The sequence below is a fragment of the Salvia splendens genome, chromosome 5 (assembly GCF_004379255.2).
Source record: "Salvia splendens isolate huo1 chromosome 5, SspV2, whole genome shotgun sequence".
Classification (NCBI taxonomy): domain Eukaryota; kingdom Viridiplantae; phylum Streptophyta; class Magnoliopsida; order Lamiales; family Lamiaceae; genus Salvia; species Salvia splendens.
In genome coordinates, this window is record NC_056036.1 from 8,614,621 (window position 1) to 8,680,255 (window position 65,635).

At 37.6% G+C, this 65,635-nt stretch overlaps 7 protein-coding genes and 1 pseudogene across 9 annotated transcripts in view; 4 read left to right on the top strand and 4 right to left on the bottom strand.

The window, feature by feature from the left end:
* The window catches only part of LOC121805159 (putative ALA-interacting subunit 2), a 5,213-nt gene extending 3,033 nt beyond the window's left edge, over window positions 1-2,180 (bottom strand). The window contains exons 1-6 of one of the 2 annotated variants that reach the window (XM_042204946.1): window positions 2,116-2,180; window positions 1,835-2,039; window positions 1,490-1,551; window positions 1,309-1,383; window positions 1,108-1,224; window positions 278-348 (exon numbers count right to left, since the gene is read on the bottom strand). In XM_042204946.1, the coding sequence (XP_042060880.1) occupies window positions 278-348; window positions 1,108-1,224; window positions 1,309-1,383; window positions 1,490-1,551; window positions 1,835-1,907 (398 nt within the window). In that variant the 5' untranslated portion in view covers window positions 1,908-2,039; window positions 2,116-2,180. The remainder of the gene's footprint in view (window positions 1-277; window positions 349-1,107; window positions 1,225-1,308; window positions 1,384-1,489; window positions 1,552-1,834; window positions 2,040-2,115) is intronic. The other variant, XM_042204947.1, reaches the window with a different exon arrangement.
* Window positions 2,181-7,412: 5,232 nt separating this feature from the next.
* LOC121802872 (transcription factor TCP24-like) lies at window positions 7,413-11,694 on the top strand. Its single transcript, XM_042202563.1, has 2 exons — window positions 7,413-8,545; window positions 10,586-11,694. Coding segments are annotated over exons 1-2 (891 nt in total). The 5' UTR covers window positions 7,413-7,655; the 3' UTR covers window positions 10,587-11,694.
* Window positions 11,695-19,443: 7,749 nt separating this feature from the next.
* LOC121805595 (F-box/kelch-repeat protein At1g30090-like) lies at window positions 19,444-21,879 on the top strand. Its single transcript, XM_042205512.1, has 2 exons — window positions 19,444-19,605; window positions 19,971-21,879. Exon 2 carries the CDS (start codon window positions 20,472-20,474, stop codon window positions 21,687-21,689), a length of 1,218 nt encoding a protein of 405 aa, XP_042061446.1. The 5' UTR covers window positions 19,444-19,605; window positions 19,971-20,471; the 3' UTR covers window positions 21,690-21,879.
* Window positions 21,880-23,313: 1,434 nt separating this feature from the next.
* LOC121805633 (cullin-4-like) lies at window positions 23,314-30,112 on the bottom strand. Its single transcript, XM_042205572.1, has 17 exons — window positions 29,654-30,112; window positions 27,978-28,093; window positions 27,563-27,909; window positions 27,217-27,397; window positions 26,938-27,060; window positions 26,560-26,847; window positions 25,945-26,070; window positions 25,741-25,842; window positions 25,593-25,646; window positions 25,333-25,439; window positions 25,189-25,249; window positions 24,969-25,100; window positions 24,723-24,860; window positions 24,571-24,651; window positions 24,406-24,486; window positions 24,231-24,311; window positions 23,314-23,662 (listed from the first exon to the last, which is right to left on the bottom strand). Exons 1-17 carry the CDS (start codon window positions 29,982-29,984, stop codon window positions 23,549-23,551), a joined length of 2,463 nt encoding a protein of 820 aa, XP_042061506.1. The 5' UTR covers window positions 29,985-30,112; the 3' UTR covers window positions 23,314-23,548.
* Window positions 30,113-31,357: 1,245 nt separating this feature from the next.
* LOC121802668 lies at window positions 31,358-32,672 on the top strand (annotated as a pseudogene).
* A 145-nt stretch (window positions 32,673-32,817) lies between these two features.
* LOC121802667 (katanin p60 ATPase-containing subunit A-like 2) lies at window positions 32,818-37,673 on the bottom strand. Of its 2 annotated transcripts, none has more exons than XM_042202344.1 (11): window positions 37,324-37,673; window positions 36,394-36,543; window positions 36,252-36,307; window positions 35,997-36,062; window positions 35,793-35,900; window positions 35,650-35,716; window positions 35,432-35,516; window positions 34,795-34,955; window positions 33,871-33,972; window positions 33,438-33,660; window positions 32,818-33,058 (listed from the first exon to the last, which is right to left on the bottom strand). In XM_042202344.1, exons 1-11 carry the CDS (start codon window positions 37,360-37,362, stop codon window positions 32,925-32,927), a joined length of 1,191 nt encoding a protein of 396 aa, XP_042058278.1. In that variant the 5' UTR covers window positions 37,363-37,673; the 3' UTR covers window positions 32,818-32,924. The 2 variants fall into 2 exon arrangements, with proteins under 2 accessions (XP_042058278.1, XP_042058276.1); XM_042202342.1 differs by having other exon boundaries at window positions 36,394-36,570; window positions 37,324-37,672.
* Window positions 37,674-41,476: 3,803 nt separating this feature from the next.
* On the bottom strand, window positions 41,477-42,699 carry LOC121803745 (gibberellin 2-beta-dioxygenase-like). The gene is made up of 3 exons (XM_042203362.1): window positions 42,380-42,699; window positions 41,875-42,203; window positions 41,477-41,559 (listed from the first exon to the last, which is right to left on the bottom strand). The coding sequence occupies exons 1-3, from the start codon at window positions 42,697-42,699 to the stop codon at window positions 41,477-41,479; spliced, it is 732 nt and encodes a 243-aa protein (XP_042059296.1).
* A 20,530-nt stretch (window positions 42,700-63,229) lies between these two features.
* The window catches only part of LOC121805476, a 2,814-nt gene continuing 408 nt past the window's right edge, over window positions 63,230-65,635 (top strand). The window contains exons 1-3 of the mRNA XM_042205346.1: window positions 63,230-63,463; window positions 64,768-65,268; window positions 65,337-65,635. The exon at window positions 65,337-65,635 is cut by the window's right edge and continues 408 nt beyond it. Coding sequence (XP_042061280.1) covers window positions 63,376-63,463; window positions 64,768-65,268; window positions 65,337-65,635 — 888 coding nt within the window. The 5' untranslated portion in view covers window positions 63,230-63,375. The remainder of the gene's footprint in view (window positions 63,464-64,767; window positions 65,269-65,336) is intronic.

Here is a 65,635-nt window from a genome sequence, read left to right on the forward strand (position 1 = left end):
CTGAGGTCATTGTTAGGTAACAGATTCCAATATTAGTTTGTTTTTAGTTCATTTAAAAAAAATCCATTTTATGGTTCATTCATCTCGCGGGTGTCAAACATATTGCACAGAAAATGTTAATGAACTAAACACAAACTAATAATGAACTCCCGTATTTTGGTTCAGCATTCTGCATTTAAAAAATAAGTTCTGCATTGATCAAACTCATATTATATGTACATGCAGAAAATGCAGACTTGGTGTTCCATATCTGGATATGAGAAAATGAACAATTTACCGTCTATGGTTCTGGTAGTAGTTATCAAGCTGGTAGTAGACGTATATTGGAGCTTTCATACTCCTGGGAACCTATATACCAGGTTTCTGGAACAGGTTAATTATGTAATCTTTGCTAGACTTGAAGTTAAGCAATCAAATTGTAAAAACAAGTTACATATAGTATAACAGAAAAGATAAATCAATACAAACAACAAATTCCACCAGCACTCGGTAATTGGAAATTCAAGTAAGGAAAGACATTTAATAAGAATCTGGTCAACAATGCATCAGTATCACTTGTTCCTGTGGAATTTCAAAAGTCCCCAATGCTATATGTGCCTACTCAATCGAAATTCATATAACATTTATCCGGTGACATTTACATATCCATTAAACTGGCGTACTTTTTCAGGACAAAACAAGAAACAGGCGCAGACTAAAACTTGAAAATAACACGCAAACAAAGCACAGGCATTTCGTTTTATATACCAATACCAGAGCCACATGGCTCTGCCGTCGCCCTCATTTTAGATACCAGCCAATCAGAGTATTAATCTACCCTCCTTAACAGCAGAACAATAACATGAAACAAACACTATATTCCAATTCTGTTCCTTGTTCACCAATAAATAAAATCTAGATATCGGCATCAGGAACTCTTTTATCAGATAAGCAATTTTTATCATCGAGTTTTTTATCCCATCTGGCTCTAGCCTCATTGGAAATACAGACATTATATAAAGTCAATGCAGTAAGATACATTTATCATATTAAACAAATCAGAGCTACCAAATTCTCTTTCCACTTATTAGTGGCTAATACACAGCTGATGGCATCAGAGTATACTACCTTCAGGTGTTTGGTGCAATTTTTGGGAATGAAATCATTTGCAATGTATGCCAGCTTGTTGCCTCTGAATGGCGCTGGAATGCATTCAACATCATATCTATAGACAATTTCAACAACCTGCAATCAAATATACGTTCATTGACAGCTTATACACATTAAACTACAATCTCACACTAAAACGAGATGAAGAAGAAGATTTACACTTCTTGAAGCATGAAGACAGCCAATCCCAACCGGGATAAATAACACCCCGACCACGAAAAATACCGAAACCACCTGTCAAGCGCAAATTTAATTCATACATAACAATAACACTAGAGTTTCATTACACAGATTCATAAGTACGCCATCGAGCATTTGCGATTTTCCATCATTTGCTTACCCACACAGGTGATAGGACAGGTTTACAAGCTGGTAGACTTTGCTGAGTAAACTGGTATATGACTGCAAAATGATAATAACACCCTTCAATCAATTTAAACATTACTAACTACTCCTGGCTTAGAGCACAGACTCCTCAAGCTTAATTTGGATTCATATTTCGCATTTTACAAAATTCAATTACAAAATCATGCACGCAGCACATATATGTATGTATGTATGTATGTATGTATAGATAATATCAGTGCCAATATACAATCAGATTAACAATGATATTTCATGAAATAAAATGATAACACCAAAAACATACATCAACCAAAAAAGTCACACACACACACACACATACAATTGGAGCGGCGTTGGCTCAATGACACTGAATCAGCTTCGATTCCAGATGCCGTGGACCTCCCTTCCTCCATTTCCCTTTCGATCAAATTTCAGAGCAACTACTACAACACAGTTTCACGAATCCGTAACAGCATCAGAGCTGAATTTGTCACTTAATTGCAAACGCCTGCCAACGAGAGAGGGAGAGAGAGATCGGTCGATCACTGGCACAAAAAAGGCGATGAAATATTAAAATAAAATTAGGGGAAAATCGTTGCCAATGGATCGTTAAAAAATGACCTGAAAAGTAAAAGAGGATAAAAGAAAGAAAAGCAGCTCCCAATTTGGGTATATGATGATAAAATGGTGATATGAAAAATATAAATAATGAGAAAGGCGTAGTGAATATCGTCCTGTTGGGACAATGCGACTTTTACAATTAAGGAGGCGTGTTATTGGCTTTTGACGACATTATAAACTTAACAAATTGACTTACGATTATTAACCAATTCCAAATGCAGCAAGTTCCTCTACGACCTCTGCATGGAGAGGATTGGTCTTTATCCAATTTAATAGTAATATATATTGTATTTTTTATTTCAATTTCCAACTACAAGTACTATTCAACACGATAGGTTTAGTAGGGATTGTGATCAAATTTCTAATAATGATTGATTTACAACAACCCCGACAAATGCTGGAGTTGATTTTGGAAACTAACCAGCTAGCGCGATCTAAGAAGCTAAGATTGACACAATCACTTGTGTCTTGATACAGTAACTCCGATACGAGCTCGGTCTGGATGTTCGGACGTGCAAGTATGTGCGGATCCAAGGGACCACGACTTTGTAAAACTCACGGTTCAGACTCCAAATTACTATGAAAATTCAATGGAATGATCAAACAACCAATTCATATGAATGTAGACAAAAACCTATTCAAATCATGCACTAAATCAAATCAGGTCAAGTTTAATCCCAAAAAAACAATTGTAATATCTTAAAATTAACATAAAAATCAAGTTTTGGTTTGTTCTTTCATTCATTTTTTATGTTATAAAGAAAATGGACAATTGAAGCTTGTGATTTTTATGTAGTAACTTCTAAAATTAATGACATCAATACTGATTTTTGAAGTAATAGAATCAAACTAAATTATAAAATGAAAAAATGCAAACACACATTAAATGAGAACAACACTCACATAAGAAATGCAACATACCAGTAATATTTTTCTCTATGTATCATAACAATTTTTGTGGCAAACAATATGCTCTACGTCTCTACATTAACTTTGATCAAATTGATAACCAAACTTTGTAATTTCATCTGTTTCTTGAGAGAAAGAAACGAAGAAAGAGAGCAAGGAATGAAACGCTATCATTACTATGTGGAATATTATTCTATAGCCATCTTACTCTAAAGTGCCTTTTGTTATTATTTATACCCATTTGTTTATTAGGATACTTATCCTAACAAAACCACTTTTTTTCTAAAAGAAAAAGGCATAAGTTAATGTGGGCTTTAAGGAGACTAAATGAGTTATAATCAAACTTCTCAACTTGAAACTTTGAGTTGGTTCACTTTACGTACTCTTTTTATTGCTTTAATTTAATTTGGGAGCAATATTATATTGTCCTTTAATCTTATTACTTGCTTTTCCTAAAAATGTTATCGCTATTATAAATCAAAAGCTCAATATTACTTGTATTAATTTTATTTTAATCGGAAGACTTGTATATATGTTCAACTTTATTGGATCTTTTTCTACTTTCAAGCTGGCAGCTGAAAATGGCTTTTGCACATCTCCACGACATGTTTTTTTTAACAACGACTAGCGTTTCATCTCGACATCTCGTACTAACTATTTTATTTGTTTCGTGGATAGATTAACATACATTAGTTAGTACTCCATCCGTCTGCGAATAGGAGTCCCGTTTTTCCATTTTAGTCCGTCCGCGAATAGGAGTCCCGTTTCACTTTTACCATAAATGGTAATAGAGTTTCACCTTTCACTAACTCATTTCACTCACATTTCATTTAAAACTAATATATACAAGTGTGACCTCTATTCCACTAACTTTTTTTCACGCACTTTTCTTAACATTTCTTAAAATCCGTACCGTCCATAAATGAGACTCCTAATGGCGGACGGAGGGAGTACTTATGTAGCATATACTAGGATATTTAAAAGTACGGTATACGTAGTGATTTTGGCCCAAAAGGTCAATGTGACCAACCTCTATTAATTTATTTGAGGCTTTATGAATTACGCTATTATTCTTTCATTTTAGTTATAAAAAAAGTAACCTATATAAGTAATTATGTAATTACTAATATGATAATTCGTTTTGTGACTGGATATGTCCAAGACACATATTTTTTTGAAGAAATAAACTTAATATAATAATTTAACATATATAATCCATGCAGACTGCAGTCCTCTTAATCGTCTCCAATTTGCCCAATTTGGTTAATTGATCTTGCAATATTTTCTTGAGGTTTATATTTTGATCATAAGTCATTTTAAATGTCCTAATCTTAATTGAGCTTGCAATCGTTTCTCTGCTATAATAATTATCTTCTCTATCTAATGATCTAATCTAACCATATATTCCCTGCGATGGAGAAAATGATTTTAATTTATACCCTTAAATGCGTTCCTAAGTCCTAACTGTTAAACGGATTTTTAAATTTTTACTATTTCAACCATCTTAATTAATTGCTCACCTTTCAATATCTCTCTCTCAAAATAAATTTGTGCACCTCCCACGTATGAATAGTGAATACCAAAAGAAAAGTACTATTAAAAGTAATTGTTAAGTAGAGAAGAAATGAAGAGTTACATGCTTCGAAGAAATTGTATTTGTCAACTTTCAAATAATAGTAGTAAGACAACGACATTTTAGCTTAGCCTAATACATTATTGGATGTATTTAATTTTAATATATCATACTACCAAACAATGAATTATATTTAATTAATAAAATAGATATTTTAATACTATCACACAAATATGACATTCATATAGCAATCATAAATACATCTCAGTGAAATCTATCACACTTTATTACATACTTACATCTCACTTGAGAACTAAAATGATATTGTTTCATTAATAGGGTTGTATTAGTGTGCTAACTAATAATAACTAATAACTTTTAATTATTATTTAATAATTGAAAATTTTATAGTATAAAAAAAGTTGTGTTGTTATATATAACACCATTTCAAAAACCGTGCAAGAATTACATTATCAAAAATACATTGTATTATTTCCAAGTGTTTCTAACTTCACAGAATCACAAACTCCATGTGTTACTCATATTCATTGAGAAAAATTATAAATTAATAGAAAAATGCCCATTAATTCCTTTAAAAAAAAGTCGATACTTCTCTCATTTTATATTTAAAAATTAGGATTAATAATATTTTTCCATTTACCATCTTATATTTAGTGACTCGAACTCAACTTATTATTAATTAAAAAGAAAGCGTGCTACCAATGAATTAGTTGAAAAGTAGTTAGTATATACTCTCTCCGTTCCACAGTAGTAGAGTCATTTTATTTTTTGCACTCGTTTTGGAAAAATGATAATAAATAGTTAAAATCAAAAAAATATAGTAAGAGAGAGAATAATGTAGAGAAGACTCTTATCTAGATTTTTTTTTATTTTACTCTTTTTTCACTTTAATGATTACAGGTCACACCAAACGCACCAAGATAGAGTTGAATAACCTCCAAAGATGACTAGGAATAAAAGCAAATGCAACATTCATCCTTTTCTTTTTGCTACCTTTGATACTTTTTCTAATCTTCAAATTGTGTCCCCCTTCTTTTATGTGTACTTTTGATAGAAAGATTATTCTAAATATAACAGTGAGAATTCTAATAATGTAAGGTTACTTTAAGTTTTTTAGGTTCAGTTGACAAAGTATATATGGAAGAGAATGATAAAAAGAATTAAAATAGTGTCAGTATTACACTAGTGTAATATGTGAGGTAAATGTTTTTAACAATACAAAATGAACTAAAATATACTAATACGAGACTTTTTTTGTGACGTAGCTAGAGAGTACTATATCTTACTAAAAAGTTAATCTATATTCATTTTCAATGTTCGAAATTAAACTTTCTGATTGCTCTAATTTAGAAATTATTAGTGTGCCATAATACCAAAACTAGCTAAGCCCGATATATTTTGAGATTCTCGGAATATTAACTAATAATTCTAGCGGACATATAATTATGTTATATGTAAGTTAATTAATTATATTAAGCCAAAAATTATGAATTCGAACTCATCTACATTTTCTTAATTAGGCTGTCACACCTAATATATAGAAATAATTGTCACATAAAACATAAATTCTTATTGATTTCTAGCTATTTTCATAACTTTTAAAATTAAAATATAAAATTATAACTTAATCATTCTTTAAAATTGTTCTATAATAGCCAAAATTAAAACTGATGTGACATTAGAGCATCCCCAACCTCGTCCCCAAGTCCCCTCCACGTCATCATTCCCTAAATTTGAGTCTCAGGCCACAACTCCTCTAACCCTACAGGCCTCATCCCAGACCCCAACTATTAAATTGCACTATTCACAACATCAACCTATTTACTCGTAAAATAGAATACGTTGAACAATTAAAATAGAGAAAATTCATTGTTCAGTCGAAAAAAGAAAATTACAAATCCTAGAAAAAAATTTACAAATCCTAGAAAATAAATTACAAGTCCTAGAAAATAAAAAAAATGAAAAAACTAGTTCTTCATTTTGGCGCGAAGGTAGGCGATCATCTCATGGTGTTGGCATTGACGAAATCGTCCATCTGTCAATGGTCGTTGTTAAACCACTCCATAGAAGCCAGAAATATTGAAATACAAGAGGATTGAAATGGAGAAAGTGTGGAAGAAGGTGCACAAATTAAGTATATAGGCAAATAAAATGAAAAAATTAAAAAAATGGAGGGGACTTGTGGCCCGGCCCGCAAGACATCCAACGACAGGCCGGGACTCTTCGTGTGCGTCACGAGCACACCTAACGCCAGCCACGGACGGACCCCAGGTGCGGCCTCGGGACGCGACTGCGTCACCGAGACCGTCCCAGGCCGGAAGTTTGGTGCATTTAACGCGGCCCACCGCGGGACCCAAGTGCATTTAAATGTATCATTTTAATTAATAATGTCAACATTTTTGTCCATAACAACAACAAAATTAATACAATTACCCATATAAATATATGCACGCACATATACTACTACCTCCGTCCCTAAAAGTTTGTCTCATTTTTTCATTTTCGTCCGTCTCCCAAAGTTTGTCACATTTCACTTTTTACCATTTTTGGTAGTGGACCACATATTCCACTAATTCATTCCTACTCACATTTTATTATAAAAGTAATATATAAAAGTAGGATCCACAATCCACTAACTTTTTCAACTCACTTTTCATTATATTTCTTAAAAACCGGGGGAATATGTAGTACTATAGAGATAATGTGGTGTACGTATAGAGATGATGTGGTGTACGTATTTTGGGTTTCTTGTTGCAGGGTTAAAGAGGGAAGAAAGACAAAGGATCTGTGAGCAAGCGCTTTGGATTTTTGTTATTAAAAACAACTGCAGAAAAAGCTTTTTCTCCCTTCTAAATTCACCCAACCCTTTATCTCTCTTTTCTTCAATCTTTCACCCTTTATACATTTAACTCAGTACATTTAATCCCTCCCTGATCCCTACTCTTCTCTAGCTACCTAGCTAGCTCCTTTTTCAGCTCAAAAACCCTAATTCTCCAAACTCAGCTCTCACAAAACCGGTATGAGACTCAAACTGTAAATGGAGGTGGATCAGATCCCGTGTAAATTCCCCAATATTAGCAATGGCGGCTATGCTTCACCGATAGCAAGCCAGAGAGAGAAGAACAAAATGAACGATGAGCAAGGGGAGAATCAGCGGAGCGGCGCGGCCGATCCAGGAGGCGGAATTGGCGGACTCTACGGCTGGCCGTCGTCGCGGATAGTTAGGGTTTCTCGAGCCACCGGCGGGAAGGACCGCCACAGCAAGGTCCTCACATCGCGAGGGCTGAGAGACCGCCGCGTTCGATTATCGGTTAACACCGCCATCGAATTCTATGATTTGCAGGACCGATTAGGCTACGATCAGCCGAGCAAGGCGGTGGAGTGGCTGCTCGCGGCTGCGGCTAGCTCGATTGCAGAGCTGCCGCCGATCAATTCCCCCTTTCAGCTCCCGGATTCCGCGATGGCGGCGGCGGGAAAATCCTCTATCGGTGGTAGCAGCAGCTCCGAGACCAGCAAGGGCTCGATTGCCAGATCTGAGAAGGCGGTTAAGGAAAATGAGAAAGAGAAAGAGAAATCTTCTTATGTTGCTTCCTTCACCGAGCTATTGAGCGGAGGCAAGGATGCATCCGATGAGAATTCCAACTTCTTTCCGATGGATTACTTCACCAGCGGTTTCTCAGCGGCAGCGGAGCTACAGCCACATTTCTCATTCCCCTCCGATCAATCGAGTAGTAGGGGGACCCTTCAGTCCAATTCTTCACAATTTCCTGCGAAATTGTACGGCGGCGTAAACCAGCGCCATTTTTATCCCGGATTGGAGTCGCGATTGCAGCTCTACTACGGCGATGGGGATCAGGGAAGCGATGGCAGAAATGGTGGGCAGAAAGCAAAGACAAACCCTGATTTCGGTCACTCTCAAAACAGCTGGTAATTTAATTAATTAAACAATCTCGAATTTTGTTGCTAATTTGGGCTTGATCATTTCGTCTGCTGCATTGATATTGATTGCTTATGTTATGTCCCTTTCTACATTCTAGTCCGGATTTGACGTTTTCTTAAACTATGAATCATTTAAGAGGCCGGATGTTAACAAAATCATTATATGGTTGCTTCATTCTTCATATTTTTCTGCCGCTAAATGAACTAGTTATGTGATTTATTCCAACTTAGTCCCAGTAGTTTATGCTGTTTTATGTTGAAGACCAAGTCTAAAATATTAAAAAGAGAAAGTATAAATTTACATAAATTTAGTTTTATTTTTAGTGATAAAATTTAATTATTATATTGATTGTAAAATAATTTTATAACTTTTTTTTTCAAACACCTTTACGGTAATTTTATAACTTACTATACTACTAGTCTATGTTTTAAAATATACTATTGTTACTTATTTTATTGTTTACTTTCTAGTTTTTTACTTTGTCTTTCGTGTTATTCTTCTATATTTTGTTTTCTTTTTTCATTAAATTTTCTTAAAAAATCATGATCATGGAGTATATTATTATCACCACCCAAGTAAACTGAAAACTCAATTAGAATAGATAGATCCATTGTTTTAAGAAACTATGAAAATGATAAAATTATTCTAATTTTTTAGTACATACAATTATGTAAATACTACCTACCCACTGTTAGTAGCTTGAGATATTTAGCTTGTAGTACAAAATTATACTTTAATCACTTCTAAATATAAATTGGAAATATATTAGATCTTGTCGGACATATTCACAAAACCGTCCCAATATTTGTAACGCCTAAACATTTGTTCTCGAATCAAATTTTATACTGTACTACTTTTGAAAATAATGTGTCGGGATTCACCCTCTTCCAATTGCGTTTAAGAAATTATTTTTGCCTTTTAAATATCGACACATTTTTAAGAGTACATTTAAACGTTAGGACAACATCTTACTATGTTTTTTCTCAAATATATTACTACGATTTTAAAAATAAAGAGCATTATACTCTTGAGGGAAAAAGCACACAAATATATATTCTTCTATGAGTATTAGTAGCTAAAATTACTAACTTCACAAAATTGAATCTTACCAGGCAACTAAGTATTATGACATATATTACCTTAAAACATAAAATGTTTTCTAATTACTTTTTTCTTAGATAAATGTCTTAGTTCGACTCGGTATGAATTTAAAAAAAGTATAAAGAAAATGTGGACTGAAAATACTTGATTGAATATGAATTTTATTTTTGTATATATGTAAGTTTTTAATAAAAATAAGGGGGGGGGGGGGATGCATTATTATCATTTGATGGCATACGAATGAAATAGTACTAGCGGGATTGTGAAAAGTGATTAGCAAAACGATGTCGTGGATACCTACGGCTATGAATAGGGACCGTTATGTTTGGTTTGATTTGTTTGAAGCATGAGAGACAGGTGTGCAAATTGTGCGCATGTTAGCGCAAACCCATGCCTTTTTGTAAAATCCTTGCTTATTTTAATCGATGATTACATTAAATAATTAGCTGCGCTCTGACAATTACACACAGAAAAACCTTTAGCTGGAGTTCAACAGTTGTCAGTGCTTCGGCGCTCTGTCTCAGTATATACATACACAGCACACACATATATGTGAATCTATAATATTATAGCGCCTTAGATATCTGTATTTAATTAGGGGGAAATTATGGTTTATGCCAATAAAGATAGTAGATTTACTTTGACAAGTTTAGTAAATAAAACTGAGGGTTATTTGCTTATAAGCTCATTTATATATAGGATTTCAAGTTATAACAAAAATTAGATCAGATATCTTACTTCGTAATTAGGATTGATTAGATTAAATTAATAAGTAGGAGTATGAGATTAAATGATGAATACAAACACAAATAGGTTCTGTGTATATAATAGAGATACGTAAAAAATAGTAAGAAAATGGTTTGACCACGTATATGAGATATCATATCCAATATTGACAGTATTTATTTCATGCATGATATATGCAGATGTAGAGACAGTCAGACAGGAGAGGTATAAGAGAAGCAGCCTAATTTTGTAACCAGAAAAGACTCGTACTCTGTAGTGAGGCTCAAACTATTTATTTACAGAAATTCTTGTTATTTTATCTATATATTTTACGGGAATTATATGCATATATATAACACATCAATATTATGCACACAATAATATGTTTCATATCAATACTTAATACTACAACAATAATATTTATTTATGTAATGATTTTTTATGACAATTTTAAACCATCAAATTAGATCAATGGTCTAGAAAGGTTCCTAGCTAATAGGTAAAAAATATCTTGATGGCCATGTGTATTGTCTATCGAACTTTTCTTTGACATATACTCCACATATTGACAGTTAATACTGCAACAAATATTTTGAGTTTCTAGATATTGAATGGGAGAATAGGCACAAAAATTAGTTTTCATTTTCTTTTCTTAGTTTTTTCTTAGTTTCAATCTTCTGGTACAACGCTTGGTTATTGAATACTCCTACATCATATTCTATTTAGAAATATATTCCCTCACTTTATATTACACAAGAATCTTTTCACTAAATGGGGTAAAGTCATATGCTCATCTCATTCTTGTGTAGGTTTGACATCGTTCAATACTCCTTCTCAAGTTTAGTAACAAGATTACTGATAGTTATCTGTCAAGAACTTCTTCAAAACTCTTGAAATTCGATTGTTTAGTTAAAATGTCTGTCAACTATTCTTCTAACCGAATATAGAAAAAACTCTACCACTTCTCTCTTGATCTTCTCCTTGATGAAATGCCTTATCCACTTCAACGTGTTTTATCTGATCAAGTTGAACCAGATTCTCTGATATGCTAATTGCAGTCTTGTTGCGGCAATAGATTTGGCACGTATGTGTAGGTGGATCAAATCTCTCTGAGTAGCTTCCTAAGCACAATACTTCACTCAAATCACTCTTTACTCCTCTAAGCTCAGCTTCAGCACTTGACAGCGATACGACTTTTTGCTCCTTGCTTTGCCAAGTCACAAGGTTTCTATCGACAAATATGAACTAAAATCTGCATCCGTGTACCTATATATGTATTTCCAAATATGCTCGTATTTTTGGAACAAAATTTCATGTCCATATGTTCTCTTTAATCACCTTACAATCCGCATGGCAACATCCAACTAATCGGTGCGTAAACTGGCTCACCACTCCGACAACACATTCAATATTTAGTCTGGTATGAGAAAGACACATCAACTTTCCCACTAGATGCTGATATCTCCCTCGACCAACTAGTTCAACTAGGTGTCAGCTGGGTTGTAGGAGTAATGTAGTCCAACATTCTTGTCTCAGCAAGAGGTCTACAACGTAGTACTTATTTTGGCACAAAAAAAATCCCTTAGTTCATATGGAACTCCAATACTTAAGTACTTCAATGGTCCAAGGCCGTTTATTTTGAACTCAATGAATAAGTTTGCCTTCAAATTTTTTACTCTAGCTCCTTCTGCACGGTCAACCCCTGTGAATTTACAATTATCTAAAAAATGCTAAATGATCAAATATATCCATAACATCTAGAACATAAAAAATGCACATTGCCATAAAACAAATAATGGAAATTAAATTAACGATGCATGAAATGAAAACACATAGTAGGATATAAAGAAACCAAAATTTAAAATGATGATCTCTACGTACAATAGAGCCGTAGCTTTAAGGCTAACACCAATTGAAGAGAATGTTTAGAGCATTAGCAATGGGCGCCCTAAGGCGCGCCACGTCAGCAATTTTATCCTCCTACCTCCCCACCTGCAGTGGAGCGCCCTAAGGCGCGTCCTAAGGTGCGCCCTATGGCGCGCCACATCATCATTTTATTGTTTTGTTCAATTAATTTTACTGTTTTCAAATAACAAGTAACGAGTAAATAAAAAACGGTCTAAATAACAAACGGCGAAGTTTTAATAAAAAAAAGTTACATCATTGAACTAATAAAAAAAAAACTAAGTCGGACCAATTCCCAACTTCCGACGCAGCTCATCGAGTAACGCCCGGAGATATTCGGCTTCGTCGGGGTCGGTACACTTCTTGAGGGCCCTGTGCTTCTGCAACATCGTCCTTGCCATCGACGTTGTTGCTAACGACTCAAACGCGGTGGCCGTCTGGGTCGGGAGCTCTACCGGGACCGGAGCTTGGGTTGCAGCGGTCGACGATAAGGTCGCGGTCGCCTTCCCCTTGGCCTTCGCAGCCTTGACGCCGGGAGGACGCCGGAAGGACACCGGTGTGCCGGAACTCCCTTCATCCACGTACGTCCGGTTGAGGTCAACCGGGTGGTTGCCGCTGCCGCTGCTCGTGTAATCACCAGCTTCAGTGGTCTTCGTCCTCTTCGGCGCACCAGTGTGTAGAATTCCACCTTGGAACTTCTGCTTGTCCCTCAAGAGCGCCCAGATGGCCTCGTGCTTGAAGTCGCCGTACATCGACCGGTACGACAACAACGCTTTAGCGCGCACGTCGCTCGCGCTCTCGCCGCCCCCCTGTGACCGCGTGAACTTCTCGAACTCTGCCGCGTACAAGTTCACTTGCTTCTTGACTTGATCCCAGTGCTTGCGGAGTTGCTCACGCTTGCGCTTGTACGCGGTCGGCGGCTTCACCGAATTGTAGAGGTCTGCGATGCGTTCCCAGTATGCGATCTGTCGCTGGTTGTTCGCGAATATCGGATCTTCCGATATATCTACCTAACACCGGGCCAAGGTGAGAGTTTCGTCGTCGTTGTAGTTCGTACGGCCGGTGGCGTACTCATCGCAATCACCGGGAGGCGGCAACTTCTGCGCCCGCTGCCGGTTCCGCTTCTTTCTGGCTGGGGCGGAAGCGGTCGCGGCGGGGTCGGGATCGGCCGCTGCGGTTGGGCGGTGCGGAGACGGCTCCATGTCAGACAACCCATATGATTCCGTACTGAAATCGAGATCGTAATGGCGTTCGTGTCGAACGAACGATAATCGCCGGGTTCTTTACCCGGCCAATGCGCCCCTGCGCTAAACGTAGGACTATTGGGGCTTGAATCCATTTCGTAGTAATTATGTAATTGTAAGTTTCGAAAATGAAATCGAGTGAAATGAAATGTTACAAATGAACGGTATTTATAAAAAAATGAAACCGCGTGCCATCGTCCGCGAACTCCAGAATGGGGCGGACGATGGCGCGGACGATGGCCATCGTCCGCGACAGCCGCAATGGGGCGGACGATGGCGCGGAAGATGGCCTTCGTCCGCGCTATCCTCCGCGACCGAAGTATAGGGCGCGACTATCGTCCGCGCCCTATGGCGCGCACCCGCAATGGATGCTGACGATGGATGGCGCGGACGATGCGCGCCATCGGGCGTGCCATCGTCCGCCCATTGCAGATGCCCTTAATGAAGAAACCAAAATTTAAAATGATGATCTCTACGAACCTTGTGGGATTGGATACGATATACAATTCTCAATAAATTAAATATTGAAATAATTTTTCAAAAAAGCAAAGAGCGAAAATATGAAGAAGCATAATTTTTTAATACTACTATTCAATATTGAATTATATGAACTGGGATGAAAAAATGAGAATGCAAAGCATAAAAAAAAGAAAATTATATTAAGTTATAAATAATTTCATGGCGCAATATAACAATATTATTTGTCAAAATAAAAGGTTATTTAGTGATCAACTATTTAATTACCTGCTTTAGGTATTGATATTCAGATTTCAAAATTTAGGGAACAAAACCTTTCCCATTACCGTATGCAAAGCATATTTCAAACTACTGCAGCAGAATGTCACAAACACAAGTGGTGAAGTGTCTTTAGATTTATAGTAGATATATAAAAGGGCACATAAATGGGCTAATGGGTTTCAAATAAATACAGGCCTAATATTTGTACTCATAATTTTGAACGACACCCGGTCCCTAGTTGATCTGCAGATCTTCTCACCCTATGTTCAAGATCAGTGGCGGATCCAGACCCCGGAAATGGGAGCCGAAATTTTTATTTTAAATATTAATAAATTAAATATTTAAATATTAAATAAATATTATTTTTAATAAAAAAACAAATAATATTATATTACTAATATTTAAGTAGCACCAGCTTCGTTCATAAAATATAAACATGTGTTAGCTTGCAAATATGTATTGTTCATTTAAAAATATAAAATTATTGTAAATATTATATACATAATCATCGTAAGTATTATATACAAAAGTGTAAGTAGAATAGTAAATATTTAGATTTCAAAAATATTTAAAATGTATATTTTGTTACATAGAGAATAAGAGGCATGGATCATAAATTATAAGTACTTTAGGACAAAACACATTAACACAAGATTAAAAATGATTTTAACTAAAGAATATAACAACATAATATATGCAAATTAGTAAAAGTTTAGATTTCATGTAAAGGTATTATTTAAGAAGAAATATGAGTTGATAAAATAAAAATAAAATAAAGAATGGAAACAATATGTTCTTGTTGAGGGTTAAACCCTAACCTCTTAGTTAAAAATCCAACAACCAAACCATTGGACTACTAAATTTTATATGACATTTATTGAAAATAAATACATTTCTATACTCCACGGAGGGGGCGGATATGTTATTTTCGGCTCGATTCAAGAGAAAGTTTTGGCTCTCTGAACGGCCGGGTGTTCAAGAGAAAGTTTCTATACCCCCATTCCGCCGGTGTTCAAGTTTCTTCTTTTGAGTCGCAGTATCGCACCCTTTGTGGTGGGAGCAGAGCATCCGTGGGGTCGGTGGAGATCCCAAGCTCGATTCCGGCTATGCTCATGGGCGGATGGTGGGGTTGGTCGACCCCTCCGACCCCACCTAAATCTGTCCTTGGTTGAGACTATCGACTTTATATTATTATAAATATTTAGAAAAGTTCAATTGTTGTAATAAAAATTGGCAGGTATTTTAATATATTTCCTCAAAAGTTTTAGCAGTCTGACCTCTCTATATACTCCCTCTGTCCCATTAGAAATGAAACGTTTTCCTTTTTGGTCTGTCCCATTAAAAATGAAACGTTTCTAAAAATGGAAACAATACTCACTCTACTTTTTCTTCTCTCTTACTTTACTCTCTCTTCATTAACTCACAAAATAACACTACATAAAATCTCGTGCCGAAAAGCAAATGTTGCATATTTTTTCTTCTCAATATTCTTTTAGCCATATTTTGTTCCCTCATATATCTTTGGTCTGCTTCTACTCGGTATTGAGTAAGACTAGCCATGAAGTTGATGTTCCCCTAAGATATTTGTGTTGTATATATGGTGTAAATCTGCTAAACAAACCAGCCCAAGAAGCTTCGCATCAAACCTCTCCGATGAAATTTGATGTCCAACAAAGATGAATTTAGATAGAATCCAAACAAAGATGAATTTAGATAGAATCCAAACCTCGCGTTGTTCTTCCGGTATCTACTCGTGGCTTTCGTCCAAAACACGAGCTTCAACCTCCAATTTTCAATGGAAAAATTAACAGATGAGAGGCATCATAATTCCTCGGGCTTCGAGTTTAATTTAGCAAACTTTGAGAAAAATTAAATGCGTATCAAACATTGGAATAATTGAAAAACAAGGCTCTTTTCTGGGTTAATTGATGTATCAAACCAGCCCATAGGAATAATTGTTAGAAGATTAAGGAATAATTGTTAGAAGATTAAGGTCGATTCAAATGAATCGACATGTGAAAGATGGCGCAAACAGCAAACAATTTACAAGGGTATACAATTCTATCCATTTATAAGCATAATTAGGATCTCTTTATGTAAATCCTTTTGTTTTTGAAGGTGCATTTAAATCTATAGAATTTTATTTACACCTTTGAATTAGTAAACAAGGTTTGAATTATTATATTAAACTTTAACTAGCTACCATTTTAGATATGAGACTATTTTTATGGATGTAAGGATTATATCCTATTATAGGCGTGTCATATTTTTTTGGGTAATCCCATATAAGTGAAATATTTTTTTAACAAAAACATTACATATTTATTCTTTGTGGTACACAAACAGGATTTTTTTAGTAGACAAAGGGATTATAAGAAATTGAACTAGATACATTCGTAAAAGAAAAACTCGAACTAGTATATATCTAGTTCAATTAGAGCATCTCCAAAGGGTCAGGTATATTAAAAAAAATGGTATATCTTCTATTTATCTTTTTAAAAAGGAAAATATATCATTAAAAAGTATTCCTTCATCCGTCCCACTCAAGATGTCCATATTCTTGAGTAGCACGAGATTTTAGAAAGAGTTGCTAAGTAGAATAAGTAGCGAGAAAAAATGTAGTTGAATATTTTAATGATGAGAAATGAGAGGGAGATTTATTTCCAAATATAGAAAATGAACATTTTAAATGGGTCAAACTAAAAAGTCAATTTGTACATCTTGAATGGAGCATATGGAGTAACATATTCCAAAGGTAAAAATGTATTGTATATATAAAGGTAAATTATTTTCTAAAATAAAAAAAGAGTACAAGATGCATTTCAAAATATACACGTATAATACATTCTCAAATACATTCCCCTTGAAAAATGATTTTTCATGAAAAGAAATAAATATGATAGTTATAGAAATTTTAGCTCTCCACAGAGGCAAATATACTTCTTCAAAAATGAAAAATAATATAATACATTCTCAAATATATTTTCCCTTAAATAATGATTCTCATCAAACAAAAAAAAGGCAAATATGATAATTATAAGACTTTACTCTCTATTTATTTATCCCCTTGGAGATTCTCTTATAAATATCCGTAAACTTTTAAACCTTCGTAAAAACCATACTCTAAAAGCATCCACATTCGTGCTCTTGCCAACGAGCACGGATGTGGGCCCGACCCCACTTTTTCTGCCAACACCCACATCCGTGCTCTTCCGCAAGGACGAGCACAAGGGTCCCACCATTCCATTATTCAATTTAAATAAAAATATTTCCACAAAATTAAAATACATTAAAAATACCCAGAATAATATTACAAATAATAAAAAAATAAAAAATTACATAATTAAATTCCTAAAAAATAAAATTGCATAATTAAAATACTAAAAAATAAAAATTACATACTTAAAATCCTAAAAAATAAAAATTACATAATTAAACTCATAAAAAATAAAAATTACGTAATTTAAGCGTAAAAATGCCCCCGGGGAAGACTAGTCATCATCCGGCAATACCCCCAACGTTCTTTGGAGACCCCGTATCATCGCCACATGATCGAAGTTGCTCGGGGGTCATATTTGACCTATCGGCCAAATTGAGTTGGGCCAAAACCCCCCACAACGAGTTGGTGGGGGTTGAGGTGGCACATAGGGAGCGGGGGCGGATGGAGTCGCGGCGCGACGGCGGTTGGCCGCCGCCTTCTTCCTTCCTTGCGGTCGGCGTTGGGAACCGCTCGGGCCGGCGTCGGGGCTACCCAAGTTAGCTCCGGCAAGTTGGCTAGCCACGTCTTCGGAGCCGGCGTCGGATAGGGATACCGACCTTGACCGTTTGGAGGAGCCGGCGTCGGATAGGGATACCAACCTTGACCGTTTGAAGGAGCCGCTAGAGGAGGATGTTACGCCTCCCCTATACTTCGGATACGACCGCGTCTCCTGCCAAATGTTGAGGTACTTGAACGGCTTGTAGTTCATGGATTGGTAGGTCGACAAGGCGGAACTGATGATGTCGACCTCGCTCTTCCCGGAGGTAATACCCCTGGAACTTTTGGATTTCTTCGTTGGCTCTGTATATGGCGTTGCGCTCGATTGTTCCAGCCGACCGGTTTTCATTGTACTGGCGACAGATGCGCCACCAATAATGATCACCGGATTGGTTCGTGCCAACCTCCGAATCTTCGGAGATTGACAAGAACGCTTTGAACAATTGCTCCATCTCCGCCGGAGTGTACGGTGTGCGGACACCGCGAGTAGGAGGAGTCGGAGTTTGGGAGGGGCCGCTCGACCTCACTCTAGGCTCGGGTATCCACCCGTATTGCCCTTCGGGGGCATCTTGGTCGTCGATCGGGTAAGGCCAGTAGCCACCCGAAACTTCCGAACCTTGGGTTTGAGGAGGGGCCGAATATTCCGTTTCTGGACTAGGAAACGGTTGTGAACCGAACCGATCGGGGTTCCAACCGTGGGAGCCGGGGGGTGATCGTCGTGGCCGGACATTGTTTTGTTGTAAGAGTAAGAGTGAAAGAAAGATTGAAAATTGAGAATGGAAATGAGAGAATTTAGATGAGAATTGTGTAGTGTGGTGTGAATTTTTGGTGTGGAAGTGGGGGTATTTATAGATGAAAATGTGTATTTTTGGGAAACAAATTGAAAAATAAATTAAAAGTGGGTAGAAAACGTATATAAATTTTTGGGAAGTGAGAAAATATTTTTTTTATTTTTAATCGGATTTTTTTAATTAAAATCCGATTTAAAAAAAAATTTGCCAAAGGCTATGCCGTCGTCCAATAGGAAGCTGCCACGTCGTCTGCTCGCTGGCACGAACGTGTTCAATGCATTGAGCAGCGCCGTGCCAGCGGCAAGAGCGCAGCGGCGGACAGCTTATCCGCGCCGCTGGCACGGACGGATGGACGAGCTTGTGTTCGCCGATGTGGATGCTCTAGACAATCAAATCCACAAAATCCTGTTGAATTCAAAATGTGAAAACGAAGAAGCCAAACACGTTGATACAAACGTCGCTTCAACGCGCCGAAATCGCGCGCGTCGGAATCATGAAATCAAAAATGGCGTTTGCCGCATATAATCTTCTTTAATCTAAGTTATTTAATCAACTAATTGATTAATTATTTCGTAGTTAAGTCATTTAATTTAATTGAAGCTGGACCATTAGATCTTGCACGAATGAAGATGTCATTCTTTTAATACACTCAACCATGATAAATTCCAAACAGTTTTCCCAGCTGATAACGCCAAAAATCTCCATAAAAAAAGTAATCTTTCCGAGTAAATCATTCGCTACCGTGAAATCTGCATCAAACTGCTTGTTTGATCAACAAGCAATCCGTGAGTTTGATTTTCCCTTTTTCCATTTGGGCCCTTTGAATTTTTTTTTTATTTTAATTTTTGTTGTTACTGTTTGTTTGCCCTAATAATGAAGTTCCTTTCTTGAGCTACTTTCTTCTTTGCCCGTGCCTTGTATGTTTATTTTTTACTTTATCTTATTTTGGCTTTTGACATCTGAACTATTGAAATCTTGCACTTTTTGGTTTGTGGGTTTCTTGAATTTTGAGCTGATGATACTGTGTTCGATGTGAATTGGGAGTTTTGTGAATTTTTTTAGTAGTTTTGTATGCTGTTATTGTGAATCTTGAATTGTACAGTTTTTGTTTATGATGTTTGTTGCTTTCTTTTTCATTTTTCTTTCTCAGCTGCGTGTAAAGACTTTTGTGATTCTTGGATGCTGAAAAGTTTGTAGCTTTGATGACGTGAAGTGGAGATGTGAAGGAGTGGCTGAGGTTTTGGTGAATAAATTGAATCAGTTTGGTTTTATTTGTTTGAAGCAAATGAGGTTGGATTGGAGATTTTGATGATGCTTGGTATCGTGAATCAGAATTGTGGGAGAACATAGAGGTGGAGAAATTTGAGAGTTTGTGATTTTGGGGTTTGATGCTTTGTAATTTGGCCTGAAATTAAGATTAAACTGTCATTTGATGCTGTCGTGGTGGTTGTTTCCCGACAATTTTGAGCATTTGTAGTGTGAGGGAAGAAGTGTTCCTCAAGCATTAGGTTGTGTATAGTGATTGATTTTGGTGTAGCGTTATTGTCGTCGTTGTTGTTGCTCCATGATAATTTAGAGTGTTTGAAAAATATAGTGTGACGAATAAAGTATGCTTGAGCATTAGGTTCTGTATAGTGATAATTAGGAAGAAATGCAAAGAGTTCGAATTTCATCACATCAGTCTCCGGTGCATAAGCTGGGGGATTCGCAGATGACTTTGTCTCCGAAGTTTAAGTTAGCTGCAACATGTTCTGCCTTGCTTGACCCTGCACTACAGTTCGAGCTATCTATGAGGGGGGAGCCTTTGATTCCCGGACTTCCTGATGATATTGCTCTGCAGTGCCTCCTTCGGTTGCCGGTCGATAAGCACACAGCTTGCAAGGCTGTGTCCAGGCGTTGGTACTCTTTGTTTGGAAGCAAAGAGCAATTTTTCACCCTGAGGAAGGAGCTTGGGTTTCACGATCCATGGCTTTTTGTATTTGCTTATCACAAATGTACCGGGAAGATCGAGTGGAAGGTTCTAGACCTCACCCACTTGTCGTGGCACACAATCCCGGCTATGCCTTGCAAGGACAAGGTGTGCCCGCAGGGTTTCCGGTGTGTTTCCATCCCACACGAGGGGGCTCTCTTTGTTTGCGGGGGAGTGGTTTCCGACGTTGACTGTCCGCTTAATTTAGTGTTGAAGTACGAAGCGCGTAGGAACCGTTGGACGGTCATGAAGCAGATGATCACAGCCAGGTCGTTTTTCGCGAGCGGGGTTATCGATGGTATGATATATGTTGCCGGAGGTAATAGCACGGACTTGTTTGAGCTTAATTCGGCCGAGGTATTGGATCCTGAGAAAGGCATGTGGCGGCCCGTTGCTGGCATGGGGACAATGATGTCCTCGTACGACACGGCAGTTCTAAACGGGAAGCTTCTCGTGACAGAAGGCTGGTTTTGGCCCTTCTATGTCGTCCCTAGAGGTCAAATATACGACCCATCGACTGATAATTGGGAGGATATGGCTGCTGGGCTCCGGGAGGGATGGACAGGATCGAGTGTTGTGATGCACAGTCGCTTGTTTGTGGTGACGGAGCATGAACGGACGAAATTGAAGGTGTATGACTCAGGAGATGATACTTGGGATATTGTAGAGGGTCCGGCTTTACCTGAGCAGATATGCAAGCCATTCCGTGTCAGCTGTTGGGAGTCCAAGATTTATGTCGTTGGACGGAATCTCCATGTGGCCATTGGCCATATTGTGAAGCTTGGTCCGAGTGCTACATGTGAAAAGAAATGTAGATTTTCTGTTCAGTGGCAAATGGTGGACGCTCCTGGAACCCTCTTTGACCTAACGCCGTCAAGTGCACAGGTTCTATTTGCTTAGAAGGTGTTTGTTTTTCGTTTTTCGCTTTATGTTCTTGTTTTGTCATGTTCGTGCTGCTGCATGAATAACTATATGAGGGTCTATGAATTAGAGGGAATTGCTTTGTATGGATTGCGTTTGTTATATAAATATATACATCATATATATGTGTAAAGGTTATGAATATCTATACATGTTTACTTTTGCCTTATATCAATTTCATGATAATGCATCTATAGAAACTCTCCATGCATATTCTTGTTCATATGCTACTATTTGTAATCGAGGTTTTGAATTCGTGAGTTCATCTCATCATGCTTGCGTCTTGTATAAGACGGTCCTTGGTTTTTATAGTTCGGGAGAGTGAGTCTTGTATAAGACGGTCTCGAGAGCATTAGCAAGATTACAAATATGCCCTTGAATCCAGATATGGATCTTGGCCCATTACACAAGCTTCTGTGAGAGTTTTGCATTTGCTGGTATCAACATTCTTGATTGTTGTTGCTGTTTCATGCTTCTCATTAACCACATAAACTAAAACTTTTCTAATGATAAAGGACTTATTTTTCTTTGTTATTTCTCTTCCGTTGTAATTCTTCGCTTTCTTTATGACCCATGTTCGTTTCTCCTTCGTTTTGCTGGAACGATGATGAATTAATTATCGTGATGGCCTTTTGCTTCTTTTCATCAGTCTGATGTAGATGTACAGAGGTTTACTACAAGTAGAATCTGTTGCTGGACAAAGGACTCATTTTTCTTGGTTATATCTGCTCTGTTGTAATTCTTCGCTTTCTTTATGACCTGTGATCGTTTTTCTGCATCTTCCTTATATGATGAATCAATTATCATGATGGACTTTTGCTTCTTTTATCAGCCTGGTGTAGATATAGAGATGATTACAATAAGCAAAATCTGTTGTTTAGATTATTTGATCTTTGTTTTTGTATTTCCACCCAGAAAGATTGTTTTCTGGCTTGTGTTTTTGCTCTTTGGGACCTAGAAATAGCGCCTATCTCCTTCCATTCTCTCTCTATTCGCCTACAAAATGACGATGTTTTGGACGCCGGCCAAATGTAACAGCAAAAACGACAGCGCTCAACGGTGGAGAAATTCGAGCATATGCATTGTTTAGACGTTTCAAAAGTGGTGTTGAAGTTGCAAAATGATGGGGAAAATGTCATATTTGATCAGAACTAGGGTTGTTATTATCAAATTTTGGTATTCTATCACGCTTGATCTCATTAAATTATGAATTTCAGTGTCACTCTACTTTATTTTCCTAAGATAAAATAAAGTTGAAGGAGATGTTGCAGTAATTGTAGTATAATCCTTTTGGATTTCTTTGGTCCTCTTAGCTTCTTCTGCCAAATGAATTTATAAAGTGAAACTGAAATTGTGTGACCCATGTACGTTCATGAAAAGGGGGTCGGGCAACAAGTGGTATCAAAGCGAGCTCTGTTCAGCCCGTGTTTGTGGAAGAGGTTCCCAATGGGTTGATGTGAATGTACCCCACAGAAACGGCGTTAGGGGAGCGTAACCATTACAAGAGCGGAGTTTTTATGCAGTACAGCCCCGACGAGAGGTGGGTTGCCGCGCAGAGCCACAACTTTTATAAATGCATGCTGAAACTGGACATAGAAGAGACTGAGGAAAATGATAAATCTATTTTTAATGATAATATTCATTCATCTTGGACGGAGCTTTAAGACAACCTTTTTAAGGAAATATACTTGCATTGAGCATAACAAAAAAAAGGGAGGAGAGAAAGTCAGCTGAGTTCCTGTACAAAGGTTTCTTTGATAGATGAGCTTCTAACACGTTGATCGGACCATGTCGTTTATACAAGGAAAAATGATGATTTACCTTGTGGTGACTTTTTTTCAAGCAAGGTAGTTGTATATTTGTGGGTTGTTTTTGTCACGTTCCAGGTACTCTCGATCAATGAGGCTCTCGATCCTCTTCTTCAGGTCACCCGGTTTTATTGGAAACTTCAGCTGTATCATCAAAACAAAAGATGGCAAGTCAATACTATGTAGTGTACTTCCCTTTTACGCTGGGAGAGCAAAACCAAACACAAACCAGGAAACCAAATTAAAACTTTCAATTTGGTTAAGATTTGATTTGGAATTTAGAGGTTCAAAGTTTATTTGTAACCCAAACAAATACACTCTTGTTTGGTTTTATGGCCGGGAAATTTAAGTGGAACCAAATAGACTGGAATTTTTAATTAAATGCAACTTTTTTTTTCACAGTTCGACTAGCACAAACGTAAAATAAATTTATAGTTGTTGCAAAGATTAGTACTTAAAATTTTTAAAAACTAGGTTAAGTGTCACTTGTAACTGACCGAACGAAACCTAACAGAACATTTTCGTTATGGGTTTGGTTTGGTTCGGTTCGGTTCGGTTCCAGTTCAGACTCCTCTCAAACAAAATGTCAGTTTTTCCTACTGCCATTTTCCGGGCTTGGGTCAGTTTGGGCATGAACTGCCAGAATGGTCTGCCCTAGCATTAGACACGGCATTAAGTCAGTATATATGTAGAGTTTGAGCATTTCCGTTACCTGCTGAAAGAGTTCGGTGATCAGCAAGGTGTGGCTCAGCACTTTTCTCGTCTTCATTATACGAACGATAGCAGCATCGACCTGTATGATCATGAATAGTTAAGTGCAAACTAAATTAGTGTCCAAAACAAGATGATCTCCATAAGAAAAACAGATTAGATGCCTTTGACCGGACCTGATATTGACGATCTTGGAAAACCCTTTCCGTTGTGCTCGTGTTCTCCTCAACTGTTTCCTTCATCTGGATTGCATTTACCTGCTTACAGACTCAGTCAGCAATGTGATCTGCTAAACTAAATAAGAATGATCATTTTGCCGATGAAAAGAAACGATACCCAACCTTTATACGATACAGTGGAGCAGTAAATTGATCGTTGAAGACAAATGAGTCGTCATCGTCTATATCTTTGCCTTTAGGAATCTGCAAGAGCAGTTTTATTACTCTACGAGAAACATTTTTGAACAGTAAAGAAGAAAAGAACGAAAACTCACTTTTTGTAGGACCCGAACCTTCCCACATGCAAGGGACTGCAAAGTCCTCCTCAGCTCTTTATCCTCGATACCCGTAGACTCTTTTATATCTTGAAAGCAAAGATTTTGTGCATCATTGAACAGCATCAATACAACAGTCTGTGTCACAGAACACACATGATATTATACGTTAAAGGTATACCAGTGCCAAATGGAAGGAGGAGAAACTTATATAGCGGCAATAATTGTAATAATTACAAAACCAACCTGAAATAGAGAAACCGCGAGTTCCTTTTTACCCTTTGGAAAATCTGCTTTAAGAACACAATGTCCTAACGAGTTTTGCCACATCAATCGCCTCCCACTATGCTTGCTCAAGTAAAACTCCTTAAAAATGTCCTGAAGAAAATTGGCACAAAACGGGAGATGGTTATTCTAAGGAGCAGTGGAATTTTTAATGTTGAATTTAGTCACAAAGGTAACAAACCTGGTAAACATTGAGCTCATGCGGGAGCCTGACATCCATGGGTGGATATGTAGGCCAGTACCTGCAGAAATTTTTTTCCCCCGTAAACAACTGAATATTACGCAAGGTTGATATAAATAAGGGAGGAACAAAATAGAGACTTACCCAGTGGTTAGGACATGAACGCTCATCTCGATCCCAGACGGGAGTTTTGTCCGAGCTTGAGATGATTGCTTGAATGATTCGTTAATCTCTTTAGACAATTCGATGTCCTGATTTGGGAAAAAAGTAATTCAAACATATCACTATTTGGAAATAGAGTCAAGAAACCAAAACTAATATGCATTTCGAATATTTCAACATATAGATATTCTGGTTGTAAACACATCAGCCGTTGATCTTATCAACCCAAAACTAATACGCACCTTGAACATTCCTTCGAGTTTGTTAGTAAATTGACTGCCGCACTCAGTTTTCAACTGCAATAAAGTATCACAATTTTTTACTTGCCCGCTAATAAAAATAAAATAAAATTGGTGAGAGTTGGGGAATATACTGAAAGGATAAGTTTACCTTAGTAATCATAGACTTCTCTGCATCAATAGAAGCACTTTTACTCAACAAGAGCCTTTTAGCAAGATCTTTCTTGTAGAAAGCTTCAAATACATCCTTGCCCTAAGCAAGGAGTAGGAAATACAACTTAGCAACATAAATTTGTTTATTTTGAAGTAAACGAACAATGACAGAATGCAGATCATAATTAAAGCTTGCATCTACCTGTATATATCTGAACAAGACCAACACTTTATCAAGTGTACCCTCCAATTCCTCTTCTGAGGTACCCTTGTTTCCAGCACGAAGCTTTTCGTCAACAAACTTTGCGATAAGCTCAGCAGGCCGATTCTGGGAGAGAGCATATTATCAGACAGTAGTTACTACTTACTAATATAAATTGATCGGATCAGTAAGACACAATTGAATGGCTATGGATCTTCAGCTTCCAATCCAATGTAAAACCAGAATATATCCTAAATCCTAATGCATGAAACAAACCCCAGGTGATTCACACTCAGCACATTGTTACTTTAAATTTATCATTCCATTTCATGACTCAAACAGAAATGTTAACAATAAGACCAATGTCAACAACTTAAGCTAGGTACTTTATCGAAAAGAGTACAGTTGCAGCCCCCCATTCTCAACTGGAAAACAATTTAGGTGTAAGTGGTGGGTCCCATTGAAATGATGTTATAGAGTTGAAGAAAGCTAAGGTGGGAACCATCAAATGCGATAAGTGAAAATGAAATGAAACTGACATGATTTTATTGTTTGGTTAAAATGAAAATGAAAGCAAACTACAATAATTTTTATATATTTTTCCTGGTCAAATACCTGCCGGATATTAATGAGATGCTCAAATGCATCCTTGATGGTGTTGCTAAATGCTTCATTTTTGGAGAAGCTTTCTTCCCATATTCTATCAAGATTAGCCTTAAATTCCAATAAGCTCGATACCATATCTCTGTCCTTCTCCTCATCCATGACAATACTCTGGCCAGTTATTCGGATGTATTGATTCAGGGATTGCCTTAATGATTCGAGGGCGTCAACTCTAGAGAAGAGAAGATACATCCTCTGAAGGTCTTCAATACGCTTCCCATCCATAAGTATCATGAAACCCTGCAAAGAAGATCGGAATTACTAGGCCATTCATGCATAAGCACTAGGAAGAAAGTGAGTATTGATTGTAATTGTGTCCACAACAGCCACCTTGTCGAGGATGGCAGTTACATGACGCACGAGCAGCTGCCTTTCTGCAGTTGCTACGAGTGGCTTTCTTGTACTTGAATCCAGGTAAATTAGGCATCTTTCATTTTCTTCTTGCAACCTTATCTGGAAAAACATAAATAGCTAAACAAGTTGCTAACAATGCTCAGGAAGACAATACGAAGTACCAAAAGATGCAAGCCTTGAACTCAACGAAGGATGCAAGACTAAATGTGCGATGCACGACATGGCAAAAAAAAAAGGTGCAGCATGAATTCGTACCTCTACGTGCTTTAAATAATCTGGAACATCTGCTTGCTGCATGTATTTGACACCTTCGGCTGCATAAAACTCAGATGTACCTTCAAGGAATGGCTTCTCGAAGCTTTCTGGATAAATACCCAATGCAGTAAACATCTTCAATAGATGATTAAGGAGAGTTCTATCAACTGCTTCGCCTAATCTTCACGAACAAACAAAGATGTTGGTGTTAAAAAAATTTGGCGATGGATATAAAAAAGAGACAATTCTAAAAACCATTGAAGAACTCTGCAGTTATAGGAGAAAGCTGTAAGCACGACCATCATTAAACAAAATGTGTAAACAGTTTCAGAAAGCTGCAAAATACCTTTCACTCTCAATCATTTTTAAAAGACCAAATACGGTTTTGCGCTCCACTTCTGAAGCTAGGGAAAGATGTTTGTGAAAAAGCTGCAAGCCCATGTCCCACAATGAGCGAACATTCGACGTTTGCTTCACATATGTTCTATCGAGATATAAAGCTATACCCCTGATCATCAGCATCTGGTCGCAAAAATCCTGCCACCGCTTCTGGACAAGTGATAAGAAAACCACCAGGTCTTCACTTTGGCCGACCAAAGATTGAAGGGAAGCGGATATGTAGCTTTCGCATGCCTTTTCGATCCGTTGATAGAGACTTCCCCCCATTTTGTGAAGGCAAAGGTCATTTACCGCCTTATGATGATAATTACCCAGTCAGCATTTAATGTACCATAAAGGGGGAAAAGAGAGCATAAGTTTACCTGATAGAGTTTCTCCAGGTCACATGGATTGGGTTGCTTCAAAAATATGGCGCTGATTGCCGACTTAAGTGTTTCCCATGTATTTTCCTCAAAATTAGCCGGTAGCATCGGTTTGGCTGCAGACACAAAAATCAAGAATTAATAAAAAACCCAAAAACTATCATATCTTTAGATACAATCTGCTTTCAATTTCCAAACTTTATGATTCCATTTTAACTGCCGGTTACACATGATCACGCATACTACATATTCAAATTACAATTTTAACGAAGTATGTCCTGATTCACATCCTTCACTTTGTGATCAACTATTTTTTTTAAGAGGATCAATCACTTTGTGCTCAACTATTCATTACTATATATGTACTTAACATCGAGGTAACATTCATAAATAGATGTGTATGAAATGAAAATCCTAAAATTATATAATCAGTGGTAATAAATCTTCCCACCTTATGAATACAACTTCAATTTATGCCTTGCCAAGATAGCATGCATTTCAAACATCAATCCTTTAGACGAGAAACATATATGAGTGCAGTGCACTCAATAAGCCTAATTCACGCAAATAATTTACGTCTTATTAATAAAATAAAAAAGTCAGCATTTAGCAATCCCTGGTGAACTCTAATGAATAATTTATCTTATTATTACAACTGACTGCCCTTTGTCTATCTCAGCTGCTTGCATCTTGTTAACTGCTATGTCATATTTCACATTTCTCTAATCAAACTTCACAACGAGACGTTTTTAAAAGACAGCCTGATAGAGTAAGAGTAGTAAATTGAGACATTTCCATGGATATTAAAGAAAAACACTTCTGTCATCTTACTATTTATAGCCAAAGTCCACATGTAGTTACTGCTACATTAGAAAGTGACTGTAGCAATTAGTTCACCTATAACATAATTAACATTTCAGTCATTTAGAATATCCATGGATGCTTCAATCTTAATGATTCCAGATTGATATATTCTACAGAAAACTGTTGAAGAATAAAAGCAAATAACTACTGCCACAGCAACTTGGACATCCAACTTTAGGCAGATTGTTTGCCACCATTTAAACGTGAGGCGCATCCACGTAACTCTAAAGCCAAAGAACCAAAATCAGATAATTGTTGAATTCCTATGATCCTATCCTATTGCTTACATGTCAGTTACTTCAAAAACAGTACAAGATAAAACAATCAGAAATTTCAGGCCAATATAAGTATTTAAAAAGGATACATACTCCAGCTACTACATTAAGATCAGAAACGCCAAAAACCTAAGAAGAAATCTGGACACTAATCTATAACTATAAATTTCATTTTTCAAGAGTGCATTTCAGTAAAACTGGACACTAAAGAAATAAAAAAAACACTCAATTCATTTCTTAAAGCTAAAAAAAATCCCAGATCTCCCCACAATACAAAGACATTAAGACATTACAATCCGACCAGAAATGCTTCAAAAAAATTTAACTGATTCACCTCAAAAAAGCCAATTCGATCCCAATCAGGTAAACACATAAAAACCCTAAAATCCCAAAACAAGCACAAGCTGTAAAAATCGGGAAACGAAACTCCAAATCTCTCACTAAATTCATCCGACTCGACACACATTAGACAATTTCACAATCAGCAGCATCGAAATCCCCAAAGAAAATCCACCCCGAATTGAATAAAAATAAAACCTTTATTGAGCTTAATTACGAGCTTCTTTGTTGGCTGCGGGAGGGTGGCTTTCTTCCGCGACAAATTGGAGGTGACGCCGCCGGCGGAAGCGGCGCCAGTGCGGCCGAAGGCGCTGGAGGGGGAGGAGGCCTCGAGCGCGGCGTCGGTGGGATCGTCCTCGATCATCGGGGAGAGGGCGGGGGAGTCGGAGAAGTGGACGTGGGGAGTATTGTGCGACTTGGCCTTCTTCATCGCGGAGAGAATTGGAGCTGCGGCGGCGGAGGAATAAGGGGAGGAGGAGGAGCGCTTGCTGGGGTTGGAGGTGGAGGTAGAGGAGGTGGGGTGAGACATAAGAGAAAGAGTGATGAATCTATCAAGGGAAGCTCGAGCTCTTCCTCATTATAGGAGCGAAGAAGGTCTTTTTTTTTTGGTTGTGTGTTTTGATTTTTGCTGTGAATTGAAATCGAGAATTTTGAAGAAGATGAGATTGAATTTGAGGGGAAATAATACTGTGTTTATTTATTTTTTTATTTTTTTTCTAGGAGTATACTGTAATTAAGATTTTTTTTCTTTTAGTGAATTTACTTTTTGGGGTTTTTGGGTTTGCCATTTTGTGTTTTTTAGGTAAGAGGGGATTTTGTGGTTATGGGCTGTAGGGTGGAATCGTGGAATATTGAGTTTGTTAAAAAAGTTACCATTTCTATTCTCTACTCACAAAAATTAGTTTGGTTTTTTCATTGTTTTGTGTCCATTAAAATTGATGTGAAAATGTTCTCATAATTTATTATTGTTATACATCTACTTTATTTACAATTCATATTCACACAATTCAGTAACTATTCCTCTCTCTAGATTCAACTACTAATCACGTAGGGTTTTTTAGTTAATATACCTACTTATTTCAACTATTTTTCTCCTTTTTCATATATTATTAATTACGCACTAAAATATAGTACTTCCTCACTATGATTATTTCTATAGGTTTGGTCCATAGATAATAAATTTGAATTGGGGCGAGAATTGTACGTTAGTTTATTTCTTTTACATGAAATTAAGAAAAAAATGTTTATTGTATTAAGTAGAGATATAACAAAATATTGTACGGTAAGAAACAATACAGTATGAAAGAGAGAATGAGTGTGTTATTAATATAAATAGAGACGACTCAATTATAGTACATAGTCACTAACTGGAAATACGGCTCAACTATTATGGAACGAATGTAATATCATTGCAGCTTATGAAGAAATTGCATAGGTGATCCCAGTTGTTACCAAACTAGGTGCTAGTTCAATTAGATAAAATTGAAAAGTAAGTAGTAATAAAAAAAATTTGATGGTGCATAAAATACTAGGTACTACAGTTGCCAAACTCCCTCCCGAATATACATTTTGTATTATGCAAGCTAACTAAATCTTATCTAGTAACAAAGCAGAAATTCTATTTGGCCAATCTAAATGACAATGGTGTTTATACCATAAAAAAATAAATTCATCAATATTTAATGTTGGACATATAAATATTCTATCATAAATAATAGCAATAATTGAAGCATCTGAGCTGAGTACCAAAGCCAAGAAACAAATACCTCTGTGTCATTAATTTAAATCAAAAGGCAAACAAGCAAAGAAAGGAATTAGCTATGCATACACACATATATGTATATGGTATATATATCCCCTTGCGTATGTACATTTGATTAATTTCAGCATAACTTTTCATGGTGTTTTGATTTTTGATAGAAATCAAGAACACCTCTCTCTCATGGGAGGTCTTGTTAGCATGATTACCATGTTAAAAACTCTTGCATTTGTTTTAACTTTATCAGGTACTCTCTCTCCATGCATAGTGACTCAAAGAGAAATTTCATAATTTTGATTGTTGCTTATGGCTTCAAAGTTCAAACCATATTCATTATGAATTTGTCAAACACGTCTGTATATAGGAAATTGAACATGTAGACATGGAAATTTGAAACGAAATGATTTTGTATTGATTTCTCCATTACATTACATACAGGTTTAAGAGACGTCAAATCCTTTGGCATCAACTATGGGCAGGTCGGGAATAATTTGCCGCCACCGGAAAGAGTTATCGATCTTCTCCACTCTCTCAGGCTAACAAAAACCCGAATCTACGACACTAACCCGCAAATTCTAAGAGCGTTTGCCAACTCTAGCATTGAAATCATCGTGATGGTCGAAAACGATATGTTATCGACTTTAGCGGATCCAAACCAAGCTATTCAGTGGGTCATCATGACCCGGATCAAACCCTATGTTCCGGCTACGAGGATCACTGGCATCGCCGTTGGTAATGAGCTCTTCACCGGTGGTGACACCACTCTCATATCATACCTTGTGCCGGCCATGGTTAGCATCCATGCAGCCTTGGTCCGGGTTGGGTTGGACCGGTTCATGCATGTCTCGTCTCCAAGTTCGCTGGCAGTTCTTCAAGAATCCTACCCGCCATCAGCTGGTGCATTCCGACCCGAACTGAACCGGATCATTCCCCAACTTCTGCAATTTTTGGCTGCTACAAAGGCTCCATTTTGGATCAATGCGTACCCGTATTTTGCTTACAACGGCGATCCGGGTAGGATCTCTCTGGACTACACATTGTTCAACCCGAACCCGGAGTGGTTGATCCATATACAAAGCTACATTATGACAATATGCTGTACGCACAAGTCGATGAAGTGATATTTGCCATGGCAAAGATGGGGTATGGAGGGATTGAGGTCCGGGTTTCAGAAACAGGATGGCCCTCGATCGGAGATCCGAGTGAAGTCGAGGCAACCGTTCACAACGCTGCGATCTACAATGGGAATTTGTTGAGGAGACAATGGAGAGGTGAAGGGACTCCATTGAGACCTAAGACAAGGTTGGAGGTGTACATGTTTGCATTGTTCAATGAGGATATGAAGCCCGGCCCAATATCGGAGAGAAACTTTGGATTGTTGAAGCCCAATGGGACGATGGTTTACAATCTCGGACTCGGACTATCCGAAGGTATAGCTAATTGATCAACTCTTCATATGAAAATTTATGTAGTCATACCAAAACCATTCTAGCTTCATGAATGGTAAGATTATACACCTTGTTTAGTTATTAGATGTAGCATCAATAAACAAGTACTCCTACTTTCTTTAATTAGTTTGTCAAATTCTAAAAAATGCTCACCATTCAACAGGAAACAACTGATGTTATTTAAAGCCCTCGATCTTCATATGATAACACACCACAGCATGTCAGAAAATAAATAACAGGTAAGGAACAGATGTGTGCGCCTTCATTGGAGTATTTGGCTTCCATAGTCTTCGTTAAATTTCTCATAACGATGTGCAAGGAGATGAGCAGAAGGTCTGGTGTTCCTCAATGCCACCTCTATGTCTCCCTGTGTGATTGGCCCAACCTTTGGCATCTCTGCATATGTACGACACTTTTAGCGGTAGCAGAGAATAAGGAACGAGAAACTAGTTACTACAAATCAAACCAGACTAGGGTGAATCAAATGTTTGAATATTTTCTTTATTAAGTGTGACACACAAAATCTGACTGTTCCATCAATCAGTAATCACAGATTTTACAGTTTTCCAGTGTACTTCATTCAACGTGAAAAAAAAAAAGCAAAGAAGACGAGATGCAATGTTTCTTTTGTGGGTGGGGGATAAGTGCCTAGTGATGCACATATAATGAACTAGACTGACCAGGTATCAAAGAACTCGATACTCGTTGATCACAAGTAACCAGTTCCAAGTGCCTTAATGGCATGTGAATGGGGAAGACATCAGTAAAAACGTACCATCCTCAGGCCCCCGTTCTGCTTGCGTCTCCTCAAGAGATGCCATTAGCCGTCTCAATGGTTGCATAGCAGCTTCCTTACATAAAAGGCGAAGATCTGACCCTGAATAACCATCGGTCTTCTCAACTAATAAATCATAAGAAAGTTCCTCGCCATATTTTGATGGCAGTAATTCTTCAAACATCGCTTGTCTTGCTTCAGGTTCCGGAAGTGGTACCAGGATCTAAACATGCAAACAATGTACAGTTTCCCTATCGTTAGCAATTCGTTTACATTAAAGCTAATCAACATATATATAAGTATATCAAGCTATTAATTTGACTTTGTTTTGCAGCTTTCAAGCATCTTTTATTGTTTTCAACAGAATGGAGAAAATAATGAAAGCAATTATAGCAAATTGTAAAGTGAGGCACAAAGCTTTTTAAAAGCACACCCGCTTTTCCAGACGCCTAAGCATTGCTGCATCTAGTTCCCATGGGAGATTGGTTGCAGCCAGAACAAATACAAGTTCATCTGTCTTTGTCAAGCCATCCATCTGCAGTTTACCACAAAAACACAAGTACTTTAGTATCCGTGGAAAATATAGCTGCATTGGCAGAGCATATTTAGAGGGTGCCAGGCTAAGATTATAGGCTCCTTAAAATAGCTTTAAGCTGTATACGATCATATTTTGCCCAATACTTCGCAAGACTTTATAAGCTTTTAAACGACTTGTAAGCTCTAAAAATAAACTCCAACAGCTTATAACCTCCTCAAAACATGAATTCCTCAACCCCATCTATTTTTTCATAATCTTATAAGCAACAATCAATTTAAAATAGCCTTGTTATGGTCTGTTATTTCCAATTTTTTTCTCAAAACCTTCCAAACTCATCTTACATTATCTTCTTCTAACTATGACTCTCTCTCTAACTCGCAACTTTCTCTCAACTTATAAGCTCGATTATCCAAACACTCTAGCAACTTATAAGCTCTTGAGACATTACCTCTTCTAAGCTCTTGAAAAATCTTAAGTTGTTGAGCTTATAAACTCTCTAAAATAAGCTTAGCCAAATAACCTTTTTTATCTAATTTTACCATATGAATCATTATTCATTAGGATGAAACATGTCGAAAAGTACATGTGGAAAATATTCACTTCACTTAATGGTGCAGAGTTATCAATTTAGAGGGGTTCAAGATTTTGATCTTAATCAGGAGAGTTTATAACAAGTTAACAACAAAATATTAATGTTCACAATCACCCTTCCAGAAGATGAATTTTTTGGTTTTCCCAAATCAGACAGATATCTTTCTCCTATGGTGTTTGATCCAATTTTTGTGTTCTGGATTGAATAACTATCAAACAAGTTATCACCTGTATAAGCAGCTCAGTCTTCAGACGCCTGCTTGCTTCATGTTCGGTGCGCCCTTCACCTCGTTGGCTGATAATTGCATCAATTTCGTCCAGGAAAATAGTTGATGGTGCATGATGCCTAGCAAGCTCAAACAATACTTTTACCAGTTTCTCAGAATCACCTGCAATTAGATGCTTTCTATATCATGATATTGATTCATGAGTGGAACATCGAAGACATGTGTGATGCTTGTCTTATTTAAAAAGCCAGCAAATGGTCTTCGATTTTGTAAAACTGAATGACCTACCAAACCAGAGACTAACACGTACTACAATTTTGAGAAAACGCTGGAAGATGGCAATGAGGAAGTAAAATTACTGTACCAAGAGAATAATGACCAAACCTCAAAGCTCAATGAAAATTACTTATAGAGAGAGACGTGAAAGTGTATTTTCTATTAGCTAAGAAAGTGGTCTAATGTCAACTGAACATCCACCCATAACTACAACTGAGAGTTAAGAGGAAAATAACAAGTAACTAAAGATAAATCACAATAATACAATAGCAATAACCCAATGCAACCAATAACATGGGTATGGTGAGCTAAGTAAATAACATACAAGAATGTCATAAAACTTATAAAACCCAATATCTCACCCCTCCATTTGCTAACAATTGATGATGCGGAAATGTTGAAGAATGTTGTTTTGCACTCAGTTGCCACAGCTTTTGCCAACATGGTCTGGAATTTGATTTAAGATATATATTTACCACTCATAGTTTATCACAAAATAAAGTAATATTATCAATATAAAATAAGACACTAGGCAATGAAGGAAGAAATGATTGAAGCTGAGATGAAGCTGAACACAAACCTTTCCCGTTCCAGGGGGGCCAAAAAGAAGAATTCCTTTCCACGGTGTTAGAAGACCAGTAAAGTACCTAAAAAAAGAGTACAGATTCAATTGAGCTCAAAAAACCGTAAGTTAATTATTCCAAAGAAATGAGGAAGATTTACTGCGGATATTTTATAGGCATAACAACAGCTTCTTTCAGAAGCCGTTTTGCATTCTCTAATCCTTTTATTGATTCCCATTTAATATCTGGACTACCACGGATGATATCTCTGCAAATGATAACAAGAGAGTATCCACAAATCAATGATTAGGACTAATAATGTTATCCTGCAACACAAATGGGAAAATAGCTCATCCCTTATTACCTACATAAACTCTCCGCCAAAGCACGCACTTCTGCTGACTCAAAAGGAGGAAGTAAAGATCTTTGCCTGAAAGTGAACATTAATTTTTAGAGAAAGACTGCATGGTCAAAGTACCTCGTTCGAAAGGAAGAAACGGTTGGTTGGTTGTTTGAAATTGGGTGGAATCCTTAGTTTGGGGAAATCCATATTACTTGCCCATGTTATGCACGTTGTGAACATTTATTAATTTGCAAAAGGGAGGGATAAAGGCCATACGGTTTATCATCTTGTGCTAAAGATGCTCCATTAGATTGGACCACATTCCCGCCATTCTGAATCAAAACTGACGTGTCAAAATATCACAACAAGGACCAAAAGTATAGCAAAAGCTCATTCAGTTCAATCAAAATCATATTACCTGAATCCTGAACTGCTCATAGATAGCCAAGTCAGACGTGTTCTTCACACTGGTACTTCCATTGGCCGTTCCATTTGATTGGTCTCCATTAGGCACAATTTGACCATTTGCAGTTGTATCTTTCTGCTCGGACTCCCTCTTCCTCCCAAACTTGGAATCATAAAACAATTTAAATTCCTATATTGTACACCCAACAAATAAATTTTATATAAACATCAGTACTACCCCTTTAACCACTCCTACAAATGGAACTCACAGATCAAACACATAATGTTGGGTCATTTCTATACAGTATATGCATGTACATATATCAAGGAAGAGCAACAAATATTCATGAACTGAGTCTGGTTATATTGATTCGTCAACTACTACCGCACTTCAGAATCACTCCAATGACTATCAAGCAGGCAAGCCACACACACAGATTCACACTCCAAAACAAGTGAAATGTAAATCAGTGGAGCAGCGAAGCTCGTAAAATTGTCGCACAACAATCGAAAGCATAGGGTACACTCATTCAGCTCCTGAACGCAGGAATTGAGACAGACAAAAAGAAAAAAGCAACGATTCGCGGAAAATTCATTTCGAAGACTCGCAATTGAGTCTGGTAAATTAGATTCACTACGCACCATGATTCATCAAGTACTTCCGAATAACTCCAGCGACTAAAAGCAAACCACACGCATTCACACTCAAAACCCAATGAAATGTAAATCAGAGGAGCAACGAAGCTCGTAAGTACAACAATCGAAGCCTAAGGTACACCTACGTTCAGCTCCACCAAATGCAGAAATTGAAAAAAAATGCGAATGATTCACCGGAGCAATAATTCAAAGCACAAGTCAACGCAAAATAACTAAAACACACAACGTCGCCATCGTAGATGCAGCATTGAGAAAAGCGGGATTGAGAGAGTAGAAAAAGAGCTACCTGAAACGACCAGCGCGTAGGCATAGGCTCATCGGCCATTAAAGAGGTGTAGGTCGATAGCCGATTTGACAATGCTCCGCGGTCGCTGACACCGCCGTATCTAGCGCATAAACACACACACACACCCAAGCAGATGCGTGTGATTTCGGATCTCCGATCGTCACACTCTATGTTGTGAGAGTGCGGAGATCAAGCATGTGCTTCTTCTTCGCTTTTCAGGTGAATAGTAATGAGAGAGGAATTGGAAACTTAATAAATAAATGAGGAAAATCTGCTCTTGATATTGACGTGGTGAAGAAGAGGTGGAAGAATCTGGAGTCCAACAAACCCCTTGGAAAATGGCAGTGTAATCAATGACTGTTTAATTCTTTAATAAAAGATTTTATTGTGCTAACACATATTGAAATGGTTAATTAAATGGAAAACTGAGATTTAGTTCGAATTTACTACTATCGTTGAATATTTATAATATTTTCCATCATAAACTCCTACCATCTCAAACTACAACATAATCAACAAATATGAGGTCATGATGTTACCTGGCATATTTAATAAAGTTGGAAAATAAAATAAATAGCTGTAGTATATGGAGTATATAGTACAATAAATGTAGTACTGGTATTACAACAAGGCCCATATTATACAGTTTAGAATCTAGATGTATTAAATGGGCCAATATCTACTTGATTAGGCCTCACTTAGGCCCTGAATAGAGCTTTTGCATCCTTTTTTATCTTGGAAAATTGATGTAAATTATTTCTTCATTTTTTGTTTCTTATTTAAATAGTTTTCTAAATTTATCCACAAAATTTATACTACAAATCAAAGTAGTATAAAATTTATTCTTTAATGCATCGATGAAAAGGTTACACCCACATTGTGTCACGATTATTTATTGAAAAAATGACATGATATGGTCCTAGCTAATACATTACAAATATTTGCATATAAATAGCACGAGATCGAAGCTAAACTATATTTTTTCTTGAATTAAGTAATGACTAGATCATCACAAAGAATTAACCAAATTGTTTTTGTGTTGTTTCTAGGATAACATGATTGGTAACTGTGTGAGATTGCTATAAACATGTCAACAATTTTCATTTAATTATATTTCGTACTGTCAAATAATATGCACTACTATTAAGTAAGTAGGCGCTGTGGGGATATTCGATTGGTCATTGGTGAATTAGACAAGTTTTAAACTGCCTTCTTTTTATAAAACTATCTTCTTTTTCTATTTTGATTTTTTAGCAACTTTTTCTCTTTAATAAGATAGAGCTTATTTTTTACTACCAAGAATTCAATTTTTTTTCTTTCATTTTTCTCTTACTTTATTAGTTTAGCATTAAAATTCATGTTATCTCCAAAGTTTCTATTTTTATAAGATGGAATGGGTAGTTTATAAGTATGTTATTCGGTTAGATTTACTCAAAAATATACATATTGTGATAGTTTTTGCATTATAGGATCAAATTTGTCTTATGAATCTCTCTCAAATGCAACAAATTAAATTAATTATTAAAATAATTTTATTTTAGATAATCTCATACCAATTGAATCTCATAAACTGATAGATTCATAATTAACAAATATGTATGCCACTAAATAGTTGACATCTCCTACAAAATTTGATTTGTAAAAGTGTGTTGCACAAAATTTTGTTCGACTATATTTGATGATATTGCCCATTGTACTCACAAAATTATTACAAATCCATTTCCATGATATATATTTTAGTTATATTTTTGACAATGTGATGAAACATAGTAGTAAAATATATTTGCTTGTGGTTGGTTTAGAATTAGGGGGAAATAATTCGTTTTGCAAGGAATGCATTTTTTTAAAGTGTCTTGATGGTTGTTCTCTAATGTAATTTTGATGTATGCTTTGCGTACTTTGTTCTTTAAAGTCGGGGAAGGAAAAACAAGTTGGACGATGATATTGATATACACTCCTACTTCACATGATTAGGCCATCCACAACGCTGTTTCTATACCGTTCCTTAAACCACTATTTGAGGGCCCCACTGTACTTTTTTACTCCATTCCTTAACTAAGGAACGGAACCTGCAACCCTTCGTTCGTTAACTGTTCCTTAACCGTTCCTTAAATTACTATTCATTCAATTTCATTTTTTTTTTATTTCCAACCCAATTCAATTTAAATAAACACACTTTAATAAAAAACAAACACACTTTATTAAAAAACACACATTAAAAAAAAATTCAACTTAAACTTAAAAAAAATAAAAAAAAGCACACAATTAAAATCCTAAAAACATAAAAAACACAAAATAAAAAACACACAATTAAACGTGGGAAAATAAAAAAACTACTCCACCGGCGAATCATCCTCCGGAGGCGGTCGAGGTTGAGGGGGAGTTGGAAGGCCAAGTTATGCTGCCATATACACAATTCCGTTCTACCAGGCCGTGAATTGGGCGTACGAGAAGCGGGAAGTGTCCGCCATTGTGGCGGTCATGTACGCCACCATAAGTGTGTCCGAGCCTCCCCGCGAGCCCGATCCCGAGGCCGACTGGCTTGATTCGCCTCGGCCCTTCCTCGCTCTAGCCGTCTTCGCCGCCTTCGTCCCTTGCGGCCGACAGCGCCCACGGCTGGATCCCCCGTATTCGTCGGGCATTGGATCCCCCGTACCCCCTAACACCTGCGGTGTACCCTCGCTGGCCTCACCGGTGTCACCAGACGAGTAGCGGCCGCTCGCCGTGTGCTTCGTGCGCTTTGAGGTTGAGCCCGAGCTCGAGCGGACACCGCCGGCCCACCTTTCCTCGTCCTTGACGAGCTGCCATATATCAACATATTTGAACTGTAGGCCGGTGTCCTGGTAGAAGACGCGCAAAGCCGCCCTCAGAATGTCGGCGCCCGAAGCTCCGCTTTGGTAGTTCGCCGCTTCGGCCGCGTAGATGCCGCAAAATTTTTTGACCTGTGCGTCGACTCGGCCAAATTGAGCACGGAGCATTGTATATTTGCGCTTCCGGGCCCCTTTCGGCTTAGTCTGGTGGTAGACATCACGGACCTTTTCCCAGAAGCACTTGGCGGCTTGTTGGTTCCCGACGATGGGATCGTACGAGACGGTGAGCCAGGCGGTGTACACCGCCTTAGTTTCTTCGTTGTTGTACGGATGCCGGCCCAGATCCTCCAGTTCCTCCTCCTCCTCCTCGGGTGCCTCAGACGCAGCCCTAGAGCTTCCACCGCCTCGGCTTCCTCCCTGGGTGGGTTCTACGGGGATATCCTCCCGAATCTGGGACAAACCCTGAGAAAGCCGCGAGCCGGGTGGTCGAGCGTAGGCATCCACATCGAAAGTGGGTGGTTGGTACCCACCCGGCGTCGCCGACCCCTGGGTGCCCGGCGTCGACGACCCGGAACCACCTAGTGTGTTGTACATGGTCTCCCAATCGCCGAACGCGTTGAGATCCCACCCACCGGAGCCGCCACCGCTGTAATTCCCGTCGCCGGACATTTTGTGAAGGAGATTGAAATAGAAAATTGGAGAGGAATTGATGTTGGTTTAGGAAGAGTAGATGTGTAGTTGTGTGTGAAATGTAATAAATTAGGTGTATTTATAGAATAAGAAAATAAAAATAAAAATAAAAAAATTAAAAAAAAAAGTTAAAAAAACGGTAATATGACCGTTTAAAAAAAATTATATAAATATATTTTTTTTAAAAAAAATTAATTATTGCGTCATCGCTGACGTGTCCCACTCGCGGGCCGGCGAGTGGGAAGCACGCACGAAGCGGGGAGCGCCACGTCGCCCGAGCGCGTGGCGGCACAAGCCGTGCCGCGTTCCGTGCCGTCGGCACGCGGAACGGAATGGGAACGGAATGGGAGCGGAACGGTGCGCCGCAACGCGTTCCGCGGCCAAACCGTTCCGGCGGAACGGCACGCGGAACGCCGGCGGCACGCGTTGTGGGTGCCCTTAGGTGAGCTTATCAGCATCACTAAGCTCTTTCTTTTTTAAGTATTATAGTAATATCTTAGAACAATATTATTCAGACCATCAAATTTATATATTTTTAAAATACTAGTATAATTTATTATTTTATAAATCTCTTTGTATTTAAATGAGAAAATGGATAAATTAAGCTATAATTTGTAAATTACATAATCCTAGTAATATGTTGTTTACCACTTTTAAAGCACCATCATCACTAACCTTGATTTGATGCAATTAGTCAACACTCTATGCTTCACACTCTTAAACCTTCCATTGGGAAAAAGAGACAAAATCCTCTCAGTTTTGTAAATATTTAGTCATTTTATGATATCTCGTGAAATTTTAGTCATCCAATTCGTTTAAGGACGAAAAAGACAAGTTATTATTTTTCCTGACTTAATTTTAATTTCCTAGTTTATGTTTTATTTCCTTTTGGGTCGTCTTCTATGTGGTTATAAATAGCGATGTCTTTATTTTGAATACAGATTTTGAATGATAAAGAATATTTTCGTATTCAAGATATTAGGGTTTTTCAAATTTCGAATTACAGTCATTTTTTATACGTTTGTGCATCATCTGGTAGTAAGAAATGAGTTTACCTGGAGACTATCTCCCACAGCGAAGTAGAATGCGTTTGGATCAGATGGGACGGAAGCCCATGAACCGTTTTTGAGGCAAATTTGGAGGCCCGGAGCGTCGAATGATCTCAAAACAGACATGATCTGAGGGTCCGTATGCTCACCAAATCCGATCTTATTCAATGCTGGGCACGGTGGATAGTGATTCACCCGGAAACACGAATCACTTCTCTCGTCCCCGATCAACCCGCTCAGAGCAGTACCGATTCCCAGCTCCTCACAAATATCATCGAGAACACGCATCAGCAGTTCCTTCACAGCTGAGGTATACTCTCCCATCACAAGCCTGATCATCTCACAAGTCAGTTATAAGATTACACGAGTTTTAATGCAAAATAAGTGTTGTTTATAACAGGATTTACATAATTTGTATAGTAGTGTTTTTTTATAGAGAAACTTTCCGTTATTAGCATTATGAGAAAACATAAGAATATTGTTTTGGATAGAGAGTATATTGTTTACCAGAATGGTTCAGAAATGGTGGGGAAATGGGTTTTGTGGAACTTGAGGGAGGAGAGGAGGAGGTATTCAACCCAGCCCGTGTCACTGTTGGGCCCGATTCTAGTGTTACCGTAACCGAACGGGCTGGGAGGGCCGGACCTGTCCTTTTCATGTTGGGGTAGTGTGAAGAATTTGACAGCCTCGGATTCCAACATGGCAACGAGCTCCCTTGAGATTCCATTGCTGATAACCTTAAAAAATCCAAACTCTTTACAGGCTTCAACTATTAGCTTCTTAGCACTAATGGCGTCCGACAAATCTACGACGGGGATGTCCACCATCTCTTTGGATAGGAGAGGAGAGAGGGCGTTTCGATTTGTGAAAATCTTTTTGAGAATTTATAGACATAAGATTGAGACATAAAATCATAGAGATAAATGATTCAAACCACATCCTATGCAGTTGCCATGATAAACAGCTCACTTAATATGTTTAATTTTAGACAGTAGTAGTACAAGTTTTACCCTATATATATTTTAACCAAAAAAATGGTTATACTAACATATACTCCTATTGTCGTACTAGTCGAGTATTGCGTGTCACTTTTTATCGAATGCACTTATCGTGAAGCATTGTATAATAATAGCAAATACTGAATGAGACATTCATTAAGTGGGTTAATTATTTTTATTAGTTGTATGTGGTTTTCAGCTTACTGTCCATCATGAGAGGACAAGTGTGTACTGCTATGCTGGGTAGTAATGTCGAGTTTAAATAAGAGGGTAATTGTGAGTTGCGACAAACATTTTTTAGCTTGAAAAGGTTGATATGATTACAACAACTTTTCTTGTTACTTGATTGTCCAAGTTCTTAAGTTGTGTCTGAAATCGATGACGATGTGCTATTTTTAATACACTCTTGGTCCTATTAGTGTTGAGGTATTGTTTTTGTCATGGTTACATATTTAGTAGTTAGGTGGAGTGATGATAAATTAGTATGAGAGAATAAAATAGACAAATTAAGAGAGAAGAAAGTAGGACAGAAACTAAAGTACGAAAGTATAAAATAAAAAAGAGAACAAAGTGAGAGAGCTTAAGTGTGTTGAATTTTGCAAAAAAAAAATCTCTCATTGTATGCGACAACCGAAAAAAGAAATAAAACTAAATAGAAAGTAATGTCTCGAAAGTTATTACGCTGATTTCTTTGTCGTGTCTTCTTATTTCACTGTCAAATGAAAAAACTAATACTATTGGTCCAGAAAAAAAATACACATATATGTCTAAAAATTTTGTAGTCTTTCTGGTCCGATTTCTTTTTATGTTATGTGGAAAATAAATGCTCTAAATCAATATAGAATGGTGAGCATGAAAGTTGAACAAGAATATCAACTAAAACCAAAAGAAATAGTGACAACCATAGCTCAGCAAAACAAACCAAGCAACAAGAAATGCAAACTAGAAAACAGTTAACAAATAACAAAGGAAGCCAATCAACTGTGGAGATTTGGCCGAAGACCAAAGTTGTCAAGATTTCTCGCTTTTCATTTGGTTCCCCCACCAGACAAGTTCTAAAATTGCTGAGATTATTAGTCATTTGACTCATTGAAATGGCAAGTCTTGGCACTACTCTTTCACCCAATACTCAAGTGCCATAAAATTAATCTCTTTTCCCGCTCTATTTAGGTAATACTACTCTTTAAATATTGTCTTGTTGGGGATGTCCCAATAGACCATAGAATTATAGGGCGGGAAAATATATTGAAATACCAAAATATCAGTCTTATCGTACTGAAAATATATCGAAAATACCAAATTTTGCGGTATGGTATGATACCTTATCCAAATAGTTAGTATTTATTTTTCCTTAGATGTCTACATTTCCTTTTTCTTTGTTCTTGGTAATGATACACGACTAAAATTGCTCAAATAATTTTATTGGGTCATTCAAAGTTGGTAGTTTGCTTTTAAGATAATGTTGAAGAGAATTGTCTATTCCATTATTAATTCCAATTAGTTGTATTGTTAAACTTAATGGATACTCAGCCCTTAATAGTACGTATAACTATTTATGCCCTCTAAGAGCATCTCCAGTGGCGGACGTCCGGTCGGACATCCGGTCGGACGTCGCGACGGGCGACCCGGACGTCCGCCATTGTGGCGTTTGGGGTCGGATACAGACGTCCCGTGAGGACGTCGGGTGTCCTCGGACGTCCCTGCGACGGGCGGGCGGACGTCCGCCACTGTGGCAAGGGTCGGACGTCCCGCTCGGACGTCCGAAATTTTTTTATTTTTTTTAAACCCTATATACGGCTCGTTGAACTTCATTTCATTTGCACCACTTGTTGTTAACAAGTTTCTCTCTTCTTTTACTACAAATTTCATTTCTACTTTTAATGGAGAACGATAGGAACTCCCCGGCCACGAGCGAGTCGCAGACTCCGGCGTTTCCCATCGACCTGGAGGGAAACGCCAGCGGAAATGCGACAACAGTACCGGGAATGGGACAGATGGGTGGGATGGGTGGGATGATGTCCCCTTATATGTACAATTGGATGGGACAGATGGGCGGTATGGGTGGTATGATGCCCAGGGCAGCCGGGATGGGGGGCATGACCCCAAATATGATGATGCCGGGGATGGGGATGGGGGGCATGACCCCAAATATGATGGGACAGATGGGTGGGATGATGCCGGGGATGATGCCGGGGATGATGGCGGGGATGATGCCGGGGATGATGCCGGGGATGATGCATGTGGGAGGGGGTGGCAGGGGCCCTGAACCACTAGCGGACGATGTCTATCGGCCGGTTGTGGATATGCAGTCTACTGATACCCCTTCCACTTATGTTCCGGATACTCAGTTCACCGGCATAGACACTTTCTCTTTTGAGGAGTTGGGGATATCTCCAGTCAGGCAGACGCCCGATGATATGAGCGGGGGCAGGGGGAAGGGACGTGGCAAGGGCAAGGGGAAAGCCCCAGGGTCTTCCTCACGAACGGTGGCAGAGGAGGAGGATGAGGAGACGGGAAAGAGGACGATCTGGAGCCAGTGGGAAAACGTCGCGCTTGCGAAGGCTTGGATTGCAATTGTCGAGGATCCCTATGTCGGTGCCAACCAGCATATTGACAGACTATGACATCGGATCGCTGAAGCCTACCACACACACAAACCGGCTGGTGCGAAGCGTCGCCTTCCCGAACAGTGCCGGAAACAGTGGGAGCGGTTGAGGCCTAAGCTTAGTCGATTTGCTGGCCTCTACCAAAACAACCTCCGCCAGGCAAGCAGCGGTATGTCCGAGGAGGATGTCCGGAACCGTGCCTTTGCTTAGTACCCTGACAGAGCCTTGAAATTCAAACAATTCGACCAGTGGGAGGCCTTTCTCGTGGTGAAGGATTCCCCATAGTTTTGTGGGGGAGTCGAATCGGGCTGGGCGAAGCGGACGAAGATCAACGCTTCCGGTGAATACAGCAGCAGTGCTGGTTCGCACGAGCTCCCGGAAGCCGATGAAGTGTCCCCGCTACCGCAATCAGACTCTCGCCGTCGTCGTCGCCCGGTTGGGCAAAAGGCTGCGCAACGGAGGGCTAGGGGAACCAGCAGCGGTAGCGGGTCGTTCGAGGTTGAATCGGAGGCCCCTGCTCCCCAAGAAGATATCGACCGCCTCGCCCGCGCGCAGTTAACGACAAGCTTGGTCCGGACCATGCATAGGTGGCATAGCACGACCGATCCGCTGTACAAGAGGATGCTGAAGGATGTCATCGATGGATGTCGGCGCGATTTGGGGATGCCTCCCATTGGAGATGATGGCGTCGAGCTTAGCGGAGGGGACGACAGGGGCGGCACGGGCGACGGTGACGGCACGGGTGACGGCACGGGTGACGGGGGCGGCACGGGCGACGAGGACAGCGCGGAGTGAGCCGGGCCCATTGGATTATGTATTTTTCTTTTTTTGAATGACTATGTATTTTGCTTTTTTTTCTAACTATGTTTTTTTATGTTTTATGAATATGTATTTTTGCCCGTATTTTGCTTTCCCGTATTCCGTGTCAAAATTATATTTCCGTTTTTACGTAATTAAATTATTGTGATTTTTTTTATTGCGGGATGTCCTAGTGGGAAGGGCGGACATAGGAGGGGATGTCCTAGTGACGTGGCAGTGGGATGGGAAGTCCTAGTGACGTGGCAGGAGGTGTTTTTGGGATGTACTAGTGGGATGTCCGCCCACTGGAGATGCTCTAACTTCAAGCAATAAGTCTCATATTTCACATCATTATAAATATTAATCACGAGCTGTATTGGGCTTTTGCACGGAAAAAGTTGACATTAAATTTAAAAGAAGAAAGTAAAAAAGGAACTATATTATCTTTGCAGCAACACGGGATCTTTCATTTGATATCATGTTTTTACAAGAATTAAGAAAATCAATTAATAGATACTTAGAATATTACTGTTTTTAATAAAAGTATTACTGTAGTACTTTTTATGAAAACAAAACCTACATATGTATAGTATATTCAAAAATGAAAAAAAGAATTAAGTCTATATAATTGGGCATAAAGGAGTATTACCAGTATATATGCCTCTCATCACCATGTCAATCATATCTATACATGCGTGATTCATGCATTAGTAGAAATATTAGTATTACATGAGAGAAATGCAGTTACATTTATTATGAAAGTATTGTAATGATCAAGAATAATTTTAGCTTGTGCAACTCAATTACACACGAGAATTATTCTATCAAGAACGATCATTATATGTATCTGCGGACTCATATCTTATTTCAGTCTCGGGTTGTAATTTTCCAGTAAATACAAACGTTGCCCTGTATAATCACAAATAAAATTTTCGAAAATAAATAAGTATAGTATAGGTCAATACAGAATCTTTCAACCGCGACGGCCACAAAAGAAGGTGATCGAATTCGGGTAAGCATTGTGGCAATGCGATGATCCGGAAGGGGGTACGTGGCCCTTCGGGAGCATGGCGGAGAATGTCCTTGTCTTCATCCTCATCCTCATCCTCGACCTCTTTTTCTTCATAGTATTTTTGAAGAAATCATGCCTTTGATTCTTGATTTGCATGGCTTTGGATTTTGTGCTGGAGTGGAGCTTTTGATCGGAGAAGGCAAAAGAGATGATCATCAATGAGAGAAGTAGAAGAAGAAAAATGCAAACTCTAATTTTCTTTGTATTTTTACCCATGAAAGATTAATACTATGTGTGGAATAAAATAGGGTTTGTTTTTCCTAGATATATTATATATAGAGGATTGGAGAATGGAAGACAGCTCACATCCTTTATAAGTTCAGTGAATTTGATTTAAGCTTTTTATTGAGTTCAGTTCGATAAATATGATAAATTATTGATTAGTTATAACTTTATAATGGTTTTACGTTCGACTTGTAATTAATTTCTTTGGATTTAGTTTCTGTGTTCTCTATTTTAATTACGACAAGTTTGAATAAAGTGGGCATCTGATTTTTTTCATGCTACTTAAATATTTTTTGGTCTTAAAATTTACTAACAATTTATAGATAGTTGATATAGACAATATAATAGATTTGATGAGGCGAGAAGAAAAATGGGAGAAATAATTGTGATTTTGGGAAATTGGGTGTTACTTCATCAATTTATGCATTGGGAAATGAACTGGCAGTGTCAACATTCTATGGAATATTCAACCCAACCCAATCAGATCCGAATTGTAAGAATAATACACATCTTAACTTAAGTAGGAGTAATTAATCTTCTTATTTTTTGGCGTCAGATTAATTCTCGATCTCAGCCTACTTTTTGTTAGGAATTCTTGTATTCATCTAATGAGCGCAGCGGAAATTGCATACAAGAATAACAGATCTAGATTCATAATTATATTGCAAGTTGAGCACGTAATACACAACAGAACTAAATCTTACTTGTTGTTGTGTTTTCTTCTACGATTGTGTCCTGCAAGTTGAATCCACTACTATCGAGGTCCACGTGCAATCCAATCCGATGCAGGAACTATCCCGGTACAATTGCTCCGTAGAAGAAAGCTAGGAATTCTCTCTATAAAGCTTTACGTATTTTCTCTCTAATGTTACGCTATTTCTCTTTCTCCACAATGGAGAATAAATAACCATTATATAGACAAAGAGTCATTAGGGTTTTATGATTGTTGGGCTTATGGACTAAATATAATTGTAGCCCAACTATAATTATTTAATTCATATTAATCTAATCTAGCCCATATCCTTTCAATCTCCCACTTGGACTAGCATTAGATATAATACGCAGTTCCAACTTTGTACCCTTGAGCGGATCAAAATACACTTATAGTGTGACCCTTTAGGCCCTCATTATCGACGACGATCTAATCGAAGTCTGCACAAAACTCCTAGACTGCGTTGGCAGCGTAGCTCGATATATGAAGGACGTTTACGTGAATTCGGTAAACAAGCCTTTACACAAAGTTTATAGTAACATCCTTTCATTCACGAACCACCCGATTGAGCCTAAGATTTGTCATGTGTCATCTAAATAGCTCAATCACTTTATCTCATCTTTATTAAATGACCCATTCGATCATATTCAATTACTTTAATTGAATATATCTTTGCATTGGCCAATGACTTAATGGTCAAGTAATATAGAGAATTTGAGTGTTCTCTCGAAATTCTAATCGAGGAATGAATCTCATTCTTGGCTCAACTACCATTTCCATTTATCTTATGATGTACCCAACACAAGTCCGTGTCTTAATCCTCCGAGGGGAGGCAAAGCGTTGTACAAGGTCAAAGCACACCACTCAACAAACAAAATGTGTAATGACCTCAGATCCAAGGACTATTACATACTTCATGTACTAATAAACTGTAGACACTCAACAAAACAGTTTAATAGTAGGGTATACCAATACTCTCCAAAGTATACCATGTGTCCATCACGAGTATCTAATATCTCATAGTTGTGAGAACAACTACATTCTCGAAGAATGTGATGCAAACCCCATGCTAACCTATAACATATCATCAATATCCCATTCTTGATGATCATTGGTTAGGGCTATTTTAGAATTATACTATATCATTAATGTCTCACACCATTAACGACAGTCATAATTCAAGGGAACAAATATTTAGAATAAAATCAAACATTTAAAACAATTATTCCAATAAGTGCACAAAACCCATAGAAAAGAAATTTTCATATAATGCGATCAAGTAATATTGTCTCAACACAAAATGTTTCTAAGACATATAAAACTATAACTCCCACTGATTCAAAGCCATCTACCAAGATGCTTAACACCTAAGCTCTCAAAGTGCTTGTTGTGTTTTGCTATACATAACGGTTTGGTGAAAGGATCAACCAAATTATCATCAGTTGGTACTCTTTCTAATTTTATGTCGTCTCTTTCTTTGTCATTAGAAGGACAATCCTTCTTTGACAATACAATGCCATGTCCCATAGGAAGAAAACCTTTCTTAGAATTCTTCATTGAGAAGCGTCTTAGCAACTTGTCTATGTAAGTGGATTGTGATAATCCCAACATCCTATTCGGTCTATCTCGATAAATCTTGATTCCAAGGATGTAAGAAGCATCACCCAGATCCTTCATCATAAAGGAACTAGACAACCATTCTTTCACGGATTGCATCATGGAACGATCGCTTCTCATAATCAAGATGTCATCAACATATATGATGAGGAAGACAACGTTTCCATTCTCGCGTTTACTATAAACACATGGGTCCTCTCTGCTTCTGACAAAACCAAACGATTTGATTGTTCTGTCAAAACAAATATTCCAACTCCTCGAAGCTTGCTTAAGTCCATAGATGGACTTCTTTAGCTTGCACACTGCATTCGGCCTTTCTTTCGAAACAAAACCTTCTGGCTGTGTCATATAGACATCGCCTTCTAATTCTCCATTGAGAAATGCGGTTTTGACATCCATTTGCCAAATGTCGAAATTGTAGTATGCAGTAATTGCAAGTAATATCCTAATGGACTTGATCTTAGCAACTGGTGAAAAGGTTTCATCATAGTCAATGCCTTCGCGCTGACTATAACCCTTTGCCACTAACCTAGCCTTGTAGGTTTGTACTTTGCCATCTGCATCTCTCTTCTTTTTGAAGATCCATTTGCAACCTATGGGGTAAACCCCATCTGGCAAGTCAACTAGTTCCCAGACTAAGTTGAAGTACATCGAGTCCATTTCAGATATCAAGGCTTCAAGCCACTTCTCTCGATCGGTGTCCGACACCGCCTCGGTATAGGTCTTAGGCTCATTATCATCTAAATCAACTTCATCATCTTGGTTCTCAACCATTAGATTCAGTCTCTCAGGTGCACGACGAATCCTTCTAGGCCTATTGAGTTGGTTTCCTTCTGGCTCGGGCTGTTCATTCTGATTGTGAGTAGGCCCAGGAATATCACTATGATCTTCTTGAGGTAGAGGTGATGCAACTATTGTATCATCTTGTATTTGATGCATCTCATTGTCTTGAGGAGGTTCTTCGAGAGCCCCTCTAAGGTCTCCTCTAATAGTATTTTCCCCTCCCAATAGATCATCAAAAACTCCCACTGAGTTATTGTTCAAACTATTTGACAGTACATCATCCTCATTGTTAACTTGTGGTTCTTGAATTTCTTCAAGATCTACTGTATTTTGACCTTGTTCCTTGCAGACATAACTGTCTTCAAGGAACGTCACATTCCTTGATGTTATCACCTTGTGATTTTCAGGACAGTAGAAATCGTATCCCCTAGTTTGTTTAGGATATCCCACAAAGTAACACTTCTCACTTTTAGATTCCAACTTATCAGTCATTTGTTTCTTAACAAAAGCTGGACAACCCCAGGTCCGCATATAGTTAAGACAAGGCTTTTTGCCATACCATAACCCATATGGTGTTTTCTCAACTGATTTAGAAGGAACTCTATTCAGAATGTAAATAGCAGTCAATAAAGCGTGACCCCAGAGAAATAAAGGAAGACTAGCTAAACTCATCATGGATCGAACCATATCTAATAATGTCCGGTTTCTCCTTTCAGATACTCCATTCATTTGTGGTGTACCAGGAGGTGTCTAGTCCGACTGAATTCCATGCGATTTCAAGTAATCAAGAAATTCTCGGCTCAAGTATTCCCCTCCTCGATCTGATCGAAGAGTTTTTATACTTTTCCCAAGTTGTTTCTCAACTTCACACTTAAACTCTATAAATTTCTCAAAGGCCTCCGATTTGTGTTTCATAAGATACACATATTCATACCTTGTCAAATCATCAGTGAAAGTAATGAAGTACGAATAACCACCTTTTGCTTGAGTTGGAAACGGTCCGCACACATCTGTGTGGATCAACTCTAGCACATCATTAGCACGCACCCCTTCCCAGAAAGTGGCTTATTAGTCATCTTTCCTTTGAGACAGAATTCACAAGCATCATATGATTCAAAATCAAATGAATTTAGATAGTCTAACTTTCTCAATCTCGCTATCCTTTTCTCATTGATATGACCAAGTCTACAATGCCAAAGATAAGTAGCATTATCCGTATTACATAGCTTAAGTCTTTTATTTTGCACATTGAGAATATCTCATTTGCATTCAAGCATATATATTCCATTCTCTAAAGAAGCATTTCCATAAAACAATCCATTATTAGAAAACGAGCACCTGCTGTTTGCAAAATGGAAGGAAAAACCTTCGATGTCCAACATCGGAATGGAAATAATATTCTTTGAAATAACTGGAACGAAATAACAATTATGTAAATCTAGTCTATGTCCTGAGGGAAGATCTAATCTATAAGTTCCCACGCGTTCGGCAGCAACTTTTGCTCCATTTCCAACACGTAGGTCTACTTCCCCAGGCCTCACTTTCCTGCTGTCAATTAAACCTTGCACATTATTACAAATGTGCGAACCACAAGCGGTATCCAATACCCAGGATTGTGAGTTATTCATAGACATATTTATCTCAATGACAAACATAGCTGAGCTCCCACTCATTGCACCTTGTGCCTTGAGTTTTGGGCAGTCTCTCTGCCACTCCGTGAAATTTGACCTAGTCAATTTGTTTGTTTCCATCATACACTCATAAGATAAGTTTGACATATTATCTGAACAGAAAATAAAACGAAAAGCAAATTAGAAAAGCATACAAAGATCACAATCGCATCACTAATCAAACAAGGGTTTATTGTATTGATTAGCTCCCACTAATTTTAACATATATTATGTCCCCCAAACATAAAATACGAATTTATATCTAATATAAATTTTAGTGGTCCAAGATACAAGTCTATATTATTGCAGCCTCTGCGAGGGCTGATGACTACAATAATATCACCAGGTAGGCCTCCAAGCCAATTGTAACAACAATTTTACAATTCTTGGTTTATTAATCTAATTAATATACGTCCATAAATTATTCTGGTTGCGAGGGCTACTCAAAATAATTTAAGCAAGTCAACCCCATCACACGATGTCAACCATGCATCTATGAATGAGCCTAAACCTTGTAGATTTAGAGTAAACGCGAGGGCGTAAAACTCGTGGTCGAAAAGGCTAGGAGCATCAAACAATTGTGATGGACGACGCGTTTGTTTCAAAACAAGACTTATATTTTGTGGGGAATAATTTTGTGATACTAATTTTGTGAATATAATATCCAATATTAAATTTCAAACAATTACTGGGCGCCGCCTACCCAGACATAGTATAACACGGACTACAAATACTGGGCGCCGCCTACCCAGACATAGTATAACACGGACTACAGATACTGGGCGCCGCCTACCCAGACAATAAAACGGTCTCTAACTACTATAGTTAAAATAAATAAGCATAAAATCAAATAGCATGCTTATCACATAAGATATCAAATAATGCTCAATGAATAAAATCAAATTTTATTCTCTAATTAAATGTGGATTTAATTATATTAATTCTAAATTAATATAATTATACATATCTAATATTAATTCCAAATTAATATTGTGATGTTGAGTATATATTATCATTTTCAGATGATAACTATGTCCCAATTTGTTAATCTAATTAACGGAATTAATCCAATCTATATTAATTCTAAATTAATAAACTTGTAAATCAAGTAATAACTCCAAATTATCATCAAGCACATATATTATTTATTATTCCAAAAATAATAATATTAACAAATTCTAGCTCATCAATTCATTAATCCAATTAATAAATTTATCATCTAATGTATATCAATTCCAAACTAATATAAACAGATATTTAATATTAATTCTAAAACAATATTAAAACACATTTACTATTATTATTCAAAATAATGATAGTAAATAATTTATTGGCTTGATTAATATTATTAATTCCAAATTAATAATGTGATTTGCAGTGATCAAAACCACGATTCGGATCTGACTCGGATCTTCAAAATCCGCTAGGGTTGTGGGAAAAGAACAGACGCCCCTCCATGGCGCTCCTTCACGCCATATTCACTCCACCAACTCCGCCGCCCATCGCCACTTCGACGGCGCCACATCCATTGCTGAAGGAGCTGATTCTGTTCCCCAAAATGAAGAAAATATCCGCATCAATTAGTAAGCCATGGCCACTGGAGCTGCCGGCGACAGCTTCTTCCGGAGCCTTCTCGAAGGCTGCATTACCGCCGCGGACACTGGGATCCAGCGCCGCTGCTGTCGAGTGGCTGTGCAGCTGCTGCCCGGCGACAACACAGCTGCTGCCCGACGAGGACAGCTCCTCCACCGCCTCCTTAGGACGACGCAGTGACTGGAGAACGTTGAGAAGGAGCTGCTGTGACTGCAGCGTTGCTGCTGTTCAGCCCTTCGCTCGCTGCCTTGGCTGCCCGGAAAGCAAACTGCCGCTGTCCACAACTACACAATCACTCACCGTTTGCTCGTCTGATCCTTCACGTACCCGCTGCTCCACAGCGGATCCCCAACTGCCGGCGCTGCCGCCTTCTGCGGCTTCCACACGCAGATCACCCGCCGCGGCAGAATCTCCGCGATCGTCTTCTCTAAAACGCAATCGTCGTGGTGGATTAGGTAATCGCCGAGCTGATCCTTGAGGTACTGATCAAATCTGGCGGATCGGTGTGGCCGAATTCGGTGCGGATTTCCCGAATTATGATCTCCGTTTGCGTTTCAGTGAGGTTTTTTTTTTTTTTTTTTTTAATGAATCAAATCAAATCGGAATGGATTGCAAGAATTTTGAAATCTTATTTCATAATTTTGATTTCCAAAATCATCCACAAATTAATTAGGAAACAAAATTAATTATGAATCAAACCCCGGGCTCTAATACCACTGTTAGGAATTCTTGTATTCATCTAATGAGCGCAGCGGAAATTGCATACAAGAATAACAGATCTAGATTCATAATTATATTGCAAGTTGAGCACGTAATACACAACAGAACTAAATCTTACTTGTTGTTGTGTTTTCTTCTACGATTGTGTCCTGCAAGTTGAATCCACTACTATCGAGGTCCACGTGCAATCCAATCCGATGCAGGAACTATCCCGGTACAATTGCTCCGTAGAAGAAAGCTAGGAATTCTCTCTATAAAGCTTTACGTATTTTCTCTCTAATGTTACGCTATTTCTCTTCCTCCACAATGGAGAATAAATAACCATTATATAGACAAAGAGTCATTAGGGTTTTATGATTGTTGGGCTTATGGACTAAATATAATTGTAGCCCAACTATAATTATTTAATTCATATTATTCTAATCTAGCCCATATCCTTTCACTTTTTTCCTCAAACTTTGAGATTTTATTACCTCAAACTTTGAGATCTGAGTTGATATCCATGTCAAATTTTTAGTTATCCAAAAAATTACTAGAAATCATGACGCATCAAAAATTTCAATCATTACATACTTGCAAAGATTTCAACAGATAGGATAGAAAAAATTACAAAATAGGAGGCAATTTAAAATATGTGAATAATTCAAAATAAAATAAAGAAATACTGATGGAAGTACTAGCTAGGATTTTAGTAGTATAAGTTACCGATTTGTTCTTTTGCATCTCAAGAAATACCGCTTCATTAATTTGAGGGAAAATGCCTTTTACCAATAACTTGTATTTTATCTTCATCATTATTATTCAATACTCTGGATTATTTATTTTAATATCAATTTCCTTAATTGATTTTTTTATCTCCTTTATTTGATTTTGTACGTATATATATGTAAGTAAAGTGGATGTTGTTCTTTATGTAATCCACGACATTCTTCTTGTTTTCAAACATTGTAGTACTACATTTTAATTAGTCGTAGTGGCTTACTTTACGTGGTCGAATATCTATTCATCCGTCATTAGTTTTAATTGTAATTAGTTTTAAAACGTGGATTTCATGATCAAATTTTGCAATAAATTTGCAATATTTGTGTAGAGAAATTGTATTAAATGACCATTACATGTTGATGATAGGTCACTCAGGTCAGTCTGACAGCATGAAGAGATTGAAGTTATCATTGTGTGAGTTAATTATGTTATGATACACTAGAGCCATTAACTAGTCCGATTAACCATTTAACCTCATGTACAAGTACTTACTATTTTTACTTAAAAACATAGAGAGAGTCTGTCATATGATAATAAGAAACTCTAAAACTAGATAGTTTGTTCTAGTGTCAATGCTATATTGTAACGACATTCTAATTAACCGGTTTTACAGTTTCAATAAGTTTTGGTGACAATATTACTTTTACATCATTCAACTCACCACTATTATTATTATATACTCCCTCCGTTCCATGTTAATAGAGTCATTTCTCTATTTTGGGAAGTTCCATGTTAATTGAGTCATTCTATTTTTGGCAAAAAATAATTTCTCTCTTACTTTATTCTCTCTTTCTTTTTTCACCAACCATTTAACCCACTATTTTTAAACTTCGTGTCAAAAAGAAATGTCTCTATTAACAAGGAACGGAGAGAGTATATCCTACCTATTTATAATGCATTCGAGTAGTGCATATGGTTTGGCCCCAAGGTATTACACATATTGACTCAAGTTCGATTCTTTCTGCCAGCAAAGCTATTTGTTTTCACTGTTTTTATGTCCACCATTTCTTTGATTTTTTTTCTATTCCTTGTTTTATGTTTTATAATTTAAAATGAATGTATCCGTATGCCAATCATTCATTTGTATAGATTAAAATCACTCAAATGTTAGTAGAAAATTAATTAACTAATTATGGAAAAATAATTTCCCTAATTAGATATAAACGAATATATTGAGTAAAATGAATGTATTGTGAATTAAGTATTTATCATAGGAACTTAATAAAACATGTACTATGATGTATCCTTCTTCTTTCACGTAATATTGTACAAAAAAGATGATTTATTTTATAATTGTAATGCCATTGTGTCTTTTGGGTCCTTTGCAATTTAATACCTAATCTTTAGGATTATTATAGCTTTAGCAATCTATGCAATTAATTAGATCCTTCCGATTTTGATTTCTATATGAAATTACATAATATCCGATAATTAAATTACATAATATCCGATTTTTAGTCTTATTTTCTTATTTACTTACACCTTATTTTCTAAGCATGACTAACTTATCTATATATAGTTTCTAGTATGCATTCATTAATTTATTTTATCTCATTATTCATTTATATCTCTTGCAACTCTCCATTGCCCATGCTGCAGCAAGTTTCGACTGTACCGATACCTAAAACTTGGGTCCCCCAATAAAATTCTTGGCTTCGTCACTGATTCAGCTTACTTTTTTCAATAACACTTGAATGATGTGCGTGATAATAAAATTGTCATCAACTCAATCCATAGAACTAAAAGTGTGTTTTCCATAGTTATAAAGCTATTCCTTTCCTACTCTATGAATTTACTCGTGTTTGGTTGATTGACCGAAAAATAAAATTGTTCGAACATGTAGCTTCTAATTAAACGCAACATCCAAGAAAATAAACACGGGTGTAATTTATCATCGTATTACAAATATTATCATCATTCTAATATTTAGCGATTGTTTTATAGACTAGAGTAATCAAATATAGAAAATTGATACTCAAGAGGGCACAGTGTACACGTAATTTTTAGGATCAGTAGTAATTTTCAATTCTTCAAATACGAATATATGGAACTTCTAGTAAAAAAAACTTCGGCCCGTTATATCTTTGGATTAGTTCGTTCGGCCCATTGGAAATGAGGCCGTGATTTTAGCGTCAACATATTCTTATTAACTTCGGCCCGTTATATCTTTGGATTAGTTCGGCCCATTGGAAATGAGACAGTGATTTTAGCGTCAATATATTCAATTGTGGGCTCCACTGACATCACCAAACCATGTCAACATTAGTTACGTTAGGTCACATCATCTGAATTAAATGAATCGTACTAGTACCAATAATGCAAATTTACTTCTTCTTTCTAAAAATATTAAATATAGAAATTCTTTTCATTTTGTTTCATTTTCTAAAAATTATTTTTCTTTTTTAAATATTTATTTTATGTAACGAGGCGAAACTCATATTTTAAATTAAAAGTGACTGTTATCTACTATACCCTAATTTTTATCAGAACTTTGAAACCAAATGGATGATCTTTTGATCACGGAATATAATTGTTACTCTATCAGTTAAGTCATCTCGTTGAGAGAGTTTAAACCATGTAAATTTATCTATTTGTATCTTTACAAAAAGTGGTAATATGGTGTGAGATAAGTGATCATATTCAAATTCAAAATCATATTTAAAGTACATTTATAATTATCAAAAGCCAACAAAATAATATGCAATAATAGTGCATAAATTTCGATTTGAGCCTTGGCTTGTGTCACTATGATTGCACATTTTTTTGTGATACAAAAATCACGACGGTTGGTTGATTATTTTACTAAGCACGGCCATTTGTTATACTCCTATAGAGAATGTCTCATTGTGAATAGCTCAAGATTCAAATTCATATTTATATTTTAATAATACATTTATAATTTTGTTGATATTTGTATTTATGAATTGCAACTAATTAACCTTAGTATGTCATTGTAATTGGAAAAAAAAATATAGACAATCATTGGATGAATAAGTTAATTTGAATCATTAATATTTGAGCAATCAAAACATATTGCATTATGATGATTCAAAATATATGCTACGCCTAGTTATTCATTATATAACTCTCCCAATATTTATTTCTTGGTCCATTTTAGCAATATTTTATTATATTAAGTACATCACCTATAGAACCTAATAACCTAACAGAAGACATTATTATGATAATATGGGCTACGAAATCATCCGTGCCCTAAATTGGAGTACTATGCTTTATATTGAAAATCATGATTACTGATTACATTCATAATGTCATGACAATAAATATTCCTACATTAATGATTTAATTTCAAAATGTATTAACCCTCTATTTCACATTAAATTATTTATTTCTGGCATAAAATAACAAACATATTTTTAACATATAGGTAAAAACACATCTTGCTATCTACGAGATATCCAAACTATGTACTCCAGTATATTTTTTTAGCGACCAAATTTTTGATCCACCAACTTGCTATCAACGAGATATCCAAAAAAAAAATTTACTAGTACTTTTCCACATAATTTTCTTCGATTTTTCACTGATTTCTTGAAAAGGAGTATTACGTTGCCTCCTCATCCATAAATATTAAATAGAGAACATCATTTATTTATGAGTGAAAAATGGTTACTATTGAGGGCAATCGACACTCCATTTTATATTCTTGTCATTCAGCTGCATATCGACATAATAAGTAGTCCTCCAAACACAGGCATCAATAATTTATGACTCATTGGCGTAGTATTAAATGTGTCTATTCCGTTTATTGAAATTTTGTTACATAAGATATAAATCTGATACTCCACTTTCTTAACTTACTTTTTACTACTAGTATTAGTATATTTTGGGCTTGGACAGGTGGGTTGGAGTGGACTAGAGAATCTTAAAAAGACCGGTCTGTAAATATCGATTTATATCTTGTTATATCTGAACTTTTAATTGATTTGAATTTATCACTGGCTGAAAATGATCTCTAAATTATAACTGACATGGATACCAAAATTTGCTACACAGAATTGATCCGTGAAATGTTGGTGTGTTTAAGGAATTTCAGGCCTGCTACAAAATATAGGTAGTTTATATATTCGGTACTCAATTTTTAAATCCATGTCCAATTTTGAAAACACTTGTAATTCATTATTTATAGGTGAAAGATCAGTGCGCAAATTGTTTTAAAATGAAATACTTTATCTGTTTCACAATAAGGGTCACACTTGCCATTCTGATCTGTCTCACAATAAGAGTCACATTTCATTTTCACCATAAATGATAAGTAATTCTCATATTCCACTAACTCACTTCACTCACATTTTATTATAAAACTAATATGAAAAAGTGGGTCACATATTCCACTAACTTTTTAACTCACTATTTTTTATATTTCTTAAAACTCGTGTTGATAACATAGTAACTTTTATTGTCAATAAAAAGTCAAAAAGGTAAAGTTATAAACGTGATTTGTAGCATTCCAAAAAAAAACACTACGCGGTGGTGGGGCCCGCCAAACATGCCCATTGTCTATACAATCCCGAATTATAATCATAAGAGCATCCGCAGCGGTGGCGAAAGAAGCCACCGCCGTCCGCGCCGTTGGCAAGGCCAGGACCGCCGCCGCTGCAGCCGCGCCGCTGGCACGGCGCTGCTCGATGTATCGAGCACGTCCGTGCCAGCGGACGCACACGTGGCGCGCTCCCATTCGTCAACGGCATAGCCGTTGTGTTTAAACTTTTTTTTATTATTTTTTTTAAAAATCGGTATTTAATTATAAATAATGCTAAAAAATAAAAAAAAAATATTTTCCAAATCCCAAAAATATGGCCGTTTTTTTCCCGTTTTTTCTGAATTTTTTTTATTTTTTTTTATTTTTTTTCCCCAAAATCATCTATAAATACACACATTCATCATCCATTTATCACATCAAATCATCTCTCATTCATCTCTCATTCATAATTCTCATACAAACTATCAACACATTCATCACCCACTCAAAATCTCAAATGGATTTCACCCATATTATGGCGGAAGCGGAACGCGAAGAACAAGAATACTACGAACAACATCGTGCCGCTTACGAAGCATATGTCGCGGCGAATACCCCTGCTCCTCCTCCTCAACGAACCAGATCAAATCGACGGTACATCCATCGTGACCGGGAGGGAGCCCACGAAAGGCTCGTTACCGACTACTTTGCCGACCAGCCGCGGTTTCCGGCAGATTACTTCAGGCGCCGTTTTCGCATGTCAAAGCGCTTGTTCATGCGAATTGTCAACACATTGTCCGCACGTGTTGAATACTTTCAAACAGGTGTAGATGCAGCCGGCCGGCAAAGTATCACGGCGTTGCAGAAGTGTACGTGTGCCATCCGACAACTCGCTACTGGGCAAACGGCCGACATGTTCGACGAGTATTTGCATATCGGTGAGTCCACTGGAATCCTATGTTTAAAGAATTTTTGCGAGGGCGTTCGTTCTACTTTTGGGGATGAATTCCTTCGAGCACCCACCACCGATGATTGCCAACGGTTGCTTCGTCTTCATGAATCAGTCCATGGCTTTCCCGGAATGCTTGGCAGCATTGACTGCATGCATTGGAGGTGGAAGAATTGTCCGACTGCTTGGAGGGGGCAACACTTGAGCGGTCACAAAGGCGGCGGCCCAACGCTTATCCTTGAGGCGGTCGCCGACTACCGCCTATGGATTTGGCATGCATATTTCGGCGTTGCTGGATCCAACAACGACTTGAATGTGCTATATTCGTCACCACTCTTCAATGATGTGATGAATGGTGTAGCACCGGCGATCGACTTCACCATCAACGGAAATATATACCGCATGGGTTACTATCTCGCCGATGGTATCTACCCAAGGTGGTCGACGTTCGTGAAGACGCTCCACAACCCGCACGACCCGAGACGGGTTCTTTTTGCGCAGCGTCAAGAGTCAGCGCGGAAAGATGTCGAAAGAGCCTTCGGGGTCCTTCAAGCTCGATTCAACATTGTGAAGGCCCCGGCTCGGCTGTGGTACGTGAATAATATCGCCGACATCATGTTCACGTGTATTATATTACACGACATGATTATAGCCGACGAAGGGCCGAGGGCGGCTAGCTTTTACGACGAGGACGAAGCCGTAAGCTCAACAGCGAGGTCTCCCCCACGCCGAGGCAAGCATACGACGGTTGGCCAGAGGATCGAGACAAGACACACAATGCGCGATACTCGAATCCATAATCAACTACAAGAAGACCTAATCAACCACATGTGGGCGAAATTCGGCAACGAGTAGTGTCATTTTTAATTTTTAGGATTTTAATTATGTAATTTTTAATTTTTAGGATTTTAATTATGTAATTTTTAATTTTTAGGATTTTAATTATGCAATGTTTAATTTTATTTGTCATTTGTAATATTTATTGTGGGTTTTAAATGAATTTTAATATTATGGAAATGTTTTTGTGTAATTGAATTTTATATTAATTGTGCTCGTCCTTGCGGAAGAGCACAGTTGTGGGTGTTGTGCTCTTGCCAGAGAGCAGGCATGAATAGTACCGCCCGGGCCCACAACCGTGCCGCTGGCAAGAGCACGGTTGTGGATGCTCTAAAACACGGAGCTGTGTATGAGCATATTTAGATTTAGAGTTCATGATATTCATATAAAAATATGTTTAATAATATATAGTATTTTTTAAAAGTTATTATTAACAAAAATATTTTTTGGAACAAAATATACTAAAATTATTTTATAATTTGACATAAAAATGTAAATTTCATCTACAAATAATTTATCTAGCCAGTGAAACTTTATGCTGTACTAACATTTTGTGTGTTAGGTGACAATACAATCTGTATACGGCAACTCGTACAAAAGAGACTACAAAATTTGGGATGCTCAAATATGGTACTCCCTCCGTCCCGCAATACTCGCACGTTTCATTTTCGGCACGGAGATTAAGGAATGAGTGTATAGCAAAGTCAAATATTATGGCTGTAGGTGAAAATTTTTACTAAAAATGGAAATAGTGCAAATATTTTGGGACGCCCAGAAAGGAAATAAGTGCAAGTAGTCCGGGACGGAGGGGGGTACTATTGTTTATTCGCATGGTGTGTACGATGCAAAGTAAATAAAGTAGGTGAATGATAGTTAAAATTCTGTGAGGGATAGTAGCATTCACTTTATTATTAATAGCGGAACGTAATGATATAAGTTGTAATAGATTAATTAATAGCGAAACGTAATGATATAAGTTGTAATAGATTAATGTATAAAAACTTTCCACAAATGGAAATGTGATACTCTACACTTAGGAGGATAAAAAAAAATATCTTTATTTTTATGTGACGAATAGAGCGTGAATTAATTTTTATTTTTTTCTGTATTTAGATATGAATATCAAGGACACTCAATTTTCATACAGCGTGTGAAAACAAACTCGATTTAATTTATCGCCCATGTTTTACTGGTACATGTATAAATTTATAATTTCAATTTTCGTTATAGATTAAAATTTAGTGTTGTACTTTATTTACGGAAGTTATGGTAGTATTTGAATACGAGATTTTATTTACGGAAGTTATGGTAGTATTTGAATACGAGATTTAAGCGTGCGTTTGAATTGAAGTTTATATTTCATTTTGAGAAAAAACAACCACTTTGCAGTAATACTTTTCTTGGCTTTCATTTGCGTCTGTGTAATAAATTAGTAGAATGTGAAGTCACGTTATAAAAAATATACTAGAGTACATAAATGAGACTAATACTACTCCTACAGTTTTTTGTATACTTATGAAAATGGCCCACTCCAGCGAGCAGCTCGAATCTCGGATAAAAGACAATAGCTGCTGTGTCTATTCCATTCCATCTCTCTCTTCCCACTCTATACAAAACTGTACTCCTGCTTTCAACTTACAACACACGCATTGAGAGAGAAAGTGAAACTGATCAAAACATGGTTCCCAGCTCTACAATATGCTTCCGCCTCTCTCTACTTGCATTACTCTTCGCTTTCTCAGCTGCTGCTGCTCTGGTTGAAGACGGTACGCTCTCTCTCTCTAATCCAAGATCTGCACATTTAGATGAAAAATGCCTTGCATCTGTTTGTTAAAATGCCTCAAACAAGTCTAGTGCTGTGTGTGTTTGAGCCAAATTTGTAGAGGCGGTGCGGTGGCATAAAAGTTTTAGGGGAATGTGTTTGATGATTATTTACGTCACTCACGCCTTCAGTATGAATGACGGCGGGACCCACACTCACTTAAATAATAATTCTACTTATTCAATTCATTTTATGATAGTGCCTCACGTTTCTTGCGCCAACTCTCACATTTATTGTGGATTTTTAATTTCTGTGCTACACATTCTTACATTGCTTCAAATAGGAGTACAAAATAAGAATGTATATATATCGTGATTGTGTGCACACTGAACTTATAAAATACTAGTAACTGAATTCTAGCTCATCAAATATCTCTAATTACTACTTCAACTCCTGATGTGTGTTTTTGTAAGAATTTCACAAGCTTAGCACTAATACACTAGTGCCACTACAAAGTTGATGTACAAAATTCATATCGACAAGTTGTTGGGGATATTAATATGTTAGGCAATGTTTATATGTGAGGAAAGATGTCTATGTGTCACACCATGGCAAGCATAATAGTGACAACAGTACTTTTATCTTTAATATTTCCAATACTCACCAAAAAATTTATACTGAGAATTTGAAGTATTCACATTCCCAATTGTTGACGACCTTTAAAAATATTAATATAAGTATTCAATTTTTTTTAGCAATGTAACTAAGTTGCTTTTAGGAAATTTTTATGTTATAATTCGAGCATCAATGTGAATGCACACGTATCTCATCCTTGTGTTATTTTCGATAATCAATGTGAATGCGTATGATAAATCTAGATAATAAAATAATTTTATCGATTATTGGGCTGCTGGGCTCCAATGTTGAAAATGAACTTATATTCCTTTTTGTTCTTTTTTTTGCCTCTTTCTTTTTATTTATTTTTTACAGACGCGGTTTCTTGAAATTGGCTAAAGGGGAATTGCACTTTCTTGTCTTTTATTATTGGTCTATTCATTTGTTGGGCTTTTTCGAGCATATTATTTTTTTACAGTTTTTTCTAATTATCTTAATTTTTTTTACCAAAGTAATCTTTAACTAAGTAATAAATGAAGGTAAAATAGAGAATTTGTAGTCGTCTCAAATATATATTCATACGAAATGTGAAAACTGGAAGTGGAATAAATTGATGAAGTAGGATTAGATAAAACTAGAAACATATTTCTAAACAAAAAAAGGTAATTTAGTGTCTTCATTTAAAAATTGCAGGGGAACTAGTGAATGGAGACTTCGAAACCCCGCCAACAGGCGGGTTCTCCTCGGAGGCGGGGATCTCTGACGGTCCCGTCTCGATCCCCGGGTGGAAGACCAATGGGACGGTGGAGGTGGTGGAGTCAGGACAGAAGCAGGGCGGCATGATCCTGATCGTGCCGCAGGGGGCCCATGCAGTGAGGCTGGGGAATGACGCCGAGATCAGCCAGGAGGTGGCGGTCGAGAAGGGGGCCCTCTACTCCGTCACGTTCAGCGCCGCCCGCACATGTGCCCAGCTCGAGTCCTTGAACGTGTCGGTGCCCCCGGCATCCCAGACCATCGATCTGCAGACGTTGTACAGCATCCAAGGCTGGGATACCTACGCCTGGGCGTTTCAAGCAGCGGAGGCAGAGGCGCGAGTTGTGTTTCGGAATCCCGGCATGGAGGATGACCCCACATGTGGCCCCATCATCGACGATATTGCCATCAAGAAGTTGTTTGTGCCGGATAGGCCGAAAGGTTCGTTTCATCATTTTTGTTAATAAAATAGGTAATAGGTGGTAGGAAATGACCATTTTGATACACAGATAACGCGGTTGTAAATGGCGATTTCGAGGAGGGGCCGTGGATGTTTAGGAACGAGTCGTTGGGTGTCCTCCTTCCGACCAATCTCGATGAGGAGACATCCTCTCTACCGGGTTGGATGGTGGAGTCGAACAGAGCCGTGCGCTATGTGGACTCCAACCACTTCACCGTCCCCGGGGGCAAACGAGCAGTGGAGTTGCTATCGGGGAAGGAGGGGATAATCTCCCAGATGGTGGAAACCAAGCCGAACAAGCCATATAGGCTGACGTTCTCCTTGGGCCAGGGGGGAGATGCCTGCAAG

Coding starts and splice junctions, on each gene's coding strand:
- LOC121803745 (XM_042203362.1), bottom strand. CDS start 42,699: ATGGTGGACATCCCCGTCGTAGATTTGTCGGACGCCATTAGTGCTAAG. Junction 42,204..42,379: donor ACCATTTCTGAACCATTCTG/GTAAACAATATA, acceptor TGAGATGATCAG/GCTTGTGATGGGAGAGTATA. Junction 41,560..41,874: donor GGGAGATAGTCTCCAGGTAA/ACTCATTTCTTA, acceptor TTTTGTCTCTTT/TTCCCAATGGAAGGTTTAAG.
- LOC121805633 (XM_042205572.1), bottom strand. CDS start 29,984: ATGTCTCACCCCACCTCCTCTACCTCCACCTCCAACCCCAGCAAGCGC. Junction 27,398..27,562: donor AAAATGATTGAGAGTGAAAG/GTATTTTGCAGC, acceptor TTGTTCGTGAAG/ATTAGGCGAAGCAGTTGATA. Junction 24,487..24,570: donor CTCCACTGTATCGTATAAAG/GTTGGGTATCGT, acceptor GTCTGTAAGCAG/GTAAATGCAATCCAGATGAA.
- LOC121802872 (XM_042202563.1), top strand. CDS start 7,656: ATGGAGGTGGATCAGATCCCGTGTAAATTCCCCAATATTAGCAATGGC.
- LOC121805595 (XM_042205512.1), top strand. CDS start 20,472: ATGCAAAGAGTTCGAATTTCATCACATCAGTCTCCGGTGCATAAGCTG.
- LOC121802667 (XM_042202342.1), bottom strand. CDS start 37,362: ATGGCCGATGAGCCTATGCCTACGCGCTGGTCGTTTCAG. Junction 36,571..37,323: donor CTACGCGCTGGTCGTTTCAG/GTAGCTCTTTTT, acceptor TGTACAATATAG/GAATTTAAATTGTTTTATGA. Junction 33,059..33,437: donor AGAACGGGGGCCTGAGGATG/GTACGTTTTTAC, acceptor GTACATATGCAG/AGATGCCAAAGGTTGGGCCA.